The following is a 72,089-nucleotide window of genomic DNA, read 5'->3' on the forward strand; positions in this document are numbered from 1 at the left end:
AAGCATTGCATGGTCTACCTTTAGCTCTACTTGCACTCACCCACTCTTTCCCCATCTCTTGCCCACTACCCATTTACCCACCCCTTTCTACTCAGGATTTCTTACACTGAATATGCTAAATTGGTTCAGAAGCGGATTCAATGTACAAACCGTTTGCATTAAAGTAAGAATATGTCTCTCTATAGTTGATGGAGGACTACTGTTCAGGGGCCTCCAACTAATCCTATGAGGTATGTGCTACTACAGAACATACCTGTGCAAATTAGTTTAGAAGCAGGTTTTCAAGATGTAGTAAACTGCTAAAATTGCACTTTATGTACTTTTTTGTTTATTGATTTATATTACCTTAAATATGTATGTTCCTGAACTGCATGTTTCTGGAAGACAGGATCTCTGGTGCAAACTTTCTCCACCAACCTTTTTGAGACTTCAGTTATAATGCAGTGACATCTAGTGGTGAAAATGAACTTGCTCCAGACCAGAAGTGTTAAATAAATTTTTCATACATAGATATTAGACTCAGGGCCGGCCCGACAATGGAGCCGAGTGGGGCAACCGCTCCAGGCGGCACTTTGCCGCCCCAAGCCCTTTTTTTTTAAAAGCGAAAGAGAGAGAAAGGGGCACCAAGTGGTTTTCGCTTACCAAGCTGTCAGTACCCGCTCGGCGGCCCTCTCTCTCTCCTCTGCGGCGAGTCTTCCTGTTCGGTCTCGGTGCCGGCTTGTAATGCTGAGTGCCGGAAGATTTCCGGTGCTCAGCATTACAAGCCGGCACCGAGACCGAACAGGGAGACTCGCCGCAGGACAGCTGAAAGGTAAGTACAAGGGGGGGCGGCGGCAGGGACGGAGGGAGAGGAAGGGTAGATAATGGGGGGGCGGCAGGGACGGAGGGAGAGGAAGGGTAGATAAGGGGGGGGGCGGCATTTTAAAATTTGCCCCAGGCGGCATTTTGCCTTGGGCCGGCCCTGATTAGACTTGTACAAATAGACCAAAACTGATTAGGATAAATTTGTCATATATTTTTGGGAAAAATTATCTCCTTTCCTGCCCTTTTGTTTTGGATTAAATTCAGGGAATTTTCCATTCGGAAATTAAATTCGCTGTCCAGGGCGACCTGCCCGGGACTTAAATTAAAACATTGTGGGGGTTTTTTTTGTTTTTTTTTTACTTTATTTAAATCCTCCATGTTAAATAAAGTTTTTATAATGATGTCATATTCCGGCGCTCAGCTGTAAACGCCGGCACTGCGAGTCACGGAGAGTGAGGGGTGCCGAGCGGTTGCTGAAAACTTCATGAGCAACCGCTCGGCGCCCCTGCCCGGGACTTAAATGAAAGCATCAGGTTTTTTTTGTTGTTTTAAGTTTATTTAACATCCAGAGCAGCAGAGCGAGAAGACGGACACCTCCCGCTCCCACCGCAGGACTCAACAAGGTAAGTAAGGATAATGAGAAGTAGGGAGAGGGGGTGAGGGGAAGGCAGTGAGAAGGGGCAGAGGGGGGGAAGGCAGTGAGAAGGGGCAGAGGGGGGGCAGTGAGAAGGGGCTGGGAGGAGGCAGTTAGAAGGGGCAGGGGGGGAGGCAGTGAGATGGGGCAGAGGGGGGGGAAGGCAGTGAGAAGGGGCAGAAGTGGTAGATAGTGAGAAAGGGGAGTTTTGTGACAATATTTTTTTCCTTTCCTTTTTTGGGATGGGGGGGTGCCACAGGAGTAGTCCGCACAGAGCGCCGGAACACTTAAGGCCGGCTCTGTCGCTGTCACTAACACTCTCTCATTCACTCTCTCATTTTCTGTCAATGTCTCAATGCCAACCACTTCCGCGTCTCTTTTTCTGCAGCTTCTTCTCTTGCCTCTTCTTGTTCTTCTGTGTTCTATCTTCTCCCCAGTATTAGATCAGTTTACCAGGCATCCTGGATCGCTACGGCAAAAGGGTGGAGCCTCCGCACACACCCTCCCCTATAATCCATGTGGCAAAGATAATATCCGAGTATTAAATTCTGATTACATGACCTTGTTGCTACTAATTATTGTATTGTTACTTTCTGTTTCCTGTGTGTACCACCAGTCCTGTGTTTTCCAACATGGCTACTTTATGCTTACAGCTTACAGTGTCATCATGTATACCACATAAATAGACTGAATCTCAGAAATGGTATGCGCAGCACCAGTAGGAGGTAGGCAATAGGCAACCAATGCAGATTTAATCTTTCAGTTCTCCTTTTTCACCATCCACATCTAACAAATATGCTAGGCATACCTCCTAACATGGGAGGTAGAATGTCAGCGTATGCGCACAATTCTGCACATGCACAGTTTAAATTCTACAATGTCTCAGACCTTTTTGGATTCTGGGTGGGGGGCGGGTGTTCTCAAAGTTGGAGGAGCATTGACACCTCTTGGACCCCCCTTTTACCTACAGCAGCACCGCCACAAGGTTTAGGAAAAGATCCAGACTCAAGTTTGTACTGCAGGACCACCACCAACAGCAGCACTGCACCAATGGATACACACACCCATCAGTATGCTATGGATTTCTCCATTTGGATGAACTGATCCCGCATAGTAAGGAAGGTGATAAGGCATTTGAGAAATATTAAAAGAATTGATCCCTCAGAGTATGGAAGGAGATTGAGCTGCAGCAGCAACAAAAGCAGGGCAGGGCACAAGGTAGGCTTTGACCATTTCAGAGGTGCTAGCTGACTTGAGGGGGGGGGTGGGGTGGTAGTATCATGAGCCTCTGCTGAAATGTCTGATGCTCCGTTGCATCACTACTGCCACTGGTGCTGGGAATTTCTATTTACAACTCTCGCATCCCTCCTCCGCTTAGCATGTTCCTTTTGTGCTGCAGCTTACCCTACGGACAAGCATGTCTCTCCAACTTAAATTTAAAGGTTGTGAGGACGAATATAAGGGGAGTCCTGTATGCAGTAAAAAGCAGACTGACCTAGAAGCAGCCGAAAATCCAGAGAGCACTGTTTAGGCAATCGTGCCCAAAATCCAGGACACAAGCCGAGTTCAGGGTCACCAGAAAAGAAGCAAAGTCCGTTTAAACAAGCCAAAGTAATAATCAGGAAATAGGAACTCAGGAAACTGGAACTGCAGAGAAAATACCTTATTTGTTCAATTATAATACGACCCTGATTGTAAGATGACCCCCCAAATCTGAATATTAATTTAGGAAAAAAAAGAAAAAGCCTGAATATAAGACGACCCTATAGGAAAAAAGTTTTACCAGTAAATGTTAATTCATGTAAACTATTTTTAATAAAAGCTATGATTGAGAAAAATATTTTGGTTTTATTTCCTTCAATTTTCCAACCTGCCCCCCCTGTTATGCACATCTGCCCCAGAAATGCCTTTTACCCCCTATATGCCACTGTGCCCCATGATATGCCTTTTAACCCTATATGCCACTGTGCCCCATGATATGCCTTTTGACCCCCTATGTGCCACTCTGCCTCCAGAAATGCCTTATAAGCATATATGTCACTCTGGCATTAAGGGGGTTAAAAGGCATATTATGGGACAGAGTGGCATATAGGGAGGTTTAAGGCAATTCAGGAGGCAGAGTGGCGTATAGAGAGTTAAAAAGGCATTTCTGGAGGCAGAGTGGCATTAAGGGGGTTAAAAGGCATTTCATAGAACACTCTGCCTCCAGAAATGCCTTATGCCCCCCATGTAACACTCCCCCCGCCCCCCCCAAACCTACCGGTGCTTCTGACTCCCCTGTCACGCAGCCGGGGCCGCGTGTAGATGTCTACGTGATTTGCGTGAACAACTTACGCTGCAGCCGGAAGGAGGTGTGGCTAGCAGTGGGGGTTGTCTGTGTCCATCGCGCAGACCTTCCCCGACTTTCAGAGAGAATTCCCCGACTGTCAGAGAGAAATCTCCGGCTACACACCGGGGACTCAGAAGCACCGGTAAGTGGGGCGGGGGGAGGTAGAGACAGGAGGATCCAGGTCCCCTGCAGCTGCATCTGGATCTGGATCTTAGTCGTCTCATAGTCAGACCTATTTGAGGTCTGATTATAAGACGACCTGATTATTAGAAGAGGGGTATTTTTCAGAGCATTTGCTCTCAAAAAAGCCTCGTCTTATAATCGAGCAAATACGGTACATCAAGCAACGAGCAGTAGCGAAGATGGAGTTTAAATGTTCCTGTGCTGATGACGTCATCGGGAGTGCGCACAGCTGACAGCCTCCCGGTGATGGAGGAAAAGGGGGCGGGGCTAAACACACGCCAGTCGGATCAGCGTGGATGCGGCAGAGGACCGACCCGCGGGTACTCAGGTGAGTGGCTGCGGGTCGGGTCCTGACAAAGGTCAACTTGCCTTTACCCCTAGGGTCGCAGAGGGTGGCCAACATGTACTCTGGGGTGTCCATTATGGCTTGCATGTTACCTTTCAGCTTCTCTATCAGCCTACTGATCAGCTTTGCAACCTCCAAATCATGCATGTGTTGTTCAAGGTAGGTAACGGGATGACCTGGCCCAAAGTAGCGATGTTCTGGTTAAGTCACATTTCTAAATGGCTTCAGGACCACCACCGCCTGCCCCATTAATGCCTATTCCCCTCTGTCCAATGAGCTGGATATCCCAATGCTCTGATCTGAGGACATGGATTGAAGAGCCCACTCTAGGATGCGCTCCATCATGTCCAGGGTGGAGTTCCAGGGGGTGACTACAGGCGGTAGTGGGATAGGCCTGCCTTCTCCTGCTCCTCCCTTAGCTGCTTGCTTGCCTTCACACTCAGGTGAAAGTGCCCAGCAAAATTTTACAGCACTTTTCAATCACTTTTGAAATCCTACACTGCCAGTCAGTTGGAATAGCTGGCCCCCTTCCCCTTGTAAATGCTGATTAGCCAGAGTGAAACATTTAAGGAAAAATCCTAGGAGCAGTCGTAGTTATAATATTGAAGACTATATGCCTTTCAATTACAGCGATGCCCAGCAGCTGAAAAAAAAAGTACTTCAGCGTTGCTGAAGTGCCTCGACATAGAGGCATTAAGCAACATAAAAAAGTTAGGGGGCCTGTTTGATCGCTCCTAGGAGCATTTTAAACCACCACCTGTTAGAGACACACTGCCTCAAGATGGCGATGCCCATTCAGAACAAAAGAGTTCCTAGAGGGTCTCTCCATACACTCCTGAGACTACAGGTCAATGGAATACAGCTCATTCATCACTATGTGATCAGTAAAATAAAATTAAAAAAGTAAAAATAATAATGTATTTACTAATGCAAATGTAATAAAATGTAAGAATAAAAAAGACCCCACAAATGTCTCCATGGAATCATAAGGGGAATCATCCAGTTCAAATAAAATATTTATTTTTATGAGCAAGTCATAAGATTGGCACTGTATCTTCCAGCATATAAAATACCCATTGGGTGTCTAGTTTTTTTTAAAAAAAATATATGGTTTGAAGGGGTAAATTTCATTGGCCCATTGGCACATGGGGCAGAATGACCAGTTTTGAAACAAGTGGTTTTGAAATAGCAAAATGGTACTTGTACTTATTGCACAATAACTCGCATAAAAAGAAGAAAAACAAACATTGGGCATTTCTAAACTCAGGACCAATATTAAAAAGTGCTTATTTTTTTATTTTTCACCATATTTTATGTTGTTTTTTTTTATAGTAAATTAGATCATATGATCAAAATAATGGTATCTTGTCCTAAAAAAATATATATAATTTGCGTGGGTATACTAAACGAAAGAGAAGAAAATTATAGCTAAACAGCCATTGTCACAAAAAACAGCTTGGACCTTAAGGGGTTAATTATCTTCTAATGGTGGAACCACAGCTGGTAATTAGATAAATAAAGGTGCTCCCGCATCCCATTTTATTCATTTTTGTTTTGGTGTTACTGGGGTTTCTGGTATGATCTGTTTGAGACTTTTCCTATGCAGAAACGTTCTCTGATGTATAATGGCTTGGACCTGTGTGAGTCTAGTAATTTTATTGTTTGCTTTTACACCATGGAATTGCTTAGCAGGTGAGCTTTTGTTTGAAATATAATCATTTTATTTGGGTAGTCTTAATGGAAAACAATTTTTGTTGATTTTTCAATATTTACACTTTGGCATTGGAATTACCATATATTAAACATGACCTTTGGTATGCTATAACTGAAACTTTAATTGCCACAGTTTGTTTATGTTGTTAAAGCCTCCCCTGTGTTATTCAGCCATGCAAAACCAACATAAAGCAATTAAACATAAATGGTAGAAAGAAAGCATGTAATATAGATTTTATTTTTTTTATTATTTTATTTATTTTTTTTTAGTATTTTTTTCCTCTCAAAACTTTCTATCCAGACATCAGCATTATCTTAAAGCTGTATACACAAATTACCTCAATTTAAGTATCCTAATTTATTATTGCAGCCTGCTTAAATCTGTGTAAATTGCATTTTCTTGTTTTGTATTACTTTATGTATTTCTAGTGGGAGGTAGAAAAGATGTTTGGGCACCTATTTTTACACTTTTTTTTTTTTTTTCGTTATTACATTTTTCATCTTACACTTTATTTTGACTGGAGGTCTTTAAAGATCCTGGAACTGGATGGGGTACTCCTTATGGTGACATCACTGGCTTTTTTTTTTTTTTTATATAAACAAAACAAAAAAAAAAGTGCTTATTTTTGAAACCCCTTATCTCCCTCTTTTCACTTTGATCCCGAATGCTGTTATCTGTAATTGGCCAGCAGAAGGGGGTTTTCAGAGGTTCTGGATATGCATTCTGGACACCATTTTATTTTCGATGTTTGAAGATAATTGTGTTCAGGCATGCTAGTGCCTGCTGACAGCGGGAACCCCAGGCTGTCAAATGACAACCTGAACTCCAGTGTACCGATGAGGAAACCTTATTTATTTGATCTATACAGTCAATGTTGAGTTTGCTTGTGGTTTTTTAGTGGCTCTGTACCTGCAATGCTATGTTTCATCTGTTTTAATACCTGCAAATACAGGGTTTGTATATCTTATTAATTTGACCTATACCTGCAATGCTATGTTTCCACCTGTTTATTTGACCGCTACCCAAAACTACATGGAAAAAAATGTGATGCTAGGATGGATGGAGGGGGGGGGGGGCAAACTCTGGGGTGATGAGTCCCATCAATATTAAAGGCAGCCTTGAGTTGGCTACGGTGCAACTTCCTAATAAAGGGGCCCATCCAAATTTAAGCCAATTAGTCTTTTCCATGGCCTAAATTGTCGGCATGTATTTGGACTCTACTTCCTAGTCTATTCAGTTGGTTCATAGTACCCAAGCATGCAGGTTTGAGACATGCTCTTCAAAGAAATTAACAATGATCTTGGTGTGGCTCCTGCTACAACATGTTAACTACCTCATCTGGCATTGACTGTAAACTGTTAAAACAAACAAACAAAAAAAACAAAACAGTAATCCTTCATTGCATGAATGAGACACAATAATGGGAGAGGGGGTATACTAAATGTAGTTGTCGCTCTTGGTTTTTTTGTTTTTTAGGCGCATCTGTTTGTGGTCTTTATCAACATGCATGCAAGGACAAATGCATCCCCATTTCTTGGCTGTGCAATGGGGAGAGGGACTGCCCAGATGGTACAGATGAACAATGTGGTACGTGATAGGGCTCCTGTTATCATTAATGGAATAGGAAAACCCATAATTGAATACATTACAATAATTGTAACTAAATACAAGCCCCATGTTTCATTGTACTATCTTAATGCTTAATAACATATTTGTGGTATCAAGCCACCCCATCAACATCATCCCACATAACTATCATAACCCCCAACATCATATTACATTCTCCATAATTTCCCAGGTAATGGAAAATCACAATTATTAAAACCCTGATTAAAAATAAGCCCAACATGTTTGAAATACACAAATACTGAGACGCACACACCATATAGAGCTGATGTTTAAATATTAACACTTTAACGTCCCCTTGCGTAGATTCTACGTAGCTACTTATCAAATGGCGCTAATGGCAACCTTGACTTGTCCTTATTTAACCCCTTAAGGATCAGGGCTGTTTTTACATTAGAGAACTGAAGACATTTTCACAATCTTACAGGTGAACAGACCTACTCCTACTCAATTAACGCAGAACAAATGTTTTTTTTAGGACATATTTTTTTTTGCGACACTGTTTATAAATGTAAGACCTCTTTGTACGAAATTATTATTATTTTTTTTGTACACATCTAGAGCTAGAGGGGAAATATCTCAAATATATTAAGTTGTGTCCCTAGGATTTATATCTATTGTCAGTTCTAAAACAAATATTACAAGTCATGCTCTTTTCAAAATTAGCACTACCTCAGTCAGTAGTACTAAGATATAAAAACCACCTCATAAAACAATTTTGATACTTTTCACGAGTTTTAAAAAAAAATTTTTAACAAACAAAACAAATCTTTTCCTGCAGATCTAGCCTGTCGTGGTGACCCTAATGCATGGCAGTGTGACGATGGCAAGTGTATTTCCATAAGCTGGAAATGTGATGGCGTTAGTGACTGCATGGATGGCTCTGATGAAGTGGACTGTGGTATGTATAATGCCTGTGTCAACAAATAGTTAATACAAATGGTAACATGCACGAAAAAAAAACCCCCATGCAATATAGAAAATCTGTCAATTTCTTGATTTAAAGACCTTAATCAATCCTTGGTCTTTTCGTGGATTCAGGATAGCTTTATGCCTATCCCATGCATATTCAAGTTCTTCTACTTATTTCACCCACTCCGTAAAGTAAAACCTTTTACATTTAAACATCTGATTCTCTACTTTTTTGTTATGGCCTCTGCTTCTGAACTAAAAGGATGATGGGAGTTGTCTAGGTGTCACATGGGAAATAATGTTTTCACTCATTTAAAACTGGTAATTGAGTTGGGATAAGATTCCTAAAATTTTATCTGGCTAAATTAGCCTCTGTATCCAATATTTGCATTTTAAGAATTGCTACAAAATACCATGAACTTCTGAAGGTATGCACTGCATCCATAAGAAGCTTCCAAAGGGGTCCATGTAACCTCATGGCTACAATTAAACGCTGAAAAGCGAGAGGGCAATTTGGGGGGATAAAACTCCCAAAACTGATTCTCCTCATATGCGTATTATGTTTGTATGGTATACAGGGATATGATATGAATGTTCTTGCCCCTGTTAGTGGGAACAAAAAGTCATATATGTGACAGTGTTTTGGCAAAATTGCATGTTATATTTTGCTACCTGCTAAATCATGCCAGACGTTAAGAAGTCTGATACAAGCTGTTACCATATATGTAATGTTTACAAGTTTGGTGATTTATTGTGTATGCTCTAAAGCTGCTCTACACTGAAAATCTATTGGGGAAACAAACGCCCTTCAGTTGCTCGTTTGTTTCTAATAACCCAGAACTTGGTTATCTAGAATGTTCTGACAAATCTTTGGTTACTAGCATGTGCAGGTAAAAGGATACAGTGCAATAATAATGAATGTATCAACGAGTGGGAGGTATGTGATGGCCATAATGATTGTGAAGATGGTTCTGATGAGAAGAATTGCCCGAAAATAAGCTGCGCAGAGAACCAGTGGCTGTGTCAGAATAATGTGTGCATTATGGAGTCCTGGAGATGTAATGGCATTGATAACTGCGGAGATGGAACAGATGAAGATCAGTGTGGTAAGTTATTTTCTGTGTGTAAAAACAAGGTCAGGGCTGGCCTTATGCCATCAAGTGCCCCATGTGACGTTCACAAAGTGGCAGTCTTTTTCACAAAATGGCACCCTCGGACATACACATTGACACACTCATTGTGTGCACGATGTGTACATTCAAATACGGATACATGCTGTGCTAAGGAACCCCTTCCCATGTATGTATCCTTTGTCTTGAAACATGTTATTGAATGTGTGAAATCAGTGCTAAATGTATATGTTATCACCTTGTGTGTTCTTGGTGAGAAAATATTAGACACCAACGGGGTCTCAGAATGCTAACAATGTATACCTTCGCCAGTCAAGGATCAACCAATGTGTTTTCCAAAATGTGAAAAGGGTACATGGGTCTTAAGTCACGGCTTATTTTTACTCTAGCCAAGAATTCTCCTGGTTGGGTGAGCCATTAACAAAAAGCGCTAAAGTGCTCCAACTTTTATTTTTATTTTTTTGGTTAAGTGTCTTGTAGTGATGGTGTTACTATGTGTTCCAATGGGAAGTGCATAAACAGTACCCAGATGTGCAACAGAGTGGTTGACTGTCCGGATGGCTCAGATGAAACACTGTCTTGTGGTAAGTGATAATGATGTCAAGACTGTATTCTGTGAGCTGCAGTAACACTATTTTTTTTGTTTAACAATTCAAATGCTTATGGACTGAACCCATTTATGAGGGTGACAAGTCATTGAAGAGGAAAGCCATGTAGCCAAAGGGTGCACCAGAAGTTCGAGTATCTGATCTGTGAAAACTTATAAAAGAAACACATCCTATAACATGTTTTTGGTTGCTAGATTGTAACACACCTTTGGGTTTTATTCACTTAACTAGGAGTTGCAGAACAGCTTTACTTCCCTATGCATTATTAAAGGCCAAGCCTGGCAAGTTTCTCCTATAAGAATTGCTGAGCTGAGCCTGCACAATAATTTTTTTGTATTGTATTTTCCCCCTTTAAGTGTCAACTGCATGTGTTAATATACACAAAATGCCACTAGGTAATATATGGTGACACATCATGATCTCCCCCACTGATCACTTTTTGTAGTGTAGGGAGGCTACTGGTTTCTGCTTGAGCCAATTGGTAGCTAATTCCAGCCTATACAGCAGAAGTCTTGTGCATTTAATTGCACACGCAACATTTCAGTTATTGGTAAGTGTTGGGTTTACAATGAAACGTGATGACTTAATCTGTACTGAAAATGATGCTGTAGATCAGTCAAAATTGATCAGCTGCTTCAAAGATGTTTTAGGAAGTAAAGGCTCTATTGGGCTCTGTCCTCATCTGGCTGCTTGATACCCTGACAACAAGCACTGAAAAAGTCCTATCTGTATGTGTGATGTCATGGATGGCCCCCACTCTACCCCCCCCCCCCCCTCAACTAAAGCCATTGTAAAATAAAAGCACCTAGAAACATATGGTTTTCATGGGGAAAAAAAAATCTATGGAAAGACACGTATAGTAAAATGCTTCCCTATAGAAACTAATTGTCATAAAGGGTTTACTCTAAGGTGGCCTAATGAATTTACATAAGCAGGAACTGTGCTCTGTAATCGACATGTTAAGAATGATACAAGCTTTCTAAAAACTACAAATGTTTCATCGATTTAATCAGTTTGTTGCTTTTGTATACAAAATCCAGGTCGCCAGTGCTCTGATGGAAATGGAGGCTGCATGCAACACTGTGAAGATGTGGTGTGGGGTTCAAAGTGTTCTTGTTATGAAGGTTGGAAACTTGAACAAGATGGTCAAAGCTGTATTGGTAAGTGCTCCTTTTCTGCTTCATGCTATGCTGTCCTGCCAGTCCTAGAGCAACCAAAATATTACCTAATACTTCTGACCTGGTGTGTTTTAACTCCTTTGGGACGTAGGATGTAGTATTAGTGCATTATAATGGTATGTCCTATGGTTTTTGCACCAGTGGGGACATTTCTCCGCTAGTAAATGGGAGAGCCCTCTTTTCCTGCTGACTAATTCAATGTCATGGTGCCCCACGCAACCGGCAACTACATCAGAATGAAGAATGTAAAAAAGGTTCCCAGAGGGTATATCTAGAGTAGACCCTCCAGAAACCTCTGAGCTGCATCCCCATCCCCCATAGGCTGATCACATATAAAGGGTTATGTGGATCAAGGTAGAAGCTGTCTGTCCCAGATGTATCCTCCTGTTGTCCCCGGAATCACCTCCAGCACCAGCCAGCATACGCACCTTGGAACCCTGCTATGTGTACCCAATAAGTAGACACAACTACCTTGAATTGAGTATAGCAGGAATTAACAGTTTATTGTTGTAAAACATAGACTCGTATATCCACAGAACTTCATTAACATAACTCAGCATTGATTAACAGGTACATGTGGACAACCCAACCTTTAATCCCTTTTAGCTACTGAATCCCCTCCTGGCAGCAATCCTGTTAATGGGATTAGTCTACACAATGGAGTGTAGCAATCTTTGTTTTGACTACCTTGGAGCCTTGTATGACAGGTCATCCTATCACAACATGTATTAAACATATGTTTAGGTCAGTGGCTGCTTATTGTAAAATGGTCAAAATATACATTTATACTACATAAATATATTGTGAAACATGGAAGGAATGCACTGGGTAGGGGTGCCCACCCTGATCCTTAAATGCCCTAAATACTGGTTGTCAGGGTAGAACATTGCTATCTACTAATTGGAGTCATGTTGAATTCATTACATATGAGGAGTAGTCTTGAATATTTTTTTTTAATTTATCATTTTTTTTTTTTTTATTTCCTCCTTTCTAGATATAGATGAATGTTCTGTGGAATATAGCCCATGCCATCAAGTTTGTAATAATACCATTGGCTCATATTCATGTGGCTGCATTGAAGGATTTGAAGTTAAAGGGAAAAACGCTTGTGAGGTAATGGGTAAGTAAAAACAGGAAATTGATGGTGTTCTCTGTGTCATAAGTGCATTACTTTTTATCTTATTATCCATATAACCGAGTTATAAGGTGGGGACATGTTGGGTTTTTTTTTCCTTGGCTTGTCATCTGGTAGCAAGTCTTGCTTGCTGCAAAAAAGATGGATTTATTTTAACTCCATGTTCCAAACCAATGTTTTATCTTCAGTTTAAAGCAGTTTTTGGTTTTCTTACAGACAATGCTACTCAAATTTTGCTGGCGTCAGATGGGGAAATCTCCATAATTGATGCCAGGACAGGAGACCATCAGAGACTTCTTTCTGTAAAGGGAATGCCTATTGTTGTTGCCTATGATTTGTATAGAGAATCCTATTATTGGATAGATGAGAAAAAGACACTGCACAAGTATGTAGTCGGAGGGAAAAATTCTACCTCCATTTATCCAGGTACTGTTCGCGGCAACTGTCATTTTCCACAACCCAAGGATTGCGTGCACCACTAATTTACTGGCATAAACGTGTTTTCACCTCCTGCTTTTCTTTTAGATGTCGGAAATGTTAACAGCTTGTCTGTAGAGTGGTTCACGGGGCAACTGTACTGGGCCAGCAGAACTTCAAAATCAATATCTGTTGGATTAGCTGATGGCAGGGGCTACGTGAACATTCTGGAAAAAGACATTGCGCCTGATCAACTAATCGTGCTTCCTTCTAACAGGTGAACTCTTTGTCCTTTAAAACAAATATAGTTATGGCCTTATACTGACACTGGAATGTGGTGGTCAGACTCTAGAAGCATACATGGGACCCTTCTAAATGAGCTGGCCCTGAGACTCGTGAAATAATAACCCTATCGTGAAGCTGTATTGACTAGCCAAATTTTAACTAAATTACTGTAATAGAGGTCATGGAATCCTTTGTTGCAATTTAAATACGCTTACGAAATATCACATCACCTGGATTTAAACAAATGGGTATCAACCATAACATACTGGTAGCTAATGCACCAATTAGGAATCTTTTCTATAAGATCACAACAATGTAGAACAGTAAGGAGTCGGTTCCAGAATGTGTGGCCCTGATAATCTGCCCCTTCACCCTGAGACTGGGGCTCAAACCTTGAGAGTTCCCAGGTATGTCTAGAAGGCAAAGATTGATATTTATAATGGAAAGAACTGCTGTGGCTCACCATTAGCCTGGGTACACTGAATGTAAATAAGCAACTGCAAAATAAAAATGTATAATTGCAAATATTTTTATTTATCTACAGGCAGCATTAGCAGTAATGTAAATGGCATGTAATGAGACTAAAACTACAGAATTTAAGCACTTAAGATGTTCAATTAAGAATGGTGAAAGTGTTTGGGTACTAGAGGTGTGCTTTATATTTTATATTGGCCGCTACAAATAATGCATTTATTCCTAAAGATATATATTTTTTTCTTAACATAATCAATAGATTAATATATTAAACATTAGTACTTTTGGAAAGTGTTTTATTTTAAAAGGTTGTGTCCAATCAACTTTTTCAGGTATATGTATTGGGTGAATTTTGGTAATAAAAGTAACACTACGATAGAGACTGCAGGCATGGATGGATCTGATCGGCATGTTATCGCTTTTGTGCCCATGGAGCAACCAATAGGTCTGATGCTTGATTTCGTTACTCTGCGTCTCTATTGGATCAGTGAATATAAAGAGGTAAAAACAGGATTAACTTGTTAAGATTCAAGAATTGTAATGTATTTTTCTTTTCTATGCCACCTATGTAGGTATTATACAAACTAAAGAATAGCCCTATTAGCAAATTTTTAAAATGTTTAACTATGTCCCGTATTCATGGTTAGTGTAATAATTTTGTTACGCAAACCTTTAGGGTACAATATTATCCCACTTTTTTTTTTTTTTTTTAATAGGTATAAACTGGTATGTGTGATAACGGCTATGGTTTTTTTCTTTAAATAGTCTATAGAAACTGTGCATGTTAATGGAAGTGGCAGATTCACGTTCCCAAATGTGCTGCAAAAAATACATGCCCCTGTAGGCTTATCTGTGTTCGAAAGATGGTTCTTCTTGGCTGATGAAAATATGCTGATTTTCCTCTCTCGGGATAACCTAATGGAGAGAGAGATGTTGTTCAATACCTCTCTGATTTCTGCTTTCACAGTGTTGCATGAGCTCCAGCAACCACCAAGTAAGTTGATTTTTATGTTTTTTATTGGCATTGTGGTGATGTAGAAATGCGTGTGTGTATGTATATATATATATATATATATATATATATATATAAATATATATATTTCATTTTGAAAGAGAAAGGGGGGGGGAATTTAAATACAGGGCTGCCATCAGTTGTATTGGGGCCAAACACATGGGCCTCCTTGCGACTCAATCACCTTAAGATCCCCTCCCATAAGTACGCATTATGAGAACTAGCTTTTAGTGGTGTCTAGGTGCATACATACTAACACCCACTCGCTCTACCACCATACAGTTACACACACACACTTTCCCCTGCACATCCTTGCCGCCCCCCCCTCAAGCACCACAAACCCTTGGCTCACCCCTGAAGCACAAACCCTCTATATCATTATATTCTAACACCCATACACATGCTAACACCAAATATTAACACGCCTTCATTCACACATTAACACCATACAATAACACACATGCTAACACCACACACTTGTGTACAGGCATGCTAACCAAATACACAATCGGACACTTGCATGTGGTTGGGAGTACCGAACCTACTGTGTCTGACCATCCATTCTGCACTGATTCCTTGCATTCTCTATCACTCGTCTGTGATTACAGCCTACAGGTTTCTGGATCTGTCTGTGAATTGCCTACTACACTTACTGCCTACACCTGAGCTTCCTCACAGTTTGGACCATCTAAGTCCCTCTCCACTTCACTTGGGACCCCAATCCCTTCTAGGTGACTCAGGGCTAAGGAGCTTTTGCGGTGAATGCTCATTTGGTGCTGGCAGCTCTTCTGGTACCTTTTTAGGTCCTTGCACGCTATGTCATTTTCCGGTGTACAGACTGTCTGCTGGGCCTGAGTAAAGGGGGCGTGCCACACCATTCTGGCGGTATATATCTTGGAAGGGGGTGGGTTTAGGAAAGCTGGTGCTATGGGCCTTGTTTCCCTGCCGCCAAGCAGGGGAGCCTGGTTGGGCCCTGTACAACTGGTCATACTTCCCTGATGGCGGGCCTAGTTAAACTTAAATAAGAGGATATTTCTTACAATAAAAGGTATGTATGCGATGTAGTGTAAAGGAGTAGTTCTTTAGCCTTGACTGTTCAATTTGTAAAGTGTAACCTGTTCTAACTAACTTATAACCATACATGGGAAGCCTCTGGGTTTGACCCGGAGATTGCCGGGTGAGCGCTGGTCTTTCGGGTCATAGCCGAATCCGGGTCTAGACAAGCCCCGCTCCCCGCCCACTTTTTCCTTTAGACGGGATTGCAGTGTGCAGTCCTGACTTTTTTTTTTTTGTATTTTAACCCCTATGTGTCTGTCGATTGTACCAGGAACGCCATGCCCAAGTGGGCACAATAGTGGTGATCGCGGGGGTGCTGCTGCTGTCTAGGCAAACCAGCACAGTCCCCTCTGAGCCTTTGATCACCGGCGACCGTGTTTTCAGCTGCCACAGGCAGCTTCAGGGAAGGGGATTGTGTGTTGATTGGGTCCCCAAGATTTCCCTACTGCCTGATTGCTCCATGAGCAATGCAGGAACTGCATTCAAAGAGCCAAGCTTTCACTAAAATTAAAAATAAAAATGTGAAATTATGCAGTGATGTCACTAGTGTTTTTGTATTCCAGGAGTTGGTTGTCAATTCTTTAGTTATAGCTTGACTCTTGCAGCTATAATAATTTCTGATAAAGCATCGTACTTTGACTCTAATAGGCTTTTTTTTTTTTTTTTTTTACCCCCCCAGATAATCAGTCCCCATGTTCTCAAAAAACATGTAGCCACATCTGTTTGTTGTCACCCGTTCTGCCAAAGTCCTATAAGTGTACCTGCCCTGAAGGCATGTTTCTCCTACCATCTGGAAAATGTGAAAGTAAGTTCTGAGAGGGATATATATATAGAAATAGATATAGATGTGTGTGTGTGTGTGTAAATGTTGCAATCATTCTGCACATTGCTGTAGGAAATAAGAGGACACTGCTGCCCTTGCTTCCCCCTCTGTAACAAACATACCAACACACGCATTTGCAGTAAAATACACTACACCACACCTTGCATAATACTGCTTTGATGTGCGCGCGCCCGCCCCAAGCTTCAGCTGTCCCTTAAACACCATTGACACATTTGACTGAAGCAGACAATCTGTGGCACAGGTAGTGAGTGGGTAAAGGGGTGAATGTATATGGAGCGATTCTGCAGAATCAACAAGGCATTTGCAAGAGGATGCCACCAGGTACAATTTGCATCAAAGTTCATATGATGACTGGAGTGTTCTTTCTCATTTAGACTTTACGATTATGTGCAGCACTACTAATGAGATAAATCTGCTAGAATTTGGATTCAAAGGAACATTTGAGAAAAGGACACTTAAACAGCAGTTTGATGTAAATGTGAAACTCCTGACTGTTGACTGGAAGAGAGATCTAACATACTGGATTGATGATCAAGGGCAACTTACAAGAGCCACTGGTTCAGGATTACAAGTAATTCAAACAGGTGGTCCAGGTATGTGTGTTTTATTTTTTTTTGTTTGTTTTTTTGCATGACAATTTTTACTAATTGGCTCTAATTGTTGCACATAGCAAGATCATTTGATTAAAACATTGCAGGGTCTGTGAGCCCGCTTACATAAAGGTTAGGGACTATGCTTAATGAATTTAGTGTCTAATGGTTAATCACACACAGTAAAAAAACTGGAGATGAGGGCCCTGCTTTTGTGAGCTTAAAATCTAGTCTAGGGAAAAGTGAAACTGTAGGAGAGGACTGCTTGGATGGGGATGAGTTGATTGTTCAGATGGCACGATTAGGATGATAGCTAAGAGTGTTATGAGCTTTACGCTTGTAAGAAAAATTTGGTATTTCAGAGAGCTTTTGAAAGTTGCGTATGTGGGAGAAAATCTGACAGAACAGGGCAGGGAATTCCACAGAAGAGGTACAGCACGAGTGAAATCCTGAATAAGCGAGTCAGAAGAGGTAATGACAGTAGGAGAGAGGCGCAAGTCAAGTCGGGGTCAGAAGTTTGAATTTGATTCTAAAGCGTATGGGGGAGCCAATGGAGTGATTGGCATAGTGTGGCAGCAGATGAGGAATGGTGACACTACTTGCAGTGTTGAGGATGGATTGGGGCAGTGAAACGTGAGGAGGGGGGCAGTTAGTAGGGAGTTGAAATACTCCAGATGGGATATCACACAGAACTTGATTAATATTGTTGTGGGCAATTTCAGAAGATGTTTTCAGGTGAAGGCAGCAAGATTTGGTGAATGACTGGGTGACCTTCAAAAGCTGACAGATATATGATTTTCTGGGTGGTCTATCCGTTGCATAAAGTCCCACTTCTTGTGGTAATGTGTACAATCATTCCTACTTTGTTCATTCTGAATGCTCATTTCTTGGCAACTTCCACTTTTGATCATTGTTTAGACAGATAGTGTTTGCTGGGGTTCATATTTAAACTTTTTTTGCCCAAAGTCTCCGAGAAGAATAGTATCTTTCTGATAATCTGAGAACAGGCAGTATGGAGGAGCCTCAAATTGGAATTTCATTCTGCCAGAAGGCAGTGGAGATTCTCAGCTGGTCGGGAAGAGGAGGCCTACAATATTAGTCTGTGGCCCAAAGCAAGCTTGGCTTGTTCTGCAGCTCAAATAGGCCGTGATCACCTTTAGACACTTCCTCATAAGATGGCTAGTCCTTCCTGGTAAATGTGAACTTCACACAGAAGTATGTTTCTTGGTTACAAGTGACTCTGTAATGCCAGAGATGGACCTAATGACATTTGGGATGCAACAGAAAAGTGTGCAATTTTAATTTTCTCGTTCTTGCAAGGCAAGATGGAGCACTGGGAAAATCTGTATTATCCTATCACTGGAGTTTTCAGTGATACATTTTGCCGCCTATACTTTAGCAATTGCTAAGGTTGTTCAGAAAGTCCAAGTAACTCTACCAAATAGTCATAACTCCCTCATACCCTATGATGTTAGCTTCCTCCTCAGATCTTAATAGCATAATTGCCAACAGCAATCAAGAACATTTGTCCGGTGATTGCCTGACAAGCATGAGGAAATGTTTCCTCTTTCCATTACAACAAGGCTTGGGTACAATTTTTCAAATTTGGTATCTGGGGAAGGTCTCTGTTTTTACCTTTTACCTATTATGCAATACACCCGAACTCCCTCTAGATTGTAAACTCCTTTGAGCAGAGCCCTCCTCACCTGTTTCTGTTAGTCAAATTATGTTACATACTACTTATGTCTTGTCTACTCATGGTACAGCACTACGGAGTTTGATAGGGCTATATGAAACAAATAATAATGAAAAGTGTAATTCTCATCAACAAATGACTTTTTTTTTTTTTTTTTTTTCTTTTCTTTATAGTTTGTCTGGCAAAAATCGACATCCCTACTGGCAACATATATTGGCTGTCTTGTGAAAAGAACACAGTTTTTGTGACTAAGTATTCTGGAATTGGTACAAAAACCATCTATAAGTCAAACAACTCCATAAATAACTTTCTTGTAAACTGGGAAAAGTCATTTTTGTATGTGGTCGAAGATGAGAAAATTATTAGGCGGATGAGTCTCATTGGTAGTGACATACAGGATGTGTTTCAAAGCACAGACTTTGCACAAATGAGTTTAGATTTAAAATTGTACAGCATTGTGTGGCGCTCCCAGACATCTGGTAAGTGTATGGAACAATAGCAATGTTTTATGAAGTGTTCTGGTGAAAAAATGCATTTGGCAGGAATATTGTAATGGTAGTATGATTCTAGCATTTGTGCCACTGCACCAAAACATTTTTACAAAAAATATTGTTGTCCTCTGAAAGTAATAGCTGTATGTATCCGATGCACTGTTACACTCATGTGCAGTCCGCAAGAGGTGTTGGCAAAGAGATGCCACAACTGCATTTATGGTGTGCAGATCTGACGGTAGGTACCTTGAATCTAACTGTTTTGTGTGGAGGTTGCAATTTTCTCAAGGTCTGTCGTGTGTCTCAAGCTGTTCTTTCTGAAGATTCTTCTCCATCCCACCCATCCTAGCACTTTATTCATTTGGACTTCTAAAAGGAAAATTACTACACCTGATGGATAATTTTACAAGTATATTGATGGATGCGTATGGACCCTATATAGTATCCTATAATGAACCTCTAATAGAAATATGGGATAAAAAAGCAATGAAGATTATTACAACCCTGAGACAAGAGAATGTGACCAACCTCCAAATTTTGACATCAAGTTACTTAAAAGGCAGGTATCGGTCCTGTACACAGTTCTGTTTTAGACCTTACATTATATACCGTATATATAGATTAGTGTGTGTGTGTATATGTATTGATGTTTAAAAAGTAATGATTGACTATGTTCCCTTCAATTTTCAATATTCATCTCACAGTTGGACTTCTAAAATATTTATGATAAGACTTATATTTGTATCGAAGTGAATTTTTGACAAACTTAATGGTGTAAGTTTTTGGTGATATGTGAGTATTTTGGCCATCTGTAATGGGTACTATACAAAAAGATCAAGATTATTTCACAGGAGAGACAACCACTTAACAACCTGTTCTACAGTGCATCCCTGCTAGTTAACAAATCTATTAGAGTAGGCAGTGGCGTAATTGGAGGGCAGAATACAATTTGCACAGCCCCAACCAACCTGTACATCTGGTTGTAAGGATACATCTTCATGCCTATACATGGACTCCTTTCCACACACACAAGCATGTCTCACACTTTCCCTTATAGTGCACCTTTTCCCCCCCATAATCTACCACCCCTGCTCCCCATCTCACAACAGTCTCCTCTTCTGTCTTCCATCCTATTGTGGAAGTGCAAGGTTTGTCACTCCAGACTTCTGCTTTGTTGCTCCCTAAGCACTATGTGCCAGCAATTGGGCAGATGTCCTTGTGGGCACCTGCCATCAAGGTCAGTGCTCATGGAGCCTGGGTGCAGATCTGCTCTGGCCTCGTGACCCCTTACTTTGCAAGTAGGGATGCACCACATGGCAGTCTATAGAGAGACTGTCCGTTCTTGTGAGTTAACCTCAAACCTTTTCTGTATGGCACTTAGAATGGTTGTATCCAGCTCTATTATACACCTAGGTATTTTAATGTCTTGTTCTTGTAAGCACTGAATAAATTGTTCAGAGACACTTATTGTACTACATTTTGATTTAAGGAAGCCAGTCTGTGTGCAGCCTTGACAATGGTGGTTGTTCTTCCGAAGAGATATGTGTTGCTAGTCCTGGGCAGGTGATTAAATGCTTGTGCCCAGATGATAAGGGAAACTGCTCCGATGGTAAGATTATTATTTTTATATTGTTTTTGTAAAATACGCCAACACACCAATGATGCCAATAAAATCTATTAGTTTTATATATCAAGATATACATACCTTTATGGTCATGTAGTGTGTGTGGACACCTGACCATCCCATCTATAAGAGCATGTGTTGGACGAGAAGACCCGGCTCTCAATCGGCATTCGAATTCATACCAAGTTAAGTGGCCTGCACGCAGGCCCCAATTAAGTTCTTCCACTCCAAACTCCTCAAACCATGTCTATTTTCCTTGTTTTGTGCACACGGGCACAATCATGCGGGAACAGAATAGTGTTAACCTTTGGTGTTTCAGCCACACCCATTGCTTACAAGTGTTTAAGTGTCCATGTACATTTGGCCTTATGATGTATCCGTTATACTTGCACTACACTAAAAACGAAATCTTTAATTTTAACTAAAGTAAGATTTTTACTTGGTGGTGGGAGAGTATTTCAGCCATATTCTCACCTAGGGATTTAGTTCCCACTTACAATACCCTGCCCCCAATTTTTCTGGTGAATAGGATTGGTGGCGTCTGAATTTGCAGGGTCTTGTCCCATCAAATTGGGGTCTGTCCTGGTAAGAATTCTCCTCTGCACAAGGCAGCATTACATTTAAACTGTATGTCTGAGACTTGGTATAAACACTGGTAAATGAGCTCTAGAACACCTGGTATGTGCAGGGTTATGCAGTGCTGCATAACCTTGCATCCTTTTGTCCCAGGACAACAGGTGCCAAAGTTGGCAACTATGGTGTAAATCCCTGCCCCCCCCCCCCGAATGTATTTCTCACACATAGGAAGCAAGAACTGTTTTCACCAGACAATATTGTCTAGTGGCTTGACATGCAAATTGAACAGCATATACTTTCTTACACTGCCCAACTACTAATTGCTCCAGCCCTCATTAGTGCAGCACCCAATGTATACATTTAAAGAAGCTTGTTCCTTCAGGTCTTACAGGTATAGAGCTCTAAGATGATGTTTGCACAGGCCTAAATCATGTTCTGTAGTCTACTTGTCTGCCTTGCCATTGTAACAGTTACATAAAACTTTCACAGATGGGGAAAGTTCAGTTGAAGACTTCAGTTTCCCGATTACTCCATTTTGCCCACGAACATTTGTACCTTGCAAGGATGGAAAGGAGTGTATATCTTCTGAATTTGTGTGTGATGGTGAAAAGGACTGTTTAGATGGATCAGATGAGGATAACTGTGCACTTTACTGTAGCAAGCCAGGTACCAGACTGTTTGACAAAAATCAAAATGGCATACTTTAATGTTTTAAATGACATTTGCGTTGTACTAAATTGCTGGTGCTAGTGTTGCTTCTTTTCATCCTCCCACCCAAGGACTGTATCTTGCAACGTCAGAATTTTGTCATGTCTTCATAGCAATTTGTGACAGAAGAAAGGGCACATAAGCCTCCTAGTCTACACTTGCCTTGCCATACAAACTCTTTCAAACCTTAATCTCTTGCCTTTCTCCCCACCACTTTATTACCTACCCATGCTTTCCCCTTCTATTTTTTTTTTTGCTTTTCCTTTCTACCCATTCGCTCCTCTTTCTCCTTCTCCTTTGTGGATGCGGTAGGAGTATGATGTCTTTTTCCTATAGACCTCCTGTTTCTGTTCTTCATCAGTGCGCATGGTTTCAGTGCTGAGCCCAAGAAATAACATATCCTGGTGCTAAGCTTCAATAGCTGGCACGCATTTTTTATTTTTTGGGCAGGTTAGAGGGAGGTAAATCTCCCCAACCAGCCTTACTCCTCCAGTGACAGGCAGTCCAGTCTACCTCTGGGGAGAGAGAACAGGGTGACTGATACCTTGCCGAACCACTGGTGGTGGTCAGTTGCAAAAAGGGTATTAAAAAAATAAAAATAAAAAAGTTATCCAAAGCGCAATTGTAAGTATGAGGCCACACAAACAAGGGACATGTGCACCAAAAAATGTTTATGGCCCCTTTTTTGAAAAATGTATGTGCTCCCATTTATTTGTTGCTGTCGCGTTAAAGTGCAGGTGACAAAACAATTATTCAATTATATTTTTAAATGGAAATGTGTGTGCTGGATGGTCCTGTGTAAATAGGGCTTTTTTATTTTTATTTTTTTCCTTTTGTGACCCTCCTCCACCCTGGCATTATTTTCAGTAGAATTTTGATTAAAGTTTAAGTGGATTCTGATTGGGTCACAGTTGAAATATAGTGTTACATACAGTATGTATTGCATAACCTTTTCCCCTTTAAATATAGCTCAATGGGCAGGTTTGGTGTATTTAGGATTTTCTTTTATGTAGCACTAACGCATACTTTTACAGTGTAATGAAAACCTATAAGGAACAGTCATACAAGCATGACTGGGGTAGTATAGCTACCATTACAATATGAAAAGAAGGCCTTGCCTTATCAGTAGTACTGATTTTTCATATTTCCTTTTAATAGTTGATTATTTGACTTAAGTGCACGTTCTTAGTGTTTTACCAGAACTGGTGTCATTTCTTTATTTTACTGGCTTCTGGTTAAAGGTATTTTCCAGTGCCAAGATGGTAAAAAATGCATCCAGGAAAGGTACCATTGCGATGGTATACCTCACTGTCCCGATGCATCTGATGAGCAAGGCTGCTGGAAACCGACAGAAACCTGCGCCATGCTGTGTGATCGTAACACCCGCTGTGTCCCTCGGAGCTGGGTCTGTGATGGTAACCCTGACTGTTTTGATGAAGCTGATGAGCAAGGATGTGGTAAGTGTATAATAACCCCCTGAGGCCAGGGAGTCTTCATAACAAAAGGCCCAAAATATTTGTCATTTTTACTATGCTAAACAATGATTCCCCTTTTTTGCTTTTTGATAAACTCACACACATTTTGCATTTTGTTCAGCAGAAGGGCCTAATTTAAAAATCATAGAAATACATAAAACATAGTGATGAAAAAAATATGCTAAAATAGAAACACATTTTTGCAGTCTATACTGCAAGTGCCACAGCTAAACAATGACCCAATTAAGCAACATCTGATTAGTCTTACCCCACATACCTATTTGTCATGGTGACATAACTGGGCTCCCAACCAATTTTTTATTTGCAGTAATTGTGATTCCCCATCAAGGGGGAGCCATGGAAGTTTCTAGAAAGCCTGTTGAGGCCATCTAGAAACTCCTAAGTAAACTTCCTTAAAATTGTGTTTTAACAAAAGGACCTACTTGTATGTCCTAATGGGCTTTTTGCCACAGGTTTTAAGGATATACACGTGTATCCTAAGGTGACTGAGAAGGCTGAACATTCATAAAGTAGTAATCTTCATATTTCTGCTTAGAGTATGCGCTGTAATACTGAACAGCGTTCATCCTGAATCCTACCCTTCAGCAATACATACTAACTAATGGGCCTTCCAGTTTTTTTATTTACTAATCAATTCCTTTTTGTCCACCATTGTCCCAAACCATGACTGTGCGTGTTTCATGCTTTAACACGACTGCGGTGATAACAAGGTTCCGCATTGGCACATTACTATTGCGCTCAATATGCAACGGTTTTATAGCAAATTCTCGAGTATTCTTGATTCAAATATAGAATACAGTAGTCTTGTCATGTGATTTCTCTTTGGAGACTACGCACGTCTGTAGTGGATCCTTCCAGGGTCTCTATTTAACAGTAAAGGAAACACAAATGCAAAATCATGTTTACGTGATTTCCTGATATTATAAAATGTCAAGGCTATAATTCATGTGAAGAAAATAAGTTTATAACGTAAGGTGTTTGTTTATAGAGCGTAAAGAATGCAGTTCTGGCAAGTTCCAGTGTGACAATGGCCAGTGCATTCCATACACCATGAGATGTGATGGGGACAATGACTGTGATGATCACTCGGATGAACTAAACTGTACAATTCCCCGGCCTTTGCAGTGTAGAGATGGTGAATTTAAGTGTCATCAGAGTGGAGAATGTATCCTGAGGGACTGGCATTGTGATGGCAGCAAGGACTGCAAAGATGGTTCAGACGAGGAGGTATACAAAAACACAAAAAAACACTGTCCAAATAAAAGTAATATGCCACTGCTAAATAACAAAAAAACGTTTAAAATAAAGGTCATACACTCATCTGCGGTTCTCCATACAAAAATCATTACATTTTCAGTCTGTGTATTGTCAAAGTCTATACGTGGGGTAGTTTTGGTGAACTAAACAAAAACCCTCAAACGACTTTGTAAATGTTTACTATGACATCTTAAATCTATGCTTCCAAGTTTGTGGGGTTTTTTCCTTTTTTGAGAGGTTGTGGGGTTCTTGGAGAACATATTGGCTCTCATCAATTGGATACTCGGTTAATATCTATATTCCTTTGATATGTCATTTATGGTATTAGGGCTGTGTATTTAAAAAGATCACTTGTGGTAATATGCAGTGGCAATGTGCCAGTGAAGACCAGTGTGTACCAACTTTCTGGCGTTGTGATGGAAGCAAAGACTGTAGAGATGGCAGCGATGAATCTACATGTGAGTGTTTCTATATTTTTTTATTTTTTTTCCTAGAATTTAAAATGCTGTTAAATGTAAGTGTATGACACTTTATACTTTGACAATCTCAATAGCCTTAATTTATTTTCCAAGGTGGATACAAACCGTGCCCTAATAGCACGTTCCAGTGTAAAACACTTGATTGCGTCCCCACCGCTGTCGTGTGCAATGGTAAAAATGACTGTCTGGATGGTTCGGACGAGGGTGGGAAATGCAATATTACTTGTGAAAGAGAGTGCTCTCATTCTTGCTATGTTTCTCCGGATGGACCAGTGAGTATGCTATATTGGTAAAACATAAGCAGGGTTTCACATTTTATTTAGCAAAGTTAGTAACATGGCTCAGGTATTTGTTTTTCTGTGAGAAGACATTTAAAAAATCTCTGACGATTGGTAATTTAACTTTTACAGGGTATTTTGAAGGTCTTTCTCTTATTACTACTGCCACAATCTGAATATTAGACTTGTGCATTTGGATTCATACAGACTTGGGTTGTTTTTTTTTGTTTTTTTTCTAATTGCTAGTTTTGTGCGTTTTTGTATGAACGTCTGTATAACGAGAAGGGCCACAACAAAATAATGAAAACGAATGGCCAAATTACTTAACTTTCGTACCGCTTTATTTGTTTGCCTGCTATAGATGAGTCAAATCTCCCTCTCATGTTCTGGGACCATTGCCAGTCATTATGAAATACTTTTTTTCTGGGCTCAAGCAGGCTTAAACAAGCTATGATTAGCATTTTGGCAGCATTCTCAGATAATGTGGTAAAGGTTCAAAGTGGGTACATGTGCTAAGCAAAAAGGCTATGGTTAACCATTTCAATCCCAAATATCTACATCGAAGAAAAATACTACCTCGGATCACTCTACATCTAAACTTATGGTAGCAGTGCAAAGATGAGGAAAAGAAGAAAATACTAGTGGTTACATGGGCCTTATTACTTCTGCTGCAAGGCTGTTTCATATAGCCAGCAACCCCTTGGTAAAGTAAATCTTTCTTACATTAAGACTTTATTATATTAAATAAAAATTTCAGGAAGGCAGAGGGGAGGGGACAGGATTGGGGGTCACAGAGTGAGAGTTCTTTTGGGCAACATCTTTGTGGGGGGGGGGATTACTCAAAAAAAATAATTTTTTTTTTTTTTTTCTCTTTATTGGGTTTTCTTGGTTTCAACTCTGTATAATGTGCAGTACCTTGTAATGGGACAATGTGGAACCAAAACATTTCTGATTTGTTTCCAGGAGTGCTTGTGTGAGAAGGGCTTCAAATTAGAGGACAATGAATGTATTGATATAAATGAATGTAAGGCATATAAACCTTGCAGCCAGTCTTGCATGAATCAAAATGGCACATATAGTTGTGCCTGTCATCCTGGATATATGTTAGAGCCTGATGGTCATCAGTGCAAAGTAACAGGTAAACATTCATGTCTATGTACCAGTATTTCTATTCCATAATTTTGCAAATGAAGCCTTTTTTAACTGTAGTCATATATACTAATGTAAAACGTTGCTTGAATTTAAAATCTAAAATATGCTCCATAACCTTTCTGGTGCTCAGATTAATTATGGTGAAGGCATCAAAGCTCTTAGTGAGATTTAGATTATGGTATTATAGGGTCTCGAATCATAAACATGACCACTCGACAGACTTGCTGAAGCACATGGATAGGCGGTTAACCTGCATGAACATTTAACTAGAGCTCTGCACTCTGTTTTCCATATTTTATTTTTCCCTCAAGGTTCAGAGCCTGTATTGCTGATAGCCATTCAGTATGAGCTGTTGCTGTATAAATTACGAACATCTGAGGAAGAGATTCTAGCGTCTACAGACAAAAATTTGATGATCATCTCTGTGGATTATGATGTGATGGAGCAGAGGATCTTCTGGATGGACCTTAATGCAGAAAGCATAAAATGGGTCACAATAGGAACTAAGGCTAAAGGGACCCTAGTTAAGGGTAATTCTTTTAATGTTCTACATTCTTGTGAAGAAAAATCCACAGTGCATCTAGGTCTGACAGATAAGTATTTGGAGGAAGAAAGATTAATAATAAAAAAAAAATAAAAAAATCATACCTTCACTAAGTTATGGGTGACGAATGCACCACTTATGAGCCATTACACAAATGTTTCAGGGTCTTCTATCCCTTTATGAATGTGTACACTTGAATGAAGGGGTAGGAGATCCTGAAACATTTTTGTAATGGTTTTGGCACATAAATATGGGTAATACAAGTGCATGTTTTGAATCTTTCTGGTTTAAATATGGACTGAGGAATGGCAGTTCCGTTGTTGAACATTGGAGCCTGGAAATCTGAATTTGAAGAGCTAAGACTGCAATGTTCTATATTTTCTTTTTGTGTATTTAGAGGAAGTGTTAAGAAAGCCTACTGTTTGAAAATTTTTTTACTTTCAGGAATTAAATCGGACTGTATTGCTGTTGACTGGGCTGGGCGGAACCTATACTGGACTGATGGATCAGCTGGTGAGATCCTGGCTACGTCACTAAACTCAACTTGGAAAGGATATCCAGAGTATGCAGTTGTAATTGATGAAGGTCTTGAGCAACCTCATTCTCTGGTTCTTCATCCACTTAATGGGTCAGTTAAATGTCCATTTTACCTTGTGAAATTAAAATAAAACTACAAAATCTAGGCAAAAAATTTAGCTATGCCTTATACTGTGTTCATAACACACTGGAATAAGGCTATTTTCGTATAGCTTATCTAATTTGTAAAAAAAATTTTTTTAATACATATTACCTAATCTTATTTATTTTAAACATTGTGTTCGGCTGATAAAGGACGATCCTGCTGTGCACCCGATTCATGCACTTACCAAAAAAATCTCCATGCTTTTACCATCGTATGCATTTTCATATCTATTTTATTAAATTGGAACCTCTCATTTGTCTAAAATATTTCTGTGAATTTTAAAATAAAGATTCTGTATCCATATACAGGTTATACAGCTCATCAAAGCAATCTAGAAAGGCCTCCAAATATGCCATGACGGCTTTTTTGTTTTTTGTTTTTTGTTTCTTTGCATTACCACATGTGTGAAGGGAATAAAAAAACTGATACCCTTAAATCCTAAAATAAAAAAAAAAAAGAGAGCCCATGTCTAACTGTCATAGGATATCTGCTTGGACAAAACCAGACCTTTTTGGATACCTCCAGCTGAGTGTCAGGTTTAATGTGTAGTCAGGCCTCGTTCTTGAGTTGTTGCTCTAAATATCTGCATTGTAAAGAGAAATACAGTTTGCCGCAATCATTAAAGATCAGTTAAATGTTGAGGTAAATTTTACATTAATAGAATATATACTTATCAACTTGTAATTCACAGGTTAATGTACTTGTCTGAAATTGGACGGCATCCTCAAATTGAACAAGCTGGTATGGATGGGACCTACCGGAAAGTTCTTATTGAGGAACAACTTGGTTGGCCAACGGGTTTAGCGCTTGATCTTTTGAGCTGGAAAATTTACTGGTCTGATGATAAACTACACTGTATTGGATCAGCAAGTTTGCATGGCACAGATATTAAGGTAAAGCAAAAATGAATGGTTTTATCTTGTCTTAGGATGTTAACATGGTATTTAATAGACTTGTGCATTCGTCTTCGGGCGAACATGAAAACGAGCACGAAGAGGCCGTTTTTTTGTTCGTTCCGAAGGAACGTAGAACAGAATACAGTGCCAGCAAACCGTAGGCGAAGACGAAGACTCACAATCACGAAGAATCGAAGATTCTTCGTGATCGTCTTCGTTTTTGCCGCGCAACCGCCAAAATTTCAAACAGGAGTGAGCTGATCCTCGTCTGTCCAATCAGCTCACTCTTGTGACGTAACGCTAAGGGTCTCGTCCAATGCCTGTGCTGCTGTTTTTTGAATTCTGAAGGCGCCTTTATAAGACCAGAGCTTGCCTGAGAGATCCATTCATTTTTCGCTGTGACTGCTTTGGCAACACTGCTGTGCTGCATCCGAGCGTTACAGAGAGAGATTGTTCTGTTCTGTGTGAGACTGGTAAGCCTTAGCCTGCCATTTCTCACTGTGTACTTCATCCTCACTTCAGTGCTACTTAATTAATATATTTAATAATAATAATTTGATTAATTTAATTTTTTTTAAATTAATTTGTCATCAACTTTAGTGTAAGTGCTGTTGAGTTGACAGTGCACCCAGTGCCTCAGTGGCACTGGGGTGCCCTTGCCCTGGGCTGGCACTAGTGCCTATTGCCTGTCCTGCTTAAATAAATTAAATAGAATTTATAAATTACAATTTAATAGAATCTATAATTTAATAGTTCATTATAATATTATATATATATATATTTGTCAGTCATATATATATATATATATATATATATATATATATATATATATACTATAGTATACTAGTGTAGAGTGTACTGTAGACATTCATCTACTAGTGTCTAATTTAAAATCAGTAATATTAATTAATATAATTAATAATTGAATTCATTATAAAATTATATATATGTCAGTTATAGTTAGTAATAGTATACTAGTGTAGAGTGTACTGTAGACATTCAGAACATCTACTAGTGTCTAATCTAAAATCAGTAATATCAATAATTCTCTAATTCTTTCTTATCTTAATAGTTAATTAAATTAGCTATAAATAAAAGTAATAATATTAATTAATTACTACTAGCGTATAGTTCAGCTAATCTTATTAGTACTGGTGCTGCAGCTCTATAGTTTGTGCTTTGTTTTAGCAACAGTAAGAGACCAAGTCAATTTTTCTTAATTAATCTTTCATTTTATTTCATTTGTTTTGCTCACCTCAGTCCATCAGTGAAGTGAACTTGTTGGGCTAGTGAGTGCAGCCGCATAAGTGCTGTGTTTTTTTTTGATCAGCAAGCAGTGACGTTAACTGTTTTGCAAAGATTTTCTCATTTATTTTACATTTTATTTCAATTTTATTAAAAGTACCCTTAGTGTTTTGCTCACCTCAGTCCATCAGTGAAGTGAACTTGTTGGGCTAGTGAGTGCAGCAAGCAGTGAAGATAACCGTTTTGCTGTGACATTTTATTTTATTTCTAATTCTTTTCAAGAAAAATTGACTGTGACGAGCTGTACTAAGCAAAGCTTCAAGCTACTAGCTGTAGTACTAAAATAATTCTAATCTTCTTTAATCTTAATCTATAATATATTATAAATAATAATATTCTAATTCATAATCTATAATATAAGTAATTCTAATTCTAATTCATAATCTATATTCTTCTATCTATAATACATAATATATAAGTAAATTAGTTCTAATCTATTAATATTATATAACTTAATATTAATTAATAAATCATATACTGAATCTGATTTAACCTCACTTTAGCTTAGTGGGTTTGAGAGCGTCTGCCTAGAGGTAGACTTATAGTAAGGAAATATAGCTTTAGGCTAGCATAGTGGTAGGCTAAGCTCTTAGGCCCGTGTAAATTCAAATTAAAAATAAAATACTGCTAGTTATTAAATAGTTAATCTTGAGTTAATAATTTCAATAACTTTAGGATTTTGGCAGATTGCACACAGCACAGTGCAGTAGTGCATAGTTTTACTTTTTAAGCAGTAGCACTGAAGAGAACTTCCTCTAATTTTTTTGTCTTTAATTCGTTTTTCCTTTTTTTTATTTTTTTTTTTTTATTTTTTTTTTTATAGTTTTTTAAACACTACACTACACTACACTACACACACAACACAAAATTTGAAATGGATCCTCCTTTTGGGACTAAGGAGGGACAAGCTCCATCTACCACCACCAGCACCACCACCAGCACCACCACCAGCTCTAAGATGCAGCCTTTGCGTCAGTCTAGTCGGCCAAGTAGGCCAAGCTCTCGCTTATCATTTGGGGAAGCATTGCTTGAAGGATCATCAAGTAAAGGAAAGGCACCAAAAGCAGGCAGTAGTAGTGCGGCTAGGCCCACAAGCTCTATGGTTTTTTACGGAAAGCCTAAAGCACCAGAAGCACGTTCAAAGTTAAAGGGTAGCACAAGTAGTACCAGCCCAGTGACTAAAAAGAAGTGCCTTTTGCCCCAAGCAGCATCTTCCCCATCCACCAGCAGCATGCAAGGTACCAAGCAGAGCCAAATTAGCAGCAAGACTCAGAGGGGTCCCAAACCAAAGCGATCTCATTCCTTTGTAGGGAAAACCACCCCCGCCTCTACCACCACTAGTGCTGCGCCTACTGTTCCCACTGGTACCGCCACGCCATGTCCTCCTAGTACCTCTAGCAAGCCACCAAGTCCTTACAAAATTTTTGTAAAGACAGTTAGAGAGAGGGCTACACATAGTGGAACTCCACCTAGCGAGGTAGCAGAGGAGCCTGAGACTGAGAGGCCAAGTGCAGAGTCTATTCTTCCTGCTCGCACTACTACTAGTCACGAGTCTCACGACGATATCAGTCTTAGCTCCAGCCTAGCAGGAATTCCATTCGATCTGGCTAATGAAGAGCTAGACTATGAGCCAGAGGAAGTAGAGGAGATGAGTGGTCAGGAATCAGATTCCTCAGGGAGCAGTGTCCAAATGACTAGTGCACAATTTTCCCCTGAGCCTCCACCTTCTCCGCTACGATCATCACCATCACCACCACCAGCAGCAGCAGCAAAACCTAGCAAATCTAAAGCAATTAGCAGTCCCACTATGGCCAGTACTGTTACCACCAGTCCCACCACCACTAGTTCTGCCTCTGTTCATCCACCCCGAGCAGTAAGAGCAGCACCCAAGGCACACTCCAAGGCTATGCGCGCCCCAATTTGGGAGCACTTTGAAAATGTTGAAGAAGGGCGCTATGGAAAGTGCAAACATTGTGGGAAGCTAATAAGCAGAGGGAAAGTGTCTGGCCATTTTACCAGTGCTAGCATGAAGCATCACCTCAGCACTCAACACAACGCTGTGCTATTGGGGAAAGATGCAGAGGTAAAACTTAGTGCAGGCAGCATAGCTGGTGGCCGTGGAAAAACCCCAACAGCTTCTTCTTCTGAGCCAATAGCAGCAGCAGCAGCAGCAACTAGTGCTGGCAGCCAGAGACCAAGGCAGGTTGGAGCACTGCATGCCCAGCCCACCCTGGAAGAATTTGGGGCATTCCACTCCAAGAGAACGATGCCCAAACAGCAGGCCAATAAAGTAACGCGACTTATTGGTCAGTTCATTGCTGTTGGAGGGGCATCCTTCTCCATGATTGAAGGGGAGCCTTTCAAACAATTGATGGCGGCTGTGGCTCCACAATACACAGTTCCGTCACGTTCCACTTTCAGCAGGAACATTGTCCCCTCGCTGTATCGGTCCTGTGTTGCAGCAGTGAAAGAGGAGCTTTCCAAGGCTGCTGGTCAGTGTGTTCATTTCACTACAGATTTGTGGAGTGCACCTAGCGCCCAGCATGCCTTTCTTTCTTTGACAGCACACTGGTGGCAGCCCGGTGTGTCTAAGGAAGTTGCTGCAGCAGGCTACCGATCATTCCTTCTCCATGCAGAAGTGATGGATGAAAAGCACACTTCCCAAAATATTCTGCATGCGATTAGGAAAATGTTTAGCCTTTGGGTGGGAGCAGAGGCGGGCACCAATGTTGAAGTTGGTTTTGTGGTAACTGACGGAGGTGCCAATATGGTGAAAGCGCTGCGAGATGGTCATATTGTTGGTGTGCGCTGTGCAGCCCACATCATCCATCTTGTAGTGAAGGCAGCAATGTCAGAAGGAACTAATGTGGCAGCAGTAGTTCTGTCCCGCTGCAGAAAGATCGCTGGGCACTTTCACCATAGTGTTAAGGCTAGCCAACTTTTGAGGGAAGAGCAAGAGAGGTCAGGTCTTCCCGTACACTGCCTACGTCAGGATGTCAGTACACGGTGGAACTCCACGTTAGACATGCTAGAGAGGATTTTGGAGCAGCAGAGGGCAATCCATAATCTTGCCTCAGAGCACAATATTGGGATTACCTCTCCATTGAATAGGGAGGATTGGACAGTGATCGCCCAGCTAGTGGCAGTCCTTAAACCATTCAGGGATGCCACAGAAAATTTAAGCTCAAACACTGCCAGTCTGGCCCAGGTAATCCCAGTGTTCTCCCATCTAGGCAGCAAGATGGATGTGTTCCTTGGAAACCGTGAGGCTGTTCAAGGTGGCACTCTACATCCTGACGTAGCAGCCATAGTCAGGAAGCTGAAGGATCTGCTAAAAGTACACCTTCGCAAGCGAATGGAAGAGAGTCCCGAAATGATGCTAGCGTGCCTTTGTGATCCAAGAATTAAGGGAAAGCTAGCTTTGAAATTCAATGTTCTCAGTAGCTACCGGGAGCAATTGGTCAACAAGGTGCGTGACTGGCAGCGTAAAATGGGAATGCTGTCCGAGGAGGGTGAGGTGCAGGAGGAGGAAGAGATGATGTGGTCTGCTACCCCTAGCAGCAGCATCAGCAGCAGTGCCACAAGCAGCACAACACAGCTGAGTGGAGCAGCTGCGTTTTGGGAAGAGGCACTTGGCAGTATAGTTGGACCATCTGACAGAGCTAGCAGCAGAAAGGAGAGTAGTGCTGCTGAAATGGTCAAACTTTACCTCTGTGAAGTTCCTTCTGCTCCTAATGTTGATCCTCTTAGCTACTGGGATGAAAAGAAGAGTGTGTGGCCTGCACTCTCATGGGTTGCGCAGCAGCTTCTATCATGTCCGCCAACCACTGTTCAAAGTGAGCGCGTGTTTTCTATGACTGGAAACATACTGAGTCCACAGCGCTCACGCATGGCACCTCATCTGATGGAGCAGATTGCCTTTCTTAAATTCAATCTGCCCAAATTGGGTTACCCAGCTCTTAGCTTGGAAAGTTAAATTTTTTCTCTCTAATGTTTAAGGTAGTTTCTCCCCCTGGTTGCACTTGCTGCGGTGTGGCAATGCCTGCTACCTCCGCTGGTGTAGCCAATTTACGCTAGGGCCTAGTGTCTGAGCTCTGTAAGTCCGCTCCCAAACGCCTAGGACTGACAGTCTTTGGATGCTTTGCCCTGGGGTGAAACAGGTGAGTGGGTCGTCAATTGCCCACTCATTCACCTTTTTCCGTTTCCAACGCTGCTGCTGGTGGTGGTGCCAGTATCTTTTGCCAGTTCGCTTCCTGGCTGAAATCATGCCTCAGATGTCCCTAATGGAAAGGGTAGTTTCTCCCCCCTGGTTGCACTTGCTGCGGTGTGGCAACGCCTGCTACCTCCGCCGGTGTAGCTAGCTTATGCTAGGGCCTTGTGTCTGAGTTCTGTAGGTCTGCTCCCAAACGCCAAGGACTGACAGTGCTTGGATGCTTTGCCCTGGGGTGAAACAGGTGAGCGGGTCGTCAATTGCCCACTCATTCGCCTTTTCCAATGCTGCTGCTGCTGGTGGTGGTGCCAGTGTCTCTTCTCTGCCAGTTCGCTTCCTGGCTAGTGTCATGCCTCAAATGTCCCTTATGGTAAGGGCAGTTTCTCCCCCCTGGTTGCACTTGCTGCGGTGTGGCAACGCCTGCTACCTCCGCCAATGTAGCCAGCTTACGCTAGGGCCTTGTGTCTGAGCTCTGGAAGTCCGCTCCCAAACGCCAAGGACTGACAGTGTTTGGATGCTTTGCTCTGGGGTGAAACAGGTGAGTGGGTCGCCAATTGCCCACTCATTCGCCTTTCCCAATTCTGCTGCTGCTGCTGGTGGTGGTGCCAGTGTCTCTTCGATGCCAGTTCGCTTCCTGGCTAGTGTCATGAATCAAATGTCCCTAATGGTAAGGGCAGTTTCTCCCCCCTGGCTGCCTCTGTCTGCGGTGTGGCAACTCCTGCTACCTCCGCCGGAGTGGCCAGCTTACGCTAGGGCCTAGTGTCTGAGCTCTGGAAGTCTGCTGCCAACCGTCTAAGACTGACAGTGTTTGGGTGCTTTGCCCTGGGGTGAAACAGGTGAGTGGGTCACCAATTGCCCACTCATTCGCCTTTCCCATTTTTCAATGCTGCTGCTGGTGGTGGTGGTGGTGCCAGCATCTCTTCTCTGCCAGTTCGCTTCCTGGCTAGAGTCATGCCCAAAATGTCCCTAGTGGTAAGGGCAGTTTCTCCCCTCTGGCTGCGTCTGTTTGCGGTGTGGCAACGCCTGCTACCTCCGCCGGAGTGGCCAGCTTACGCTAGGGCCTTGTGTCTGAGCTCTGGAAGTCTGCTGCCAAACGTCTAAGACTGACAGTGTTTGGGTGCTTTGCCCTGGGGTGAAACAGGTGAGCGGGTCGCCAATTGCCCTCTCATTCGCCTTTCCAATTTTTCAATGCTGCTGGTGGTGGTGGTGGTGGTGCCAGCATCTCTTCTCTGCCAGTTCGCTTCCTGGCTAGAGTCATGCCCAAAATGTCCCTAATTGTAAGGGCAGTTTCTCCCCCCTGGCTGCGGTGTGGCAACGCCTGCTACCTCCGCCGGAGTGGCCAGCTTACGCTAGGGCCTTGTGTCTGAGCTCTGGAAGTCTGCTGCCAAACGTCTAAGACTGACAGTGTTTGGGTGCTTTGCCCTGGGGTGAAACAGGTGAGTGGGTCGCCAATTGCCCACTCATTCGCCTTTTCAATGCTGCTGCTGGTGGTGGTGCCAGCATCTCTTCTCTGCCAGTTCGCTTCCTGGCTAGAGTCATGCCCAAAATGTCCCTAATGGTAAGGGCAGTTTCTCCCCCCTGGCTGCCTCTGTTTGCGGTGTGGCAACGCCTGCTACCTCCGCCGGAGTGGCCAGCTTACGCTAGGGCCTTGTGTCTGAGCTCTGGAAGTCTGCTGCCAAACGTCTAAGACTGACAGTGTTTGGGTGCTTTGCCCTGGGGTGAAACAGGTGAGCGGGTCGCCAATTGCCCACTCATTTGCCTTTCCCATTTCCTTTTCCATTTCATTATTTTCCTTCTGATACACAACCAACCAAACATAACACACACAATAACACATATAGCACACAGTGACATCACACATAACACACATACACACACACTTACAATGCACAAAACACAAGGACCTTTTCCTTGTTATTTGCCCTGGCCTTCACTCACTAATAGCATTACATTAACACTATAACTCACACTTCACCCTATAACATTTTTCCATCCACATACCTGCCAACAGACCCAACTTTTTCAGGGACAGTCCTGCTTTTTTCCAGTCCTGTCCCATCTAATTTAGCTAAACTAGGTATGCAAAATGCAAATACACATAGGTAGTTATAGCTCGGTAGGTAACGCTACTATAAACATTTAATAAATATAATCAAGTACTAAATAATAAATCTAACTTTAAAATACATTTAAATAAACCCCTATTTTTTTTTAAAACAAAACATTAAAATTAAATTATTATTATTTAGACATAATCCATCTTTAACCAAACCAGTGCACTGCTACTAATCTTAAACATAACCGTACATTAACCCTAAGCTATTTTTTAGTTCTTGTCCAACATTTTTCCATCAGCATACCTGCCAACACACCCAAGATTTTGGTGGACAGTCCTGCTATTTTCCAGTCCTGTCCAATAAGTAAGTTGGGTTGTTGCAAAGTATGCCATTGTAAATAGGTAGCAAATGTTAGGCATGTAAAGTGGTCCAAAATCAATTTAAAAATGTAAAATATTCCCTATTCTTTTATTAAACATCTATGGACAGTACACCTCGGTATGTGTGTGCAACTCTATTGGTCGTTTCGGCAGGGGGCTCGCCTGTCATCAACGAATGAAGTGCATTCTGCAGTTCTGCAATTCACTCGTTGATGCCAGACCAGCCCCCTGCCGAAACGACCAATAGAGCTGCACACACGTACCTTCACGGCAGCTGCTGCTGCTGTGATGTGTTATTAACCCCGTATTAACCCCTGCTAGGCAACCAGGAGGAAAACGAAGATTAAACGAGCACGAAGAATGTCCGCGAATATTCGCCCGAAGAGAAGACAGGAACGGGCGAATATTCGCGGAATACGAAGATTTTTTTTTCCCCGAAGACGAGCACGAAGACGAACACGAAGAGCCCCCTGGTGCCCAAGTCTAGTATTTAAAGGAATGTAAATTGTTGGAATGATATCCTTTGTGGGGCAACAGTAGTGGATAACTTGTGCTTTTATATTAAAAGGAGAAGCCATTTTTTGTTTATGCCATTATGCATTGTATTTGGTTTTATTTTGCAGATTATTCAGCTGAAAAATATCCAAAGCCCCTTTTCATTAACAGTGTTTGAAGACTCTATTTATTGGTCTGAAATTAAAGCCAGGACAGTACAAAAAATTGACAAGAACACTGGCAAGAAATGGGAAGTTCTATTAAAACGTCATGGTCAGCCTTATGGTCTTAAGGTAAATTGCTGCAATCTTGCAGGAATGTAATTCTGGAATACTATTATGTGGACTGTCTATGTGTCAAGTGTGTCACTGGCATGAATATGGTACAGCAGTTTTTCATTGTGCTGTTTGGGAGAATGTATTAGGAGTGAATGCACACATGCAGTGACTGTGTATACTATAAACCATGGAAGTCTTACTTGCGTTACTGGCCCTTGGGGTGCCGAACATATCTCTGGTCTCTCAAAATTTATTTTCTTGTGCATACTCTGCCTACAAATAAACGAAAATTATTTACCTCTAAAAATAGGCCAGATATGCCATAATGTAGCCAAAAACAAAATATGCAGTTTTAGCCCATATCTATATGTGTATGATAAAGGTTGCTTCTTGGTCCCAGTTGCAGTAGTCTTAAAAGCCATTATTTCAATTAAATTGCTATAAAATATTTCCTGCATTTAGTTCTGTATTACGACTTGGAATGTTGGAATATTAAAATTATATACCACTTTAAATAGTTTTCCTTATGCTATTTGTTGTGAAAAGGAGGTTTTTCATGAACCATGGCACAATTTCAGGACACTTCTGCAGCTTGTCTAGGTTTTTCCTTATTCTGCTAATGCTTGTATTTTTAGGTAATGCATGAAGTTCTACAACCAAGAATGGAGAACCCATGTCAGAAAAAGAAATGTTCCCACTTGTGTCTTATTGGCCCTGATTTGAAAGGAAGTTGTCGGTGCCCAAGGGCACTACTTCTTTCAAGTGATATGCGAAGATGTGTCCCTTTTAAGGATTCTCCATTTTTGTTAATTGCTTTACCAACATCAGTTACTCAGGTAAAAAGTGAATATGAATTACTGTCATTTTGATGCCTTACAAAGGCTCTGGCGTCTGTTTTTGTGTTTTACACCAGATTCTGAATCTAATGGATGATGAACATGGTATGATTAAATAGTTTGTGTTTAGGCACTCCTAGCCACCATCCTCTGCTGTGCACCAGGATATGACATATCCTGGCACTCCACCTCTTATGGATGCATGCCACAGATACTGCATGGTATGCAGTGTAAATGGAGATATCTGCTTTCCCCAACCAACCTATTAAGGGATTTGTAGGTGAGCCTGATTGGCCTAGGTTAGAATAAACCAATGGTTAAATTATGTTAGCATGGACCAATACTTACGTTTTAGGCAGGGATGGGCTAGCATACCACTACGCCACATCGCCTGCTTTTGCAACACTCTAAAAAGTGCTCCTGGAACCAAGGGCCATGTCTACCACACAAATTCACTCAGGCTTGTCTATTTCAACCCAGCAATCAACAAGCTACTGCAACAGTCAACACAATGGTAGCTATTACTTCAGTTTTAAAGTTTTGGTTTTTTTTGGTTTTTTTGGTTTTGTTTTGTTTTCCCCTTTCAGGTGTACTTGCAGAAGCTGACATATGCTAGTCATGAAGCCCTTACAAAGACTAAATTGGTAACTTTGAGTAATGTGAACCAAATCTCATCTATTGATTATGTTATTCAAGATCGATCACTAATATTTGCTGTTGAAAATGGTGGCTACATAGCAGCTGCAAAAGTAAAGGAAAACATCTCAAATGACTGGAAAAAAATCTTATCTGTGGAGGACAATGTTGTTTCCGTTGCCGTCGACTGGATAACTGGAAATATTTTCTGGATTAGTACCTCTAAACCACATATTAAAGTTGCATCTTCCAATGGCTTGTACAAAACTATATTGGTGATTGATGGTATTTCACGTCTATCCTGCCTTGCCATCCACCCTCCCACAAGTGTGATGTGCTACTCTGATGTGGGTTCAGATGGCCTAAAGTACTCTCCAAAGATAGAATGTTCTCATATGGATGGAACCAAAAGAAAAGCCATATGGAAGAAAAACAGAGTAGCAGTTGGATTAACGTTTGCAGACTCAGGAACTCGGCTGTACTGGGCTGACCGAGGTATGTACGCATTGAGCTGTGACATGTCCCAAGAAATATTACTTGTAACCATTTTATGCATATTGTCTGTTTATATAGTGTCCCCTAGACTTGTGCATTCGTCTTCGGGCGAACATGAAAACTAACACGAAGAGTGCGTTTTCGTGTTCGTTCCGAAGACACGCCGAAGAGAAGACGGCGGCGGTAAAACGTAGACGAAGACACACACCACGAAGATCTTCGTGATTGTCTTCGTCTACCATTCTCCCCTCCCCCTTATAACTTACCTTGTCTTCGCGGCATCGCGGGAGTTCCCGGAAGTGGAAATCCGCAGGTTTGCTGTCACGGGTTACAGGGCAGTGCGAATGAGCCTATTGGTCGCCTACAGGGACCTCCTCTGGCATCAACCAATTGGTTGATGCTGCAACTTACCCAGCACATCCCACTGGTCTCCCTCCCTGTTCAATTAGTTAAATGTCCGTACGAGCGACTTTATTGGTCGCTCGTACGGACATTTAACCCGGCGCAGACTAACTAATTGAACAGGGAGGGAGACCAGTGGGATGTGCCGGGTAAGTTGCAGCATTGGGGTTTTAAATGCAACTTACCCTGCTGATGCCACTGGTCTCCATACGAGCGACTTTATTGTTCGCTCGTACGGACATTTAACTGATAGAACAGGGAGACCAGTGGGATGTGCCGGGTAAGTTACAGCACCAGGAGCCTAAAAGTCTGCACGAGCGACCAACAACTGCAACTTACCCGGCACATCCCACTGGTCTCCCTGTTCTATCAGTTAATAAATGCTAGAACAGGGAGACCAGTGGGATCTGCCGGACAAGTTACGGCACCAGGAGTTTAGCAGTCTGTATGAGCGACCCTATTGGTCGCCAGCAGGGGGCTCGTCTGCCATCAACCAATGGCAGACGAGCCCCCTGCTGACGACCAATAGAGTTGCTCATAAGGACATTTAAACTCCTGGTGCCAGAGCGGCTTTAACCCCGTATTAACCCCTTAACCGGGGAAAACGAAGAAAAAACGAACACTAAGAATGTCCACGAATATTCGCCCGAAGAGAAGACAGGACCAGGCGACTATTGGCGGAATACAAAGTTTTGCTTGTTTTTTTTTTTTTCCGAAGACGAACACGAAGAGCCCCCTGGTGCCCAAGTCTAGTTTCCCCCTCCTGGATAAGATAAGACATTCATGGATACCTAGTTTAGGGCAAACAATTACATATAGTGGAAAAACACAAACATTTATTTATTTTTTCTGTGTGCCAAACCACAAGAATTTAGTAATTTTATTAAATAGATGTGGCTGTATGTACTGTATATGTAGATGACACTGCATGATATAACAGTTCAGGCACATGTAAGTGGCTGAACTCTATTGTCCTAAGAGAACAAAATTGTATATAATATACCCATGTTTACGTTTTTTATTTATTTATTTTAGAGGTCACATGGAAACATAATAGAGGGACATGGCCCAGATAGCTTAAATTTCTACAGTACCTTGTAAAAGTATTCACCCTCTTGGCATTTTTTCTTTTTTGCACAACCTGGAATTAAAATGGATTTGTTGGGGGTTTTATTTTACACAACATGCCTACCTCTTTGAAGATGTAAAATATATATATTTTTTTTGTGAGACCAACAAGAATTAAGGCTTGCGGAACACTAACTATTTACCTCCACCCCTCAAAGTCAATACTTCTTAGGGCTACCTTCTGCAGCAATTACAGCTGCGAGTCTCTTGGGGTACATTTCTAAAGGCTTGGAACATCTAGACATCTAGGGATTTTTGCCCATCCTTCAAGGCAAAACTGCTCCTTCATACTGGATGGGCATACCTGGGAACTTCTGGGCTCCCGCTACCTGGAGCCTTTCCTTTGTGGGACGCAGGCAGGACTGCAGCCAACACCCCCATTTAAAAGGAAACATGGGCAGGTAGCAGGGCATGTAAAGACCCTGCTTCCCCCACCCGGAGGATTTGGGTCTTGACCCGGAGAAGCAGCGTCCACCCGGCAATCTCCAGGTCAAACCTGGCGAGGTATGTTGATGGGTTCTGCTGGCGTTCAGCAATCTAAGTCATACCATAGATTCTCAATTGGCTTGAGGCCTAGGGCATTTCCAGACATTTAAATGTTTCCCATTAAATCACTTGAGTGTTGCTTTAGAAGTATGATTAGGGTCCTTGTCCTGCTAGAAGGTGAACCTCCGGCCCAGTCTAAAATATCTGGAATCAAACAGGTTTCCCTCAAGAATTTCCCTGTATTTGGCGCGTTCTGCCATTCCCTCAATCCTGACCAATTTTCCAGTTCCTACTGATGAAAATCCTCCCTGCAGCGTAATGCTACCACCACCATGCTTTACTGTGGTGATGTGTTATTGAGTGATGAGAGGTGTTGGGTTTGCACCAGACATAGCGTTTTCCTTGATGGCCAAAAAGCCACAACTCTCTGACCTGTTTCGGGAGCTTCTTGGTCTTCATGGTGGTGCCGCTTGCTTGGTGGTGCATACTCTGGGGCCTTTCAGGACAGGTGTTCATATACTGAGATCATATGACACTTAGATTGCACACAAGTGGACTTTAACTGTGACTTCTGCTAATTTGTTGCACCAGATTTTATTTTGACTTAATTGGAAAGGAGAGAGATATAACACCACTTTTCCATTTTCTTTTTATATGTTATAATTTATAATTAATGTAACAAAATGGGGAAAATGCCAAGTGTCAGCTGGCGTGGTATAAAGCGCACACACTGTTACTCTCGAGCAGTGGAAACGTGTTCCCTGGAGTGATAAATCACACTTCACTGGTAACCTCATGGGCGAATATAGGTTTTGCAGATGCCAGAATGCATAGTGCCTACTGTAGATGTATACATTTTATATAAATTTTTTTTTTTTTTTTTTTTTTTAAATACAGTACTTGGCACAATTGAATCCATAAAATTGGATGGCTCGAAGTACAAGCTTATACGTAATGAATTGCACGACTTGAATCTATTCACAACAGGAGAAGGTGTTTTACTCTGGACGGTGTCTTCGAATGGTATGTATGTATAATATATATGTGTGTGTGTGTGTATGGATATGTCTGTGTGTGTATATAAATCTGTATAGCATATAACACCTCTTTATTCTTATCCACTCTTGCCTCAGAGCATACATAGGAATAGTCTGTCTATAAAAAGCTTTTACGTAGGCTTCAGGGAATGATAATGGTTTTTTTTTGGGGGGGGGGCAGGGAACATCGCTTTTTCATTTGCCATGTTTACCTGATGAGTCCTTTCGGGATTTGTCCTAAGGCCCTCGACGCATTTTCCACCTTCTACCGCTTTACTCTGTTTTTATTTTATTTTTTCCCCTGCTGGCATTTCCTCCTATTGAAGTAACTTGTGTACATTGCATGTATGTCTTAAACTGTGGTATTAACTTGGGTATATCTGGTATATTCCTATAATATTGTTCCTGCTCTACTTGGATAGGCAAGGTCATCTCTTACGAGTTCTGACAGTTCTAGTCCATAAGTAAACTTGTGTAAATGCAGTGTACCGTTCAAAAAGGAAGGCAAAATATCACTACTAATGTCCTAATTTGCTTTGTTGAAACTTTGGGGTGTGTTTTTTATGAAACTGTAGTTTCTATTACAGATGTGGCTAGGGGGAGCTATTTACGAACGCTTTTTATTGTGAATTTGATCTATTGGAAACTCCTGTAAATGTCATACTCCTCATACAAGTAATGTTTAATTAACACAAATGTAATAGCTGAACACTTCTCCTGTTTGTATAAATACTGTTCGATAAACAAACTTCAATCAGAACTTGAAAAGAAGGGCATCAGGTAAGGTAGAAGATGGATGGATTTGGGTCCTTGGTGACAAGTGCAAACCTGCTATAATTGCTAAAACCAGCTTTATGCAACACAGTTAAGACTGATGCGAAGTTGTTGTACTACAGTTTAGCTCATCTGACTTATCTTTACTGTGTTTGCATGTCAGGTTCAATGGTCTGGTTTAGCAAAATAGAAGATCGAGAACAAGGCTTTATTGAAATGGGGCAAGCAGTGGCTGATATTAGAATGTATAGCAGTCTTGCAAAACAAGGTAAGTGATTTTGTTTGGGGGGGGTTGTTTTTGTTGTTTGTGTTGGCATGTTTTTCTATTTGTCTGTTTTTCAAACAGGAAGCAATGGCTGTTCAGACAACAATGGGGGTTGTAGTCAAATTTGTCTGCCGTATCCTGAGGGCCGCACATGCAAGTGTACGTCTGGACACCGCTTGGTGAATGGTACAGTTTGTTTGGAAGAGATGAAATGTCCCAAAGGAACACAGCCATGCAAAGATGGCTTTAAGTGTATTGCCATAAGCAAAATATGTGATCGCAACACTGATTGCTTGGATGGATCTGATGAGAAGAGTTGTAAGTTGTTTAATTTGTTAATGGATATTACTGAGAAGTGATGTAGCAATAGTTTACGAAGCTTACACTTAACAGACCTTTTCCCTGGTTACTCCCGGTAGCACAGGAGATAGCTCCGCCTATCCGAATAGGGCAGGAAAGAATAAACCCCCCCAGAACCTCCTCCTTTACCCACAGTTCTTTCCTGCCTATTCCGGGTAGGTGCAGTCATCCCCCGTTATTTTGCTGAGCTCGTGGGAGAGCTCTTTGATCCGGCGCTGCTGTCCCGCTTTGGGTAGCAGGCAAGCGCCTTATAATTTCTCTCCCTCACCAGTCCGATCCTTCGGAGGATCGTTTTGCCGGAGCAGGGAAGGAGTTTCTTTTGCAGAATCCCTGGTAGCAAGCCTGGACTGGGACAAAAAGTAGGCACGGGCGTTTAAGACTGAGCAGCCCATTTTTATTATTTATTTTTTGTTAAACCAAATTGCCAAATTTAATATACCATTTCTTGTTGTCTATTAGTTATATTTCAGCATGCTTTTGTCACTGTAATCAATTGGCATTACATAAATATATAATCATAACATTATGCAATTTATAAAGCGCTATATCTTTAATGAAAGATTCAAAACGGTAACTAATCTTTGACCATTTAGTTGGTACTTAGAAAAAAACAAAACTAGTGGCAGTGTGGCACTCCTTGGGCCTTGGCTGGTCGGATCACCCTCACGACGAGCAAGTCTGTCAATCGAAGACTCGCAGCACAGCAGGGCAGAAACTAAGACCTCAGACCACCCCAACTGAATTGCGGCGCTCAGCCAATTCTCTAGGCGGAGCAATGTGACTAAAAAAAGTCATCATACACTGGACCCATGAAGCTACAATTTAGTGCCACTAATCCTTATTAATAAGATACGCAGGTTGAAATAGAGTAAATAACACAATACCGTTACTTTTTGCTCTCACTGATTTCTGGGCCTAGAATGTTTTGTCCTCTGAAGTGACTACAAATTCAGGAGGGCGTTTTATCGCTGGATAAGTAAAAATTAAATAGTTCAGTTTATTCCTACAGAAAGTAAAGGGCCAGAAAACAGATGACTAAATTCACACCAGGACAGGCTCTGCCACACCCAGAGCCGGCCTTAGGTGTTCTGGCGCCCTGTGCGGACTACTACTCTGGCACCCCCCATCCCAAAAAAAGGAAAGAAAATCTTGTCACAAAACTCCCCTTTCTCACTGCTTCCCCCCCCCCCCCTCTCCCTACTTCTCATTATCCTCACTTACCTTGTTGAGTCCTGCGGTGGGAGCGGGAGGCGTCCGTCTTCCTGCTCTGCTGCGGTGCACGCTTCACAGCTGAGCACCAGAATATGACATACCGTATTTGCTCGTTTATAAGACGAGGTTTTTTCCAGAGCAAATGCTCTGAAAAATACCCCTCGTCTTATAATCGGGGTCGTCTTATAATCAGACCTCAAATAGGTCTGATTATGAGACTAAGATCCAGATCCCCCGCAGCGATGCTGGATCCTCCTGTGTTATGCCCCCCCCCCCAACTTACCGGTGCTTCTGAGTCCCCGGTGCTTAGTCTGGGCTGCGTGTAGAGCTCTACGCGATACAATCACGTGGAGCTCTACATGCTTCCCGGACTAAGCACCGGGGGCTCAGATGCAGGGGACCTGGATCCTCCTGTGTTATGCGCCCCCCCCCCCCCAACTCAGAAGCACCCGTAAGTTTGGAGGAGGGAGGGGGAGGGAGTGTTAAATGGGGGGTGTAAGGCATTTCTGGAGGCAGTGCCCTGTGAAATGCCTTTTAACCCCTTTAATGCCACTCCCTATATGCCACTCTGCCACATAATATGCCTTTTAACCCCCTAAATGCCAGAGTGGCATATAGGGGTATAAGGCATTTCTGGAGGCAGAGTGGCGCATAGGGGGTTAAAAGGCATATCATGGGGCACAGTGGCATATATGGGGTATAAGGCATTTCTGGGGCAGAGTGGCAAGCCTGGGGGCAGATGTGCATAACTGGGGGGGGCAGGTTGGAAAAAAAAAAAAAAGGAAATAAAAACTATTTTTCTCAATCATAGCTTATTAACAAACAATTGTTCACATTGTTTACATGAACTAACATTTACTGGTAAAACTTTTTTCCTATAGGGTCGTCTTATATTCAGGCTTTTTCTTTTTTTTCATAAGTTAATATTCAGATTTTGGGGGGTCGTCTTATCGAGCAAATACGGTATTTTGGTGCTCAGCTTGAAACGCCGGCACCAAGACGGAGAGTGAGGGACGCAGAGTGGTTGCAGAAAACTTCATGCCTGGGACTTAAAGTTAAAACCAAAATAAATCAATGTTTTAATTTAACATCCTCCATGTTAAATAAAGTTAAAAAAACAAAACAAAAAAAACTGTTTTAATTTAAGTCCCGGGCAGGCGCCCCTGTTGCCATGGTGCCCTGTGCGGTCGCACACCCCTAAGGCCGGCCCTGACCACACCGACATTTCCTTGGGCCCTGCTCCACGGTCCCTAGCATGCAATCACTCCCTCCGCTACCACACCAAAAAAAAAAAAAATGCCACACTGACTGCAAATTAGGAAGACCGTGAGAGTCAGTGCAGTCTGTCCCCACCTTCTCACCCTGACCATGACTTTGAGAGGTCCTCTTCCCTGAAATAATTCCCAGTCCCTCATTCACTAAGCCATACCTCTCCTTTCCTTCCTCCCTGTGAACTATACATCAAACACGTATAAACGGCACTTGCATGTATAGTTCACATACAAACCCTATATTTGCAGGTATGCATAAATGATGTATGGAAACATAGCATAACGGGTATAGATCAACAGAATCGACACAAAAACCAAGCTTAGCAGGTATAGATCACATGTTTGAAAATCACATGTTAACTCGGCGTTTAAGGTATAGATCAAATAGAATCAGACATACAAACACTCTATTTGTAGGTATACAAAAATAATGGAAACGGAGCGTACCAGATACAGATCAACAGAATAACACACACCCAGCTTTGCAGCTATAAATCAATTGGAATTCACATAAAAACTCAGCATTAAAGGTATAGATAACCCCCCTAAATTACAGGCATAGATGACAGGTTGCACAGCCCAAAGCCATCCCTGGTGTCCGCATTGCCCACATAGAACCTGATGAGCACCCAGATTACACACACATTACAGCCCAGCCTGAGCCAACTTTGTCCCATAACAGCCCAGTGTAAGACATCTTTGTCGGCAAACAGCCCACCCTTCATGTACCATCTTTGAATTTCCCCAAATCTTCATGATAGACACAATCACTTAATTACTCACTCATTCACACAAATCATTTACACACATTCATTAATGCAGTATCAAAAATCATTCACACAATTCATCCGCTCATTCATTCATTCTCGTACGCAGTCACCTTTCTCACAATGTTCCCCATTAAACAGGAGGATGGAGCCTCAAAGAAACTGACGCCAGAAGCTTTGCGGTAGGGGGCAGGCTGAATTTTTTTTCACCTATGTACTTTTGTGAGGAAACGGGTGCTTATTCCAGTGCATGCTGCCCAAAGAGGAAGAGGTGTTTACTCCCATGTCTTTGTCATCAGGAGACTTCAGACTAATCATAGACCTCAAGTTTCTGAACTGGTTTGTGGCTTACAGGAAGTTCAGGATGGAATCCATCAAATCCACCGTAGAGCCTTTATCGGAAGGAGATTTTCTGGCTACTCTGGATCTTCAAGACGCCATGAAGTCATGGGATCCAACTCAAGGAAGGACTCTATTCCAGCCAGTATTAGTTTCTCCTTCCGGTGAAAAGGCTGGGTTCGGGTCTGATCTGGACCGAGCCAACTTGGACTATCATTTCCACAGACGCCGGTTTATCCGGTTGGGGAGCTACAATGGACAAAATTCCATTGAGGTTTTTGGTCTAACCAGGAGTGTCGCCTTCACATCAATATGCTGGAACTCCTAGCAGTTTGGAAGGCGCTCCTTTCATGGCAGTCCAGTCCGCAGGGGGAGGCAGTCAGAATTCTTTTGGACGATCAAATGGTAGTGGTCTTTCTGAACAAGCAGGGAGGCACGAAGTCTTCAGATTGGGAAATTTTCTTCAGAGGATCAGGACGTGGGACGAATTACATCTCTCCCACCTTTCGGCAGTGTTCATCCATAGGAAAGAGAACATCACTGGAGATTTCCTCAGCAGAACATCAGGCTCCATTTTCCGTGAAGAACAGAAGTATGCAACTTTTCTACAGATCTACAGAAGGTCTGGGGGACTCAAGTGGTCGACCTCATGGCTACGGCAGCCAACAAGAAACTACCTCTATACTATTCCCTGTCAGCAGCAGGCCATCCCTTAGCACTGGATGCCTTTTCTCAGATTCAATCTGGGTTACATCTTTCCTCCTCTCATCACCAGTTCTCTGAAAGATCAAGAGTGACAGATGTCAGGTGATTCTGATAGCTCCCGACTGGCCCAAAATGATTTGGTACCCAGAGTTGATCAGTCTGTCTATAGAGCCCCCAAAGGTGGTACTGTTAATAGCTTTAACATCAGCTAGAAGAGCAGCCGAGATCCAGTCTATCATTTTTTTTAAAACCTTATCTTCACATGTTTAAGGATAGAGTAGTTTTGCGTACGTCTCCAGAATTCCTTCCTAAGGTCATGTCACCATTCCGTTATCAGGATATTATCCTTCTGGTCTTCTGTCCTCACCCCAGTAATGACAAAACGCCAGCTCCATTGCCTGGATGCACGCAGCGGCCTGGAAGTTTATCTACAGAAGACTGCTCCATGGAGAAGATCTTCAAACTAGTTTTTTTTTCCAGAGCTAGGAAAGGTCTTGGCGTTTCGAGGTACTCTAGCTAGATGGCTAATCTCCGCTATTTCTCTAGCCTACGAAGCTGCCAGTAAAGAACCTCCTTCTGGTCTCAAGGCTCATTCCACCTGGGCGGTCGTGACATCTTGGGCTGAGGCTGCTGGAGTGCCTTTTGAGCAGGTTTGCATTACAAACACCGCCTACAGCCTGCCAGTCTGGATGAAGCCAAGTTCAGTAGAAGAGTCTTGGAGTCCGTTGTTTGTTGCCCTCCCTAAGTGGCATTTTATTTTCCGTATTTGGTCTTTTGTATTCACTGTGGGTAAAGGGGGAGGTTCTGGTGGGGTTTATTCTTTCATGCCCTATTCGGATAGGCAGAGCTATCTCCTGTGCTACTGGGAAGTAACAAGGAATTCTCAGGTAAGAATCCAATGTTTCCTTGTTATAATATTCAAATGTGCTTGGTTTCAGATTGTACTGAGCTATGTTCAATACTGTTGCACATTTCACAGGTCCCAATAGCATTTTTTATTTAGTTTTTTTTCTAGCTATCCCAATGTATGTCAGTTAATTGAGTTAATTTGTTTCAGGTACCTTTCTTGATGATAATAATACTAGAACCAAGTCAGTCACAACACCCCAAAAAACAACTGGGTTTCGTGAGTCTAATAGAGACATAGCCATTGTTAAGACCAAAGCTCCAAACTTCGAGATCAGTTCCCCTGCTGATACAGATGATTTAGAGGTGGATCTTCCAACTGATGGTTTTGGAAGAAAAATGGAGTCCAGACCATGCAACGCTGAAACTTGCAATATGAGAGGGACATGTGTGGTTGAAAATGATGAAGTCAAATGCCAATGTATGATTGGCTACAGTGGAAACTTCTGCGAGACCGGGTTAAAACCACTTGCTGTTCCACTGACTCTTGGCACTGTTGGAGTTCTGCTCGTTTTTGTGGTTGCAGCTGGCGTATTTGTGTATATCACAAAACGGAAAGCTTTACAAAGGTTGGTACCAGGTGCACACAACTTTATCCAAAAATATGATTTTTAAGAATGGAAAGTATTTTATAGTTCATGAATTGTGAATTTTATTCTTCAAATATAGAGTAAAAAATACGAGTGGAATTCTGCTCTAAATTGGTCTAAAGCCTTTATAGTAGTATTTAAACTGGAATTAGTCTTCTGTTGGACATCATTGATTTAAGGGTGCTGTTACAACTACACTTTCATCTAACTGCTTTACTTAAATGTCAAAAACCCTTGCAAAAAACACTAATCTTATGTCAAATTTTCTTGGACGTGCTGAAGTGCAATTTTTTTTTTTGTTTTTTTTTTTAACTATCAAACCTGTACAACTTAGTTCCGTCAGGTGTTGATTTGTATGGATTGCATGATGCTTCAACTTCAAACTTCATTGGAGTACACAAGCTATCTCATTAGCACTCATGTGCTAACTCAGTGTGTCCTTACCTTTTCCGCCGACTAGTTCTGTGTCCGTCTCCTTTTCAGGCTGCTCCATTTCTTTTGTCCACTTCTCCCTGGTATAGGCTCTGTTGACGGGTCTTGCAGAGCACTTCCTCAAAAGGATGGCACCTCTGTGTGTGTGTGCGCGCGCGCGCGCACACACACACACACACACACACACACACACACACACACACACACACACACACACACACACACACACACACACACACACACACACACACTCTCTCCCATGCTCCAATCAGGGGAGAGGGTGTGGAGGACCTGCCCTTGTCCATGTTGTGTACACCATGGCCAGCCCTTTTGCAGAAGTTATCCAAGAAGCCAAAATAACGCAGACATATTCATGGAGAAAGAGGTGCAGAAGCGCTTCTCTCTGCAAAAGTATCATCCGATCGGCGTAGAGGGTGTGCGCCCTTTTGTGGAAGCGGACCAGAAGGCCTGGTCAACGGAGCTGATACTGGGGTGAAGTGGACTAACAAGTAAGCCAGAAAAGCAAGAGGCAAGAAGAAGCAAAGGAAAAGGAGACGGGGACATGGAAGTAGTTAGCGGAGAAGGTAAGGAGACAATGTGAGTGAGCTGGCATGGAAAATATGTTCAACCTACATACATATCCATGAGCCACACATTGCATGCGGAAGGCCGTCATACTGTACAAAAAGTGAAGATTAAGTAATTGGGATAAAACCAGGAAACCTTTTTAGTACATGAAGTTTAGCACATTTTATACGTATATAGCCAGATTGATAAACTACTCCTGGTTGTAATGTATGATGAGAAGACTATAATCCACTATTTCCTCTCATTTTCTAAAGGACCTTCAGTTCCGCCTCTTCAAGAACTTTAACTCCATCAGCTGAAAAGGATATAGAGCATGTTGAACCTGAAAATCTGGCATCTTCTGAAACCTTTCTTAATGAAGCATTTGATTCTGAAGGCTTTACTACAGAGCAGGTAAGAATGTGTACAAGTCATCTATTTAAATAGATTATTTTGGGGGGGCATGGTGTCTGAAGATGGTCGCACTTTGAGCTAGCTCCCGCTCGCTACCTGGCAACTTCAGCTTTCACAGCCGATCTACCCACACTCCGGTGGTTCCCTACCGACCGCCGGCGAGATGTCCACCTGTAGAGGCGGAAGTGCTGGACTTTTTCAAGAAAGACGACTTGAAGGTGCAGACGACATGGGGCCTATCACGCGGAGTGACATCGCGGACCTTAAGGCCTGCATACTCTCCATCAAACTTGAGCTGCAATCTGACCTCAAGGTGGGTCTCTCTGTGATCGCGGCGGATCTTGCGGCACTGGCCACCAGGACTGTTCTCCTGGACCAAGCGGTTGACGAGCTTACGGCCGCTCAGCGTGAACGGGGTGTTCACGACTAAAGTCACAACTTTCCTCTAAACCGTAGATAGTATAAACTATATAGATCCTAATAAGCTTTACACAGCAAAACATGCCTGTTGCTTGAATGCTTAACTACATATAGCCAGAATTACAAATTTTGAATTACTTGAACAAGATTATTGTTTATTGCAGGGCCAAGTTTGAGAGTGTTTTCAAAGATGCCAGGTATGCTACTAAGGGTGTTGCTATGTAATGCTACCCTTTTTTTCCACTTTCCTATAATTTTAAAAAAGTGGCTCATATGGGTTCAAAGTACACTATTTTGCATTCAATATTTAAATCAGGATGTTATTAGATGCTTGTAAGCTAGTATAGGACTGTTTCATATTTTTTAAGCAACTTTTGGAGACTACTTATATATTTTTTGCCTGATGTGGGGTGTTTATAGGGCATACTGCTTTTCATCTGCACTTTGATGTGATCCATATTTTGTAATTGTTTTTTTAATTGTGTTTACAGGAACTGATAATGGCTTTGAAGACGCATTAACGATTTCTGAGAGAGAAGAATTTATTCGACAAAGACAGATCAACTGGAAAGCGGCTAAATTTATGCGCCGGGTTCAAGAACTTGATTATGTATCTACAACAAAATAAATAGCATTTTCTAAATACTTTTTATGTTTCCTATAAATAACCGGGATGCTCTACTATTGTGGTTTCTGAGCTGGAAGGCCAGACTAGGTGAAGTACGTGTGCCCACATGCCACACCAGGGGCATAACTAGAACCCACAGGGCATTGGAGTGCCCCAAATTCACAAGCAATGTGCCACCTTTCCACCCAAACAACCTGTCTGTGTCAACTGTTTCCCCCCCCCCCAAACATGTCTGCCACCTCTGTCCCCTGAAACAGCTTGCCTGTGCCATCTCTGCCCCTAAACAAGTCACTTGCTCATCTCCCCCTTTCTCCCTATCTCTTTATTTTGGATAGGTTAGAGGGGGATACTTGATCTTCCCTCCCGGGCCTACTCCTCCACTGCTGGCAAGAGCTGGTAGGCACCCTGTCTGCCTTCCTTCAGTGAAAGGACTGGTGATGGGAGATCTTCTGATCCCACACCCCAAAGGTTTGCTCTGTTTGTGGCCCTTGCATTTGGATCTTCCCCAAACTGATGCCACAATTGGAAGCGTACAATTGTCTAAAGTCTTTTTATGCTGTAACATTAACATTACCCTTCACTGGAATAAGAGGTATGTCCCAATCACTGAAAAACTGCCCAGATCAGTGTTGGATCAGTCTGCTTTGTGTGGGATCTACTGCTTTGTGGTTGAGATGTTATTCCTAGACTTCTACTGAGCTCTTCAGTATGACCTATTCTGCTGCCAATGTTTTTCTAGAGAGATGGCATGCATATGTTTGATTTATATATTTATTTAGACTTGCACATTCATGTTCATTCAAGCTTTTATTTTTAATGAGCATTGCCTGTTTTGTGCAGTTGTATGAATCAATAACAGGGCGATCTCCGAAGAAACTGACGAATGACCTGCAAAAGTGGCAATTTTTTTTATTGATTAATCCATTTGTCACCCCGTGTAGCTGCCATTACAAGCTGTTTTGGCGATCATTGATGAGGTAAAGTGGGAGGCACTGTATGTAGGAGGGTACGTATCAATGAGGGATAGGTAGACATAGCCCAAAAATAGGATGGTTTTGGCCCAACATTGATTGATTGATTGGGGCCCAACAACCCGTAGGAGTTTTGTTTTTTTTTTTTTCCTTTTTTCACTCTGGCCGATCACCATTTACAAAGGAAAAAGTATTAGATGTGTTCTGACACATTTTAACAGTAGCAGCAGTTTCAGACTGATGAGTTGGAGTGTGGTCCAGGGACAGAGGCTGAGATTAATGCTCATTGCTCACCTACCATGCTGCATGTTCATAGTTTTATTTTAGTACAGAAAATTTACTGTTTTAGGGTAAATTGGAGAAGCTGTAGGGTACTCCATTAGTGTAATATAGGGACTGCAGCAGACTTTTTTTTTTTTTTTATTTATTTTTTCCCCCCCCTTTGTTCCCCGAGTAGTTGCCCATTCATGTTATTGGCCAAACCTGTACACAAGATTTATGTATCCCCCCCCACCCCTCTATCATTTCTATTTTTCATTGATAAATATTGGTTTAAAAAAAAGGGTGTTCTACTGATCTTTCAGGTGATTAAAATTGAAAACCTGTTCCTGAGTACTAGTTCTGCGATACAAGGCAAACCTCTAATTTGTGGACAACACAAAATATTTTTGCTGAATTATAAATACTGGTGCCAACTACTGTGTGAAATTCCTGATTAGTGGGTGTATTTTATTTATTTATTTTTTTTCTTTCCCCCATTTTTACTGGCGAGTATATAAAACATTTGGAGATGGAGCTAGTGGCAGGCATGTATAAAACAGAGTAATAGATGACTACCAGCATACCAGTCTCAAGCCTTCTTACAACTCGCTCGGGCCAGGAACAACCACCGCCACAAGTACAATTATGGATAAGATAAAAAACAAAAACACGAATACCACTGTTACCTCGTCTGGTGGGCAATGTCATACTGAAGTGTTGGTAGCATTTTGTCTGTGTGGGAGGTGGGTACAGTTCTGTTGTGAGGTAGTGAGTAGGGGTAAGGTTAAAGGACATTTCACTAAATCTGGGATGAATCAGCATTTACATACATGCCACAGTGCTGCTTCAATTCATGGGGAAGGCGTTGGCGACAACAGCAAATCCACAACATCTGCCGGAGCAAGGGGCCCAGTAGGTCTCTGGAGGAGCGTGATTGAGTCCCAGAGACAGGTAGGGCCTTCAACAATGACACACGTGACTGGTAAAGGGAGGGCACTACAATCCGGGACAACTGGATCCAAATTCGGCGGGAGGGCAACAGGGGGGGCAAGGAATAACCTAGGGGGGGGCAATTACCCCCCCTTGCCCCCCTGTAGCAACGCCACTGTTTAGGGGTAATTATTTCTGAGGATTTAAAGGTAGGCAGACAATGCAGTAGAGCTAGCAGAATGCTTGGTTGTATAGAAGAGAGGTATTAGCAGTAGAAAGAGGGAAGTGCTCATGCCGTTGTACAGATCACTGGTGAGACCTCACTTGGAGTATTGTGTACAGTACTGGAGACCATATCTCCAGAAGGATATAGAAATGTTGGAGAAGTGCAGAGAAGGGCTACTAAAATGGTTTATGGATTACAAGATAAACCTTACCAGGACAGGTTAAAGGATCTTAACCTATATAGCCTGGAAAAAAGACGGGACAGGGGGGATATGATAGAAACATTTAAATACTTAAAGGGAATCAACAAGGTAAAGGAAGAGAGTTTATTTAAAAGGAGAAATACTACCACAACAAGAGGACAAAAGCATAAACTAGAGGGGCAAAGGTTTAATGGTAACATCAGAAAATATTACTTTACGGAAAGGGTAGTGGACGCATGGAATAGCCTCCCAGCAGAAGTTGTAGATGTTAATACAGTAAAGTCATTTAAGCAAGCATGGGATAGGCATAAGGCCAAGCTAGATATAGGATAAGGGCAAGTACTAAAGGAAAGTACTCAGAGGTTGGGCAGACTGGATGGGCCTACTGGTTCTTATCTGCCGTCACTTTCTATGTTTCTATGTTAATGCTAAACACCTTTCATTTTACGTGCGCACTCCACCCCAATGTTATGAATGTTTAACTTATATTTTTATTTTTATTTTTTTCTGTTGTTCCTGTGTAAAGTCAGGGTTTACCCTTTAATATCCGTGTTTTGAAAACACTTACGTAGTTATATACTTTCATACTTTGCTACTTTGCTCAACCATGTACTTTGTAGATTAGATTGCTCTAAACCGAATATTTGAAAAAATAACTTTTAATATAGCAAACCAACTCTGATGACTATGCATGAAGCAGGATGTGGTTATTCAGAACAGTGCTTCTTGTCTTATTTATGCATTGCACACTACTACTGAATACTATTTTGGGTTTTATCTTTTAGGAGCACGGACAGTTCTGTGTTTCCAACTCCTAACACCAAACACAACTAAACATACCATGCTTGGGAATTCTCTAAATGAGCTGACCCCGAGTCTCTTGAAAAACCAACCCCTTAATAGACCAACATGAAGATTCTGTGTAGAGACTCATCAAAAGTGTTACCCAAATGGCTCTAATACTGGTCATCATGGAAACCTTTAATTGTCATTATTTAAAGATACACTTAATTGAGTCACCTGCATTCATGACATAAGTTATATGTAATTTTAACATGTGGTTGTAAGGGATATAGGAACCGACACATGATACCAAAACATTCAAAACGCAACATATTTAGATAAACGAATAATAAATAAAGACACAAAACAACTTTAACCCCTTCAATCCCCTATAGACGTACCGGGACGTCCAAAAAACTCCCACTAAGAAACCCCTATGGAGGTACCGGTATGTCTAGCCCTTCATGCAGCATCAGGGACACATCCCTGCCACTGCACGGGAGACCAGGCTGTCGTTTGACAGCCTGGACTCCCCCCTGGCAGCAGAAGCCAGCGTCGCTGGCTTTCTGCTGCCCGATCTCCTGTAACAGCTTCCGGCGCGAAGCCGGAAAACTGTTATAGATAGAAATGCCCGATCGCGCGATCGGGCTTTCCCTTCCAGGTGACGTCACTACTGACGTCACCTGGAAGTTCACGGGAGGATCGGGTATCCCTGCAGGGTCTGTCTAGACCCTGCTGGGCTACTCGATCACTCGGATGAGAGAGCTGTAACCGTTTCCAGCACGAATGCCGGTAAACTGTTACAGTTGGAAATGCGCGATCGCGCTTTCCCTTCTGGGTCACGTCACTACTGACGTGACCTTGTAGCTCACGGGAGGACAGGGTATCCCTGCAGGGTCTGTCTAGACCCTGCTGGGCTACCCGATCACTCCGATGAGGGAGCTGTAACAGTTACCGGCACGAATGCCGGTAAACTATTACAGATACATTCCCTCCAGTGTGTCATTATCCTTGGGGGACTGCCCCACATCCGGGGCAGTCCCCCAGTGCCACACATCCGGCAGTAATGTCACATGATCGCTGTGATGACCAATCACAGCGATCGTGTGACCGTTACTGCAGATGCTCTTCTTCTCTCCTCCATTATTGTGATCGGAGAGAGAGAGAGAGAGAGAGAGAGAGAGATCATCTTGCAGAGCTGCAGTGTTTAGTGCAAAACCACATCATATATAAACCCCCAAATACCTGTCTTACCCAAAATCAACCCACCCTTTCCTCCCCACAATCCTCAAAAAAAAAAAAAATACCCCCCCAAAAAATTGGGTTTAGTTTAGTGGGTGGTTAGAGGGAATTGGGGATAGTGTAGTGTTTTAGAAATTGGGTAGGTAGGTGTTGTGTACAATGGCGCAACGTGTCTTCAGCGCTGAGGAGGCTTATGACTTCCTCACTCAGTCTGATGAAGAAGCCACTCTGACTGCGTCAGACAACGATGCCACTCTGACTGCATCAGATATTGATCCAATATCTGATTAATGTAGCTGTGCGTCAGATAATGACGAGTCAGAGGAAGAAGATGATGGCCAGGGTCCATCTGCTAAAGCCAGGTGTGGAGAGCCTGACTCTAAATATAATTGGGTGCCCCCAAATATGATAGACCCAGTAATCCCTGCTTTTACTGGGACTCCTGGCATCAGATGTGACATTGATGCTAATGAGCCAAAGTCATTTTTCTATTTAATGTTTGCCCCCGAGTTTTTTGAGCTGCTAGCAGTTCAAACAAACATCTATGCAGCCCAGTATCAGGCAGCTGACCAAGGAGACAGAAGCCAGACCTGGTACCCCACTGACTCCCATGAAATTAGAAAATGTTGGGCCCTGACACTTATGATGGGCATTGTGAAAAAGCCCACTATACTATCATATTGGAGCACAGATCCCATAATATCCACCCCTGCCTTTTCCCAAATAATGCCCCGGAACAGGTACTTTGGGCTCCTAAAATTTTTACATTTTAGTGACAATTCCTAATGCCCCCCTAGAGAGCACCCCCAATTTGACCGTTTATATAAATTGAGGCCCATTATTAATTATTTTTCAAGTAAATTCCCTGAAATTTATACCCCCGATAAAAATGTGGCTATAGACTAGTCCCTGGCCCTATTCAAGGGTAGACTGAACTTCAGACAGTATATCCCGTCCAAGCGCTCGAGGTACGGTGTAAAGTTATATAAACTTTGCGAGAGTGGGACGGGATATACCGTTTCCTTCAGAATCTACGAAGGGAAGGACCGTCACCTTGATCCCCCTGGCTGCCCACAATCTGTGGGTACTAGTGGGAAGATAGTGTGGGACCTGCTGTCCCCCTATTTGAATAAGAGCTACCACCTCTGGGTGGATAACGTTATACCAGCCCAGATTTGTTTCATTTTTTATTTTTACAGCAGACCCCGGCATGTGGCACTGTTAGGCCAACCCGCAAGGGTTATCCTAAAAACCTTGCATACCCAAAGCAGAGGCGCGGCACTACCAGTGCTCTGCGCAGTCAGGAGCTGTTGGCCCTCAGGTACACTGACAGGAAGGATGTGTATATCCTCTCCACTATACACAACGAGAAGGTGGTACCTGTCAGTGTACGTGGGGAAGGTGATGCTCAAGCCTCAGTGCATCACCGATTACAACAAGAACATGGGGGGTGTAGATCTTTCTGACCAGTGTCTGCAGCCGTACCTGGTGCTGCGTAAGACCAAGACCTGTACAAGAAATGTGCCACTGGGAAGATCTACACCTTCCTAGAGTTCCAGCTCAAAATCCTGAGGGATATCCTCTTTGAGCAGCCAATCCCTCATGTGCAGGATGAGAATGTCCTGCGTCTTACCGGCAGGCATTTTCCTTCTACAATCCCCACCACTGGTGCCAAACAGAAGCCTCAGAAAAGATGCACAGTCTGTTACAAAAAAGGGTATTAGGAAGGACTCCAGGTACCACTGCCCTTCCTGTCCCTCTTTGCAAGGACTCTCCATCGATGAGTGCTTCATGATCTACCACACCAAGGTAGATTATTAAATTTCCGTTATACTTATGCCCTGTAACGTCCAAAAAACCACAAAAAAACTAGGCATGTGGGTTATTTCCGTAATCAGGAGAGGCGGCTGAACAATTTAGGATAGATTTCTCTGCCGTAACACATACCCTGTACAAAAAATCCTAAGAATACTACAAAATACTAAGACGCGTTGTTGAAAAAAGCGCAGGAACTACCGTATTTGCTCGATTATAAGACAACCCTGATTATAAGACGACCCCCCAAAATCTGAATATTAATTTAGGAAAAAAAGAAAAAGCCTGAATATAAGACGACCCTATAGGAAAAAAGTTTTACCAGTAAATGTTAATTCATGTAAACTATTACATTTTTTAATAAAAGCTATGATTGAGAAAAATATTTTTTTGTTTTTATTTCCTTGTATTTTCCAACCTGCCCCCAGTTACTCACATCTGCCCCCAGGCTTGCCACTCCAATATGGCACTGTGGCCCATGATATGCCTTTTAACCCTCTATATGCCACTGTGCCCCATGATATGCCTTTTAACCCCCTATGTGCCACTCTGCCTCCAGAAATGCCTTATACCCCTATATGCCACTCTGGCATTTAGGAATTAAAAGGCATATTATGGGGCAGAGTGGCATATAGGGAGGTATAAAGCATTTCAGGAGGCAGAGTGGCGTTCAGGGGTTAAAAGGCATTTCATAGAGAACTCTGCCTCCAGAAATGCCCTATGCCCCCATTTAACACCCCCCCCACACACACACACTTACCGGGGCTTCCAATTTCCTGCTGTATACCGGGGCAGCAGTCTTCCTTCTGTCTCCCCCCATTTAACACTCCCCCACCCCACACACACTTACCGGTGCTTCCAATTTCCTCCTGTATACCGGGGCAGCAGTCTTCCTTCTGTCTCCCCCCCATTTAACACTCCCCCACCCCACACACACTTATCGGTGCTTCCAATTTCCTGCTGTATACTGGGGCAGCAGTCTTCCTTACGCTGCAGCCGGAAGGAGGTGTGGCTAGCAGCGGGGGTTGTCTGCGTCCATTGCGCAGACCTTCCCCGGCTGTCAGAGATCAGAGTTCCCTGCACCGGCACCGGTGCGGGGAACTCTGATCTCTGACAGTCGGGGAAGGTCTGCACGATGGACGCAGACAACCCCCGCTGCTAGCCACACCTCCATCCGGCTGCAGCGGAAGTTGTCTACGCGGATCGCGTGGACGTCAACCCGCTGCCCCGGTATACAGCAGGAAATTGGAAGCACCGGTAAGTGTGTGTGGGGGGAGTGTTAAATGGGGGGAGACAGAAGGATCCAGGTCCCCTGCAGGGGTGCGGGGGATCTGGATCTTAGTCTCATAGTCAGACCTCTGTTTGAGGTCTGATTATAAGACGACCCCGATTAGAAGACGAGGGGTATTTTTCAGACCATTTGCTCTGAAAAAAACCTCGTCTTATAATCGAGCAAATACGGTAATTTCTGTGGCCACCTTTGACAGTGATTGGTGGCCAAATACCTGCATGTAGAATGCCCAAATACCCCTGATAGGATAGCCTGGGTTGTCTGCTTTACAGAAATATATACTTTGTGGGTGTTTTTGTTTTATTTGTTTAAAATTAGAGTTACAGTCCCATCATACCTAATGTAAAAATTTTACGGCTTTGTATAAAGTAATGTACACCTTATAGTATGTTGCCTTTATGTGCTGGAAAAGTATGAAAATTCTATATAAATTAGGTATTTCTGAAATCAGGACACCTGAATTGATAAATTTGGATGGAATTTTCTGTCTCTATCTTTCCTTGAAAAAACAATATATAGTTTACATGGGTACACTATTCACAGGAAAAGTGAATAATCGCTGAACCGACATAGCGCAAAAATGGCAAAATTGCTCCGGGCTTTGAGGTACCAAAAACCTCTGGGATAGAAGGGGTTAATTTGGATAAACAGGCCATGTTTTTTTATTTAGCTTACATTATATTTACCAATCAAACAATTACTTAATAACATATACCAACACATTGTAACCATATAAACACTCTTGGCCCAAACCCAGAGTGAAACAAACAAATACTTGGAGGCCCTCTGACCTAAAGCCAGAAGGCCCACTAAACCACCATTTCACCCTTTTCTATCTTCTATCTTTCTTTTTCTTTTTTTATATATAAAAAAGGGCAACCTTAACCCAATAAAAGCCATGACAATTTTAATATAAACATTTCTATTTATAGCGCAAATTCACGCCCTTTGCACATCGCCAGACAACCGCGATCGCAAGGCGAGCAAAAAACGCAGGCAGCGCTAGGCAGTGCAAGTGCAGCTAGAGGCTTCTACTTTTTATTTTTTTGCTGAACTTTTGACCCTAACCTGCTCTACCTGCCTGGCCTTTAATTGACCCCCTACCCCCACAACCACATGCAGCCCTGACTGCTAAATTGAGCCAGGGCTATCCAAATTCTTTCAATTAAGTTTAAAGATTTGAACACAACCACTCCCTTTTGAATGTTGTTTGTGGTATTTTTTACTAGGTGTGCATATAAAAAAACAGTAGTCACGTATTTAGCTATTTCCGCACTGACAGGTTTAAACAAAGCTCTGTTGTACAGATTTTATTACGCAACCACTCCTTTGTGCTGCACCCCATATTTTCAGTACAGCAAGAGAATGATGGAATGAACATCTGCCACATTCCTGTCTAAATTTTTTAACCAGATGCAAATATACAAACAAAATGCCTTTACTAGCATCTATACACTGTTGGGAACAAATAAGTTTTTTTTTTAAATCCAATGTGGTTGTTAACTCCTTAAGGATAGAAAGTCATCATACACGGGACGCCTGAAGCCACAATTAAGTGCCACTAATCCTTCTTAATAAGATATGCAGACAGGGCCGGCCCAAGACAAAATGCCGCCTGGGGCGAAGTTTAAAATGCCGCCCCCCCCATTATCTACCCTTCCTCTCCCTGCCGCCCCCCATTTTCTACCCTTCCTCTCCCCCCCCGTACTTACCTTTCAGCAGTCCTGCGGTGAGTCTCCCTGCTTGGTCTCGGTGCTGGCTTGTAATGCTGAGCGCCGGAAATTAAGTCATCTTCCGGCGCTCAACATTACAAGCCGGCACCAAGACCAAGCTAGAGGGCCCGCAGAGGAGAGAGTGAGGGGCGCAGAGCGGGTACTGATAACTTGGTAAGATAAAACCATTTGGCGCCCCTCTCTCTCTCTCTTCTCGGCTTTAAAAAAAAAAAAAGGGCTTGGGGCGGCAAGCCCTTTATTCTCAGTGGAATTTAACCTTGTGTCTGGTGATGCCATGGGGTATAAAAACATAGAGATACAAAATGGAGATACAAACAGGGTGGTTCACTGCAGTATGTGGAATGTATGTACTCTTAGTCACTACATTTTTCATTCCAAGTACTGCAGGGAAGCACTTCACATGTGTTTGTACAAAAAATGGCAACTACACTGGAACCTTTTTATTGCTGTACAAAGAAGATACAAAATAAACAATGCACTCTCCCTTCAATAAAAGCAATTAATCTCCAGCCAGTTCCCCAACCAGCAAAACTAAGTCACAGCACCTTTACTTTCAAATTACAAGGCAGGCCTGCCAGTATAACCTCTAGCGAGATAAATGCTGTTAGCGTGCTGCCTTATTATGCGCAATAGGATATTCAATAGTCTATATGTCTCCTTGAAATGCAAGGGACTCTTATGTGATTGTGACTGGCAAGTGCACTATGCGTTTTAGCTAATGTTTGAAGAAGTGGGGAGGATGAATGTGCTCTGAGTAACTATGTTACAGGATGATTTGGCTGTGTTCTCCTTTACTTTAGGAGCCAGTCCATGAAGAGGTTTTGATATCATATTATTTTTTTCCATAGATCTTGATCTATTTGCACATATTTATTTATATAGCTTTTTTGCATACCTTATTTATTGGCATATGCTTATATTATATTTAATGCATATTGCACTTTAAGATTAAGTGCAGGACATATTTCTTACTGCTTACTGTAGCGTAAATAACAGGATGTTGTACCTGTATTGAATTGAAACATATTGAAACCTGAACTGAATTGAAACTCTTCATATTGAAACGTCTTGGGACTGCAAAAATATCCATAACCAGGCACGTCATTGGCGAAATGTGCCCGTTGTTAGTGGGCTGGACCTGGACAAGCAAAGGGACCCAGCCTTTCTGCTAACTTACCAAGGAGAGCAGGAGGGTCTTGAAAAAAGTCTCAGTCTGACTTAACTTATTGCTACCTCTATGGCTTTCGAAATTCAAATCCTCAAAGTGCTTATTATTAGACTTGTGCATTCGTCTTCGGGCGAACATGAAAACGAACACGAAGACACGCCGAAGAGAAGACGGCGGCGGTAAAACGTAGGCGAAGACGAAGACACACACCACGAAGATCTTCGTGATTGTCTTCGTCTTCGTCTACCATTCTCCCCCTCCTTCTAACTTACCTTGTCTTCGCGGCATCGCGGCAGTTCCCGGAAGTGGAAATCCGCAGGTTCGCCATCACGGGTTACAGGGCAGTGCGAATGAGCCTATTGGTCGCCTACAGGGACCTCCTCTGGCATCAACCAATTGGTTGATGCCAGAGGAGGTCCCTGCAGGTGACCAATAGGCTCACTCGCACGGTCTTTGTAAGTTAACCCCTGACAGCGAACCTATGGATTTCTAGTGGCATCTGCAGGGTAAGTTGCAGCATTGGGGTTTTAAAACCCCAATGCTGCAACTTACCCGGCACATCCCACTGGTCTCCCTCCCTGTTCAATTAGTTAAATGTCCATACGAGCGACTTTATTGGTCGCTCGTACGGACATTTAACCCGGCACAGACTAACTAATTGAACAGGGAGGGAGACCAGTGGGATGTGCCGGGTAAGTTGCAGCATTGGGGTTTTAAATGCAACTTACCCTGCCGATGCCACTGGTCTCCCTCCCTGTTCAATTAGTTAAATGTCTGTTCGCTCGTACGGACATTTAATTAATTGAACAGGGAGGGAGACCAGTGGCATCGGCAGGGTAAGTTGCAGCATTGGGGTTTTAAAAGTCTGCACGAGCGACCAACAGAGTCGCTCGTGCAGACTTTTAAAACCCCAATGCTGCAACTTACCCTGCCGATGCCACTGGTCTTTAACTAATTGAACAGGGAGGGAGACCAGTGGCATCTGCAGGGTAAGTTGCAGCATTGGCGTTTTAAAACCTCAATGCTGCAACTTACCCTGCAGATGCCAATCGTCTCCCTCCCTGTTCAATTAGTTAAATGTCCGTACGAGCGACTTTATTGGTTGCTCGTACGGACATTTAACTAATTGAACAGGGAGGGAGACCAGTGGCATCTGCAGGGTAAGTTGCAGCATTGGGGTTTTAAATGCAACTTACCCTGCCGATGCCACTGGTCTCCCTCCCTGTTCAATTAGTTAAATGTCCGTACGAGCCACTTTATTGTTCGCTCGTACGGACATTTTATTAATTGAACAGGGAGGGAGACCAGTGGCATCGGCAGGGTAAGTTGCAGCATTGGGGTTTTAAAAGTCTGCACGAGCGACTCTGTTGGTCGCTCGTGCAGACTTTTAAAACCCCAATGCTGCAACTTACCCGGCACATCCCACTGGTCTCCCTGCTCTATCAGTTAAATGTCCGTACAAACGACTTTATTGGTCGCTCGTACGGACATTTAACTGATAGAACAGGGAGACCAGTGGGATGTGCCGGGTAAGTTACAGCACCAGGAGCCTAAAAGTCTGTAAGAGCGACCAACAGTCGCTCGTACAGACTTTTAAAATCCCAATGCTGCAACTTACCCGGCAGATCCCACTGGTCTCCCTGTTCTATCAGTTAATAAATGCTAGAACAGGGAGACCAGTGGGATCTGCCGGACAAGTTACGGCACCAGGAGTTTAGAAGTCTGTATGATTGACCCTATTGGTCGCCAGCAGGGGGCTCGCGACCAATGGCAGACGAGCCTCCTGCTGACGACCAATAGAGTTGCTCATACGGACATTTAAACTCCTGGCGCCAGAGCGGCTTTAACCCCGTATTAACCCCTTAACCGGGGAAAACGAAGAAAAAACGAACACGAAGAATGTCCACGAATATTCGGCCGAAGAGAAGACAGGACCAGGCGACTATTCGCGGAATACGAAGTTTTTTTCCCCCCGAAGACGAGCATGAAGACGAACACGAAGAGCCCCCTGGTGCCCAAGTCTACTTATTATAAAATGACCCCCCAAAATTTGAATATTCATTTAGAAAAAAAAGAAAAGGCCTCAATATAAGACTACCCTATAGGAGAAAAGTTTTACTAGTAAATATTATTTCACATGTAAACTATTTTTTCATATTTAATAAAGACTATGACTAAAAAAATTGGGTTTTTTGTTTTTATTTCCTTTTATTTGCCACTCTGCCCCAGTTATGCACATCTGCCCCCCGGATATGCCTTATATGCCACTCTGCTCCCCAGAAATGCCTTACACCCCTATACGCCACTCTGCTCCCAGATATGCCTTTTAACCCTCTATTTGCCACTCTGCCTCCCTGATATGCCCTTTAACCCCGGTGCGATGCAGACCTCCACTGCTGCTGGCCAGTACTTCCACCAGGGCTGAAGTGCCAGCAGCAGCGGATGTTGTCTGTGCACAACCCGCAAGCTTTCACCGGCTGCGGGATGCGCACAGACAACTTCCGCTGCTGCCAGCACTTCCACCGGGGCTTCTATGGTGGAGCACCAGAAGGTCATGTGATGCTGGTGCTCCGTCATAAAAGCCCCAGAGGAAGTGCCGGCAGCAGTGGAGGTTGTCCGCGCGCATCGCACAGACGCCGACCGGCTGCCAGAGAGAAGGATCCAGGTTCCCTGCAGCGCTGCAGGGGATATGGATTTTAGTCTTGTAGTCAGACCTCTATTTGAGATCTGATTAGAAGACAACCTCAAATATAAGATGAGGGATATTTTTCAGAGCATATGCAAATAATTTCCAGCAAATACAGTATCTTACTAAGGTATACAAAGAGCCTATAGCACCAGGGTGGTAAACCCCATTAGGAGTCCGTGAGTAAAGTTTTTATATACAGAATATATATATATTGAATATTAATTAAACGGCCGCACGACCGCCGGACTGTCTTTAATGCCGGGCAAAAGTGTTTGGGTGTTGGTGTGGTAGAGCCTGTCCTGATGTGTGTGTGGGTTTGGGTGTCGGTGTGGCAGAGCCTGTCCTGGTGTGTGTGTTTGGGTGTCAGTGTGGCAGAACCTGTCCTGGTATGTGTGGGTTTGTATACATATAATATTTTTTTTTTTGTCCAATTTTGGTGTGTTAACCACTCTTTTATTAAAAGTAACACACCAAAATTGGACAAAAAATGAAATAACAATATTAATATATATATATATATATATATATATGATTGCAAACAGCAACCCAGGCAACCAGTACATGCTAGAACCTGGGCATGATAGAAGTGTGATTGCTGTTAGCCACATTTGGGAAGTGCGCTTTTTTCCCATTTTGGTCAATTTTTAAATCTTTAAACCCGGCCACTTCAATTTACCCTATCAAACTATTCATTTAAAAAAAAAAAAATAGACAGTCCTTGGGTATTTGAAATGCTTTTATTTCAACTCTTTCCATGTCAAGATTTATGGGATACCTAATCTATGGTTTACAAAGAACGGTCCAAAAAAGAGAAAATATTCAGTGAGCAGCAGTTGTGTGGATGAAAATGCCTTGTTGATGTCAGAGGAGAATGGGCAGACTGGTTCGAAATGACAGAAAGGTAACAGCAACTCAAATAACCACTCCTTACAACCAAGGTATGCAGAATACCATCTCTGAACGCACAGCACGTCAAACCTTGAACCAGATCGGCTACAGCAGACCACACCAGGTGCCACTCCTGTCAGCTAAGGAAACTGAGTCTACAATTCGCACAGACTCACCAAAATTGGACAATGGAAGACTGGAAGAACGTTGCCTGGTCTGTTGAGTCTCAATTCCAGCTGCGACATTCAGATGGCAGGATCAGACTTTGGTGTATACAACATGAAAGCATGGATCCATCTTGCCTCAACACTTGAGGCTGGTGATGGTGGTGTAATGGTGTGTTTCTTGGCACACCTTGGGCCCCTTAGTACCAATTGAGCATAATTTAAACGCGACAGCCTACATGAGTATTGTTGCTGACCAAGTCCGTCCTTTTATGACCACAGTGTACCTGTGACGGAGACCCGTACTCGGGCTGAGAAGCTCGTCCGTAGTGATCTTCCTTGCTGCTGAAAGCTTAATTGCTCAAGGGATTAACCCTTCATCTTCTCCCAAGCACTAGCCAAGACTAAAAGAGAACTTTCTTTATTGAGGACAGCACAGTATTAAAGGTATAATCCCATCAAAGACCAGACAGCCCGGCACCACCATACAGTTCTATGGCGAGCAATGCCCACCCTACAAAGAGTCACTATTTCGGGGTGAACCCGAGGGAGCGACATCAATCCCGGTTACCAATGGAGAGCTCAGGGTCCAAAGATGTTATGATCCAAAAAGCAACGTGATCCAATGTCGGGACTTTGAGCAACAGCGTCAGAAACATCCCCAGGAACAGTCACGGCTAGGTAAACCCCGGTTGTAACGTTTGGTAATAAAACCAGGGTTCCTGAACGAACTCCCTCTCTGTAACCACCAACCAAGTGTTACTCACTTGGAGTTGCTTCTGCATAGAGATTGTCTCTTTTGAAGTAGGCTATTTTAAGTAGGAGTTAAAAAAGAAACCAGGAGTTTAATAGACAAAAGGAGATTAGACAAGGTACTTTTATATATATATTTATTTGGACTGTTTGTTTTTTAACTTTTAGTTTTTGTACTTTTTAACTGTTTGTTTTTTAATTTCTCGATTTCATTCATTCATTTTTTGATTTCTGTGTGGTTATGGGAGTTAGCAACATTGATGGTCTGACTCAGTGCACATCCAGCTCCATATATGCATACCTGGATGAATCCGTCCAGGATCCATACCGTCCAGGTGTGAGCAAGTGGCTTCTCTGGAAGCTTGTATTGGAGATCTGAAGAAGCAAATTGCAACTTTGAGACAGTTTGGCTGAGCAGAGCATAGTGGGGGGCAGGTAGTGGAGTGGGAGGAGATAAGACAGCTGGGGAACAGGCACGCAGCTGGGTGACAGTTACACATGGTAGCACAAGGGGAGGGAAGAGGAAAGGCTTAGCTAGCCTAACAGATTTACTCGCTTGAGTGAAGATGTTGGGTACATCAGCTCAGGAGTAGCTGTACCGGAAGAAGCTGTTCCTTCTTACAGCCAAGGGAACAGCTCCTCTAGTACGGGTGGGGTTGAGAATGTAAGAAAGGCTAGACAGGTTGTGATGGTAGGAGGCTCTATAATTAACAGAATAGCCGCTCTGATCGGCTCAACCGGACAGTTTGGGGTTGGTTTTGCTCTCTTTAGCTATCACTCTCTCATTTTCTAGTTTAGCCCATCTAATCACCCGTCTCCCGGGTGCTTAGGTCTGGCATGTTGCTGATAGAGTGGAGGGATTATTGGGTGGGGCTGTCATGGTCCATATTGGTACCAATGACAAAGTCAGTGGAAAATGGAAGGTCCTAAAGAATGATTACAGGGAATTAGAAAGTAAACTGAAGAAAAGGACCTCGAAGGTAGTATTCTCAGTTTAAAGGCAGCGGGAGATTAATGCGTGACTAAAGTCATGGTGTAACACTAGGCTGATTTTGCACTTGGGTACAATCTTCATAGTGGTGATGGATTGCACCTAAATGGACGAGGGTCTGCTGTGCTAGGGGACAGCATGGCTAGAAGGTTGGAGGGGATTTTAAACTAGTGGGGGGGCACAGAAATCTAGAAATTGGAGATAGCACAGAAAGGAGAGGAGCTTTAGATCAGAACAATGGGGGCAGAGATAGGGGAAGGGGCAAGATAAGAACAGAGGAGGTATGTAATAATAAACATTCACATAAAATACACAAGACTCAGGGTAATATTAAATGTATGCTTACTAATGCAAGGAGCCTAAGTCACAAAATGGGGGAACTAGAGGCAATAGCATACACTAAGCAATATGACATATTAGGCATAACGGAAACATGGTGGGATGAGACGCATGATTGGGCAGTTTACTTAAATGGTTACACGTTATTTAGGAAGGATAGAAAAAGCAGGAAGGGAGGTGGAGTATGCTTGTATGTTAACAATCAGCTAAAGTCTAATATTAAACAACTTAAATGTGTCAAGGAAAATGTGGAAGCTTTATGGGTAGATATCAGCTTGGGGCAAAAAAGGGAATCAACTACTGGTTGGGATATGTTACAAACCACCTAATGTTAATAATGATGAGGAAGAACAGCTGTTAGAGCAAATTGAGAAAGCTGCACATCTGGGTAACACGTTAATTGTTGGAGATTTTAATTACCTGGTCATAAATTGGGACAGAGGGACTAGTAGTTACATAGTAACATAGTTCATAAGGTTGAAAAAAGACCAAAGTCCATCAAATCCCTTTTGATGCACCCCATGATTTTATTTGCCTCAGCAGCAGCTGCCTGACACTGGTCGCTACAGGTAAATTTACTGTTAACTAAAACTCCTAAGTCCTTTTCCATGTCAGTCGTCCCCAGTGTTTTCCCATTTAATACATATTCCCAGCCTGGATTTTTCTTCCCCATGTGCATAACCTTACATTTATCTGTGTTGAACCTCATCTGCCACATCCCAGCCCAAGCCTCCAACCTATGCAGATCCATTTGTAATCGTGCACTGTCCTCTATTGTGTTAACCACGTTACAGAGCTTAGTATCGTCTGCAAAGATTGATACTTTACTATACAATCCCTCTACAAGGTCATTAATAAATATAATGCAAGGGATTTAGGTTTTTGAACCTGTTAAATGACACCTTCATGTCACAACTGGTACAAGCACCAACTAGAAGAATTCTTGTCTGGATGTTGTCAAACATTCATGTAGGGGAGCACTTAAGGTGTCTTTTGAAATAAACTCAAGCTCCAGGGCCTGATTGTAAGCTTGCGAGCAGGGCCCTCTCCACCGAATGTATCGGTTTGTCTTAGTCTGTCAATTCTTGTCTTGTCATATCCCTTGAATTCATGTATTGTATTAAGCGCTGCGTAAACTGTTGGCGCTATATAAATAAAAGATAATAATAATAATAAAAATAATAATAATTATAAAATAAGCTCCGGGGCCTGACAGTATTCACCGTTATCTTGTAGGGGTCAGCAAATTTACATTGTTATACAGGCTGTACACTCACTACTTTACATTGTAGGAGAGTGTCCTTTCTTCAGTGTTGTCACATTAAAAGATATAATAAAATATTTACAAAAATGTGAGATACTGTAAATATATTTGGGCCATTACAAACCATTGTCTGAAAACCTATTCATAAACAGGACTATGCATAGGACAGGTGGTCATGCAGTTAGAATGGAAGAAAGTAGATTTAGTCTAAGGCAAAGGAAAGGTTTTTTCACAGTAAGGACAATAAGGATGTGGAATTATCTGCCTGCAGAGGTAGTTTTATCTGTCTGTACAGACATTTAAACAACTGGATAAAAACTTGCAAAAATAATATTCAGGGATATCATTTTTAAACAGCTTCTTGATCCAAGGAGAGATCTGACCACAATTCTGGGGTCAAGAAGGAAGTTTTTCCCTAGTTTGTGCAAAAAAAAAAGAGAGTCACAACTGGGGTTTTTTTGCCTTCTTTTGGATCAACAGCGAGTATTTAACAGATATGGGAAAGGCTGAACTTGATGGATGCATGTCTTTTTTCAGCCTATGTAACATGCTTAATGTACCCTCAATCGAGCAATGTGGTGGAGGAAAGGACGTCCGTAGCTACGCTGTTCCAATTGTCGTCGTGCATCGCCGCGGTTCCTAGACACTGCATAAGTCCATGAATTTGCGGCTAGATGCCGGTCATGCGCATCAAGCATTTCCTGGCTTGTAGAGCCCCCATAGCTGGCTAGTCCATGGAAGTCTAGTTTCGGCAGACCAGACAGGGTTTCTCGTTATCCTGTGTCCCTCAATGAGCACAGGGTTACTTAGACATAAGAAGGGACTGGGCAGGCAGGTAAGGAGTATCCCCAGAAATCCAACAGTGCCCCTCTCCGCAACCCCCATGAGTCCTAGGCCTTAAAGGGTTAACGTGACATTTCTCCCCCTTCGCAAGGAGACAAACACAAGACGAAACACCAGACGGGTTGACACCGAAGTTAGTCATTCCATCCAGTCCCAATTGGTCCCCTAGCCCAAGTGCCCCTAAAAGGGTAGTGCTCACCAGGCCATCCTCTGCTTCTTCTGATGAACATACCCGCCACTGGAGAGAAGTGCCGACTGCCTCTTATCCCTGGAGTGCACTCAGCTGCTGGGGAGTGATGCCGCATGCATCCCTTACCTGGTGCTCCGGCTGCTACTAGTGACGTTGGCCGGCTGCACCATTTCCCGGGTTCTCATCCACCCGCTGAGGAGTGATGCTACCTGCATCCCTTCCCTGGTGCTCCGGCTGCTGCTGGGAAGTGGGCCAACTGCACCATCTCCTGGGTTCTCATGTCCCTGCTGGGGAGTGATACCGCCTGCATCCCCTCCCTGGTGCTGCCGCTGGAGAGATGGGCCGGCTGCTCCATCTGCCGGGACCTTACTCCCCACTGGGGAGGGACTTAAAGGGTTAATGGCCTTAAAGGGTTAATATATTAAATATATATTCTTGCCAACATTAATTTATTTGAGGCTGTCTTTACATTTTAAAGATGGGATGGGGTGAGTTCCAGACTGTGTGACCCTGATAATCTACCCCTCCCCGCAGACCCTGAGACTGGGGCAACAACAATGAGACTCTAGGTCAGCTCTGAGAATTCCCAGGTATGGCTGTGATGTGTTTATAACTTTATAAAGTTAGATTTGTGAAACCAAATATACAAAAAGTGTTTTCTCTCTAGAATCTAAATTTGGTCTGGCGTATGAATTCTAGTAATCGATCAAACATGCATGCACAGTATTTGAGATTTGCCTTTATTGAAAGCTTAATCTATTTTCCTCATTACAGCAACAGGTTTAGATCCGTAAA

General features: G+C 42.4%; 2 protein-coding genes across 2 annotated transcripts in view; one reads left to right on the top strand and one right to left on the bottom strand.

The window, feature by feature from the left end:
• Positions 1 to 4,154: 4,154 nt before the first annotated feature.
• Positions 4,155 to 44,536, top strand: LOC149286985 (low-density lipoprotein receptor-related protein 2-like). The gene is made up of 27 exons (XM_089493583.1): positions 4,155 to 4,278; positions 7,487 to 7,597; positions 8,418 to 8,537; positions 9,430 to 9,654; positions 10,149 to 10,262; positions 11,327 to 11,446; positions 12,459 to 12,584; positions 12,816 to 13,025; positions 13,125 to 13,293; positions 14,108 to 14,276; positions 14,541 to 14,769; positions 16,523 to 16,648; positions 22,154 to 22,330; positions 23,614 to 23,829; positions 24,857 to 25,095; positions 25,454 to 25,583; positions 25,698 to 25,876; positions 26,846 to 27,020; positions 27,346 to 27,564; positions 28,023 to 28,206; positions 28,952 to 29,153; positions 37,732 to 37,896; positions 38,517 to 38,717; positions 39,305 to 39,848; positions 42,762 to 42,887; positions 43,839 to 43,943; positions 44,460 to 44,536. The coding sequence occupies exons 1-27, from the start codon at positions 4,155 to 4,157 to the stop codon at positions 44,534 to 44,536; spliced, it is 4,782 nt and encodes a 1,593-aa protein (XP_089349709.1).
• Positions 44,537 to 71,416: 26,880 nt separating this feature from the next.
• The window catches only part of LOC149286986 (claudin-23-like), an 18,358-nt gene continuing 17,685 nt past the window's right edge, over positions 71,417 to 72,089 (bottom strand). The window contains exon 2 of the mRNA XM_089493584.1: positions 71,417 to 71,670. Coding sequence (XP_089349710.1) covers positions 71,417 to 71,670 — 254 coding nt within the window. The remainder of the gene's footprint in view (positions 71,671 to 72,089) is intronic.

This window comes from Sceloporus occidentalis, unplaced genomic scaffold (assembly GCF_023333645.1).
Source record: "Sceloporus occidentalis isolate IW3139 unplaced genomic scaffold, rSceOcc1.0.p SCAF_65, whole genome shotgun sequence".
NCBI classification, from domain to species: Eukaryota; Metazoa; Chordata; class Lepidosauria; order Squamata; family Phrynosomatidae; genus Sceloporus; species Sceloporus occidentalis.

What these genes read in the sequence shown, in the direction of transcription:
- LOC149286985 (XM_089493583.1), top strand. Translation starts at nt 4,155, where the DNA reads ATGACGTCATCGGGAGTGCGCACAGCTGACAGCCTCCCGGTGATGGAG. An exon ending in AGCTGATGAGCAAGGATGTG is followed by an intron (nt 23,830 to 24,856) that starts GTAAGTGTATAA and finishes GTTTGTTTATAG; the next exon opens with AGCGTAAAGAATGCAGTTCT. An exon ending in TACCAACATCAGTTACTCAG is followed by an intron (nt 38,718 to 39,304) that starts GTAAAAAGTGAA and finishes TTCCCCTTTCAG; the next exon opens with GTGTACTTGCAGAAGCTGAC.